General features: G+C 50.4%; 1 protein-coding gene across 1 annotated transcript; it reads right to left on the reverse strand.

The window, feature by feature from the left end:
* Positions 1-26,074: 26,074 nt before the first annotated feature.
* Positions 26,075-58,117, reverse strand: TGFBI (transforming growth factor beta induced; the record flags this gene model as incomplete). The annotated part of the gene is made up of 17 exons (XM_082835489.1): positions 26,075-26,382; positions 26,857-26,881; positions 28,269-28,348; positions 28,933-29,035; positions 30,490-30,614; positions 32,994-33,124; positions 33,965-34,101; positions 34,699-34,844; positions 35,410-35,547; positions 36,382-36,594; positions 39,154-39,295; positions 41,325-41,471; positions 41,717-41,881; positions 42,193-42,353; positions 43,584-43,648; positions 53,260-53,358; positions 57,984-58,117. The coding sequence occupies 17 exons, from the start codon at positions 58,115-58,117 to the stop codon at positions 26,342-26,344; spliced, it is 2,052 nt and encodes a 683-aa protein (XP_082691615.1). The 3' UTR covers positions 26,075-26,341.
* Between the last annotated feature and the right edge of the window lie 13,231 nt (positions 58,118-71,348).

Here is a 71,348-nt window from a genome sequence, read left to right on the forward strand (position 1 = left end):
AGTATACTTTGGGCATCTTTCCATATTAGTTCCTGGAAATTGGTAGCATTATTGTTAATTGCTACATTGTGTTAAATTGTAGGGATGCACTGTAATTTGTTTGACACAACCAATGGATGTTTTAGTGTTTCCATTTGGTTTTCTATCACAGTCAAAAAACAAATGTCATTTTGTGTCTTTGCACACAAGTGGGCGTCCTTCTGTAAGATAAACTTGTAGGAGTGAAAACACTGGGTCAAAAGGTATACAGAGGGTGGGATTTCAGGATAAAGCCTTAATACTTCCTCAGCAGCTCCAAGTGAGAAGCGGGAAAAGGATCAGGACTCCTCAGCCCTGTCCCTTCATTCCAGGTACTCTTGAACCCACTCCAAACAGGGCTTCACCAAAGGTCTGGGTTTGCGTAACCCCGAGAGAAGACCCTAAGACAAGTATTTAAGTGCAAGTAGTTTATTTGGGAGGTGATCTCAGGAAATACAAGTAGGGGAATGGGTAAGGGAGATAGGAAACAAAGGCTGTGTTATCAAACCATTTCCCACTGTGGGCAGCTGGGGTTCAACCCTGCTGGGAAACACTAGGAAAGAGTATGGAATACATCCCAGAGATACCCCAACCATGGAACATGGAAGCTGGTGTACTTATCCATTATGGCTATGCCCTGTCTTTGGTTGAGAAGTGAATCAAGGGACATTAAGTATCTGGCTCTTCCAACCTGTCCTGGGTAGAGGTCAAGTGCATCCCTGTAGCTGGCAGAGAGCTGCAGATGTTTGGAGTAATCAGGTGCTGTGCAGAGATGAGTGCCAAGAGGGTGCAGGCAAGGCGATGACAGCATCTGCTTCATCATTTCTGAGAAAGTGTCACGATTCCCAAACAGAACTAAAAACTCCTACTTAGTGGAAGAAATCAGAAACCCACTGATGTTTGCTAAGATGGACACATGCCCTATTTGGCTTGGCAGCATCTAAAACCCCTTTCTTTTGGGAGAGACTCCTTTATGCTATAGTTCCCGGAGGGAGGCTGAGCCCCGTTGCCACCATGAAAGCCCAAATGGGGAATGTTTCTACCCTGCCTGCTGTGTTTGCAACAAATGAGTGGTGCAAAGATTCAGGGACCATCAGGAACAATTCACGGTGGCAGTAGCTAGGTTAAGAATCCAGCAGCATGATGAGTCTTCAGGAGAGCAGAGCTGGCAAAGTGTAGTAACCAGACTTTTCCCCGTTTCATCCCCAGCCATCCTACCTCCATCGGTTTATCCCAATTTTCCAAGCCTACTTCTCTAATGCAAACATCAATTCTTGGAGCTCCCCAATGGCTTTCGAATAACATAACAGAAACAGAGTTTATGTTGTTAGCAATAAAGAAGCTTAACTACTGTCTGTAATCATTTCTCCCCCACCCCCAACATCTTCTCACAGAACTATCCATGCAAACAGAAAAATAACTATTTTGAATATTACACACCAGACTACTGGGTAGTGGTCATAGACATCAGGAGGACTCTCCATTAATGGTAAACTGGCTAAAGCCCAATAGCTGATTGCTGGAGTCACGGGTAGGGGGGGAAAAAAAGATAATGGGGGATATCTAACTGCTCTTAGGGTGGTCCACTGCTTGTTAGATGTCACCTTCACTAACTAAAGACAGAAGACACCCCGTCACCAACCTCAGCATAGGTGCAGCTTTCTAGGTACTCAGGTGAAATAAAACTGGTGTCCTACAAAGGAATGAAAATCCGGCTTGTATCAGAATTTTCCTCAACAATACAATACAGCAGAAGACAGTGGAGTGAAACTCGATGTTTTGAGGAAAGAAAGCTCACAGCCATTTAAAGGAGAGAAGCCAAGTCCCCAGCAGGTACTGATGCACCTATGGAAGAAGTTCCAATGGAAAAAGGACAAGAAATATCTAACACTGAAAACTGTAAAGAAGATATAGCCTGAAGACTGCAAAAAAATTTTTTTTAATTAAACAAGAAACTGGAAAAGGCACCAGTTACTGCTGAGAATGGAATTGATGTTCTGGAAAATCAAGTGAGGGAAGCAGCACACGTACCCAGAGACCCAAAACAAAAATAACCCACATAAATGCAAATCATGGGTACAAGATGAGGTTCATAAAGGGTAGCTCTGGGAGATGTGGTGTGCATACCACAGGAGAGCCTTAAGGCAAAAGGCATAGAAGGAGAAAAATAATAATTAAGGAAATAATGAAAGAAAACAATCAGCTATAGAAAAACTTGCAATTTTAGAACTAAAGGGCTCATCAACTTTCAGCTTGCACAAAGAACTCCAAACTCATCATACCCTGGTGAAGTTTCTCAGATTTGAGGTTAAAGAGAAAATCCAACATGTTTCCAGGCACATAGAAATCTTACTTACAAAGGAAAATGACCAGACTGGTATTAAACTTCTGCAACAGTGGAAACTAGAAGACAGTGAAACAGTGATCCTAGATTTTGAAAGAAAAGGACTACATTCCAAGAATCCTACAACTTGTCATTTATGTGTAAAGACTATTTTTTCTGGATATGCGAGGACTCAGAAATACACTCGTGTTTTCTGGAAGAAAGGACTACGGAAAGTACTCTAGGTTAAATTTAAATCAGAAATAAAGATTGTAAGCTATGGTAAGATGAAAAGTACAAAAACATTTGGGAACAAGAGCACTGTAACCTTTATGGTTGAATCTAAAATCAGATGATGACGGGGGCTTTTGATATCAGTGTTAAATGTTAAGACAGATGGGAAGGAGTAAAAGCTTTGGATTGAGGTTTACATAGAGGAATGTCCACAAGAGTTTCATTTGGGAGATCTCTGATTAGAGGAATAGAGGTTTAAGTTTCTTTGGAAAAAAATTAAAAGTTAATGCCATTGGAGTTAAATTCTCCTGCCAAATGACTACAGAAAAAAAAAAAGAGGAAAACGAAGCCAATAAAATGTGTGTATCTCTATGTGCATAAGTGTGTATATGATTGATGGGATAAACAGCAAAATATTAACAATTGATGGTAGGTTTATGGGTAACATTTCTTTTTTAATTTATAAAAACAATGGAGGGCTTCCCTGGTGGCGCAGTGGTTGAGAGTCCGCCTGCCGATGCAGGGGACACAGGTTTGTGCCCCGGTCCGGGAAGATCCCACGTGCCGCGGAGCGGCTGGGCCCGTGAGCCATGGCCGCTGAGCCTGCGCGTCCGGAGCCTGTGCTCTGCAACAGGAGAGGCCACAACAGTGAGAGGCCCACGTACCGCAAAACAAACAAACAAACAATGGAACAATTAAATTCTATGTGTGGAGGCAGGATAAGTTTTGCACCCCTTAAGTACGAGGGATCTGTTTTCATTTGCCAGGACACTTTTGGGGACTGCCCCTCTCCAGTTCCACACTCCTATTCCCTGATCCACATGATTGGGTGCAACTGATCCCGGGCAATCAGATGGCTCTGTCCTCCTGGCAGTTGGTTCAGGGATGGGTATAAGATCCATGAATATGTGACTCTATGACTCAGAATGCACGTAATAATCTAGCTCTTTTATCTGAAGTAGCATGATGTCATCGTTGCCTAGTTTAGAATGAAGCCACGTCAGAGTAAATCAGTGAGGAGAGAGAAGGAAAGAGAGAACAGACGGAGCTAAGAAGACCGAAAGGGACAGACAATGACAAGCTTGACTCTCTCTACCCTGCCAGTTTACTCCTTAGGCTCCCCAGTTATTTAAATCCATACCTTTTTTTTTTTTTTTTTTAACTTAAGATAATTAGTGTTGGTCTCTGTCACTGTTAACTAAAAGAAACCTGACTAAGGCAATGTCCCAGCCCCTAAAAGTTCAGGATATGTTACTAACTTGACCTGTCTGGGTTTATTTTAATCAAGAATGCTTTCCCTTGCCAGCATGATATGATTTTAGCCCAAGATAATTTTTTTTTTTTAATGAAAGCAACGACCATCGTCCTTCTCCTTATGTATAAAAAATCTGAGGGGGCTCCTCCTCTTATCATTATCTTTGTTCCGCCAAAGAGTGTTGTTTTGGGGATGGTTCCACTGCCCTCCTCAAGCCCTAAATCCTCATCTGCGTTTCCTAAATAGAGACTCTTGTTCATAGAAAATCTGCCCCCACTCTCACTGTTCCATCTCATAATCTCCTCTCACTTTCTCCCCTGCTCACTAAACTCCAGATACGATGTGGGTTTTTTGGGTTTTTTTCTATCACGATCTCAAAAGTGCCAAACTTTTACCCGACCCCAGAGCCTTCGTCCTTGCTGTTCCCCCTGCCTGGGACTTTCTTTCTTCTGAGATCCTCTCCTTCCTGCACTTGGTTGCCTCTTCCTGTGTCAGCTTGAATATTACTCGTGATAGTCCTTCTTCCTATTTCCAGGACAATCTAATCTAAGATCTGACATCAACTTTCATTTTACCTTTTACTTTTCTTTCACAGCATTGATCACAAAGCATAATTACACGGTTAGCTGTATTTCTGCTATCACGTGTCTAATATCTCTTCCTTTCCCTAGACAACAAGTCCTGTGATGGCAGTGGCAGGGTCTGTTTCATTCAGGGCTCTATCCCCAGTATCTAGAACAGTGCCTGACACATGGTTGGCCCTCCCTAGATGGTTGGTGAATGGATGAGTGCAGGCTAATGACCAGCCATTAATACATTGGACAGTTCCTGGAACACAGTCACAAAGAGGCCTGCTTTCAGGAACAGGGCATCTCTTATAAGGCTTGCCAATGAGACGCTGCATAGATTAATGGCCCTTTACACTGACTTCAGTCCAACAGTAAAAAAAGAATCAGGAAGGAGTGTTTCCAGGAACAGCCTAGAGTCTGGAGAGCAAATGGATGGCATGGACCTGGGGAAGGTTCCATCTTCCCATCTGTCTCTTGTAGACTTTGGCCAGGACTCACTTGCCTCCTCTGTACAGAGTGTTTCAGGGCCACTGTTCAACCAGATTAACCGGGAAATTCCTGGCACAAAATTGTTTTCATACCACGAGAGGGTATCCATCAAATTCTGAGGATGTATTAGAAACATCTAAGCAGCAAAGTTGGAGAAACTTCCTAACGAAGGTGTTAGACTCTCAGATCAGAAGGGAAGGGAGTGCTTTTAATATTAGAACCAAGGTTTTCCATTTTTTGAGCATTTTACAAATTATTTCTCAAATATAGACTAATGCCAGAGCAAGGGCTTTAGACTCAGCTAGGTCTGGGTTTGAATCGAGACTTGCCAGTTACTAGCTATGTGACCCAAAGCAAGTTACTTAACCTCTCTGGGCCTTGGGGTTTTTGTCTTTTTCCTTCCAAAATGGAGGAAGGAATAATATAATATCAGGAATAATATCAGAACCTACCACGTAGGGTTACAGTTCATGAGTGGGCATTAAAACGTCATAATCAAAGCAAAGCACCTAGCATAATCCCGGCACCTAATGACCCCCCAGTACTGGTTAGCTATTGTTATCTCATTGTTATTGCTGTTCTTGTAAAAGTAGGCAAAGCATCTAGAATAGTGGTTAACTGGCACATAGCAAATAGCAGTTGACTCCTGTGATTCTTTGGGGTTCATCAAAGGTGGTATTCAAATAGTTAACTCCTCTGGCACCAGCCAACCAGAGGGAGGCTAAGCATTTACCTTTTGGTGGCTGGATTTGTGGGAGGCGAGGCGCAGGCTACCATGGGTCAGGGGAGGGCAGGGATGGCTGTGGGGGGGGTCATTTTAGGGGATCTGGGCAGCGGCTATTTACCAAACAGTTCAGAAATATTTCTGCATTTAACCCACAGGGTGGCAAATCAGCTCACAGTCAGCCCTGGAGCTGGGACTGAGTTAGATCTCGCAGGGGATCTCAACCCACAGGCACTACTGACTCTCGCCCAGTTAGAAAATCACCTCTGAATACTCACTCACACCTCTAGGGTCATCATCTGTCCAGCCTCTGGACCCTTCTTTGTTCACTACCCGCATGGGAAACGTCATCTCCCTCCACACCCAGCGACCTGTAGCCTCAGCGACACCTCCACCATCGCACTTTGGCAGGGACTGGCCTCTCCCTGGAAACCATTCCCAGTCCTCGAGGCTCCCTCCATGTTCCCCTCTCTCCCCGCCCCCTCATACCAGGCCGAGTAAGAATCAGCACCTCCCTCATCTGCGACACAGCAGCCTTCTCACTGCCCTTGTCTGCCATCCCCTAAACCCAGCATGAGGCCCTCAGGGGCCCTGAATGTTCACCCCATTTCCCACTCTCCAGCAGGGCTGCCAGACCCTCCAATGGTCAGAGGCCTTAGGGCTAGGCCTGTCTTCCCACCCCCAGCTGACTCTGATCTGGGAAATGGCTGGTCTCTATTTTGAGCAGAGGGACGTGTCACACCTCGGGGCCAGGACATCTCCCCCCTCGCCAAAACACCACAGTCCTAGAGTGCTTAGCCAAAGACTTTTCAGTTCCGGTCTGCAAAAGCTGTCAGGACCTTTCAAGTTGCTTAAAACCTCTGAGCCTCCAAAAAGTAAATCTTATTTTCTCTTTCTTCCCCACCGTTGGCTATATATAGCTCCACATACAATAGCAAACCTTGGAGGGCTGAACCCTTGGACAGGCTTGGTCTATTGTCTTAACACCCGCCCACATGCAGCCACAAGCCACAGCCACCCAACTGGGAACTGCCTGCAGGGAGGGGTCCACAAAGAGAGCGAGGGAACCAGTCCAGCCATTTCAAGCCCCACATGTCCTGGTGCTGCTGCTTCTTTGCTGGGTAATTTTGGAGCATTGACTTGAGATCTCTGAGCCTCAGTTTTCTAAACCGTCAAAATACTGTAAATTTGCTGAGAGGGTCAAAAGGATTACTGTACATATTTGTCAAGAATCAAACTCAAGCCTGGTGTTATGGTGGTTGCTAAATAAATGCTTGCTGTTAGACTTGTGGATGCCAAGTGGTGGGGTGTGGAGGGATGGAGTGGGAGTTTGGGGTTAGCAGATGCAAACTATCATATATAGGATGGATAAACAATGAGGACCTACTGTACAGCACAGGGAACTATATCCAATATCCTGTGCTAAACCATAATGGAAAAGAATATGAAAAAGAATATATATATGTATAACTGAGTCACTTTGCTATATAGCAGAAATTAATATAACACTGTAAATCAACTATACTTAAGTAAAAAAATACTTGCTCTAAGTCATGTTTATCTGGTAACTATTTGAAATCTCTGGCTGCTTGGGCAATTGAGAAAAATGTCTTTTTCTGTCACTCACAAACACAGCACACTCACAGATACATGCTTAGAAAAGGCTATATGCTCCTCATCTTTCTAAATGTTTCACCCTTATCTTTTGATGGGCTATCATTAAGCTCGTTCCTAACATTCGTGGACCAAAAGGCAGAGTATTAAGGGAGGTCCGTATACTATGGGCCTATATACTAAACAGCTTTATTGAGGTATAATTGACACAATAAACTCCACAGGATAGGTTCTGACATATGCATACACCCATGGAACCACAATCACATAGTGAAAACATCTAATACTCCCCAAAGATTTCCTTCCTTTATAGTTCCACTCTCCTACACCTCCCACTCCACCCCCCACCATTCTCAGGCAACCGCTGTTCTGCTTTCTGCCAAAATGGATTAATTTGCCTTTTCTTTTTCTTTTTATTATTTATTTATTTTGCGGTACACGGTCCTCTCACTGCTGTGGCCTCTCCCGTCGTGGAGCACAGGCTCCGGACACGCAGGCTCAGCAGCCATGGCTCACGGGCCCAGCCGCTCCGCAGCATGTGGGATCTTCCCGGACCGGGGCATGAACCCGTGTCCCCTGCATCAGCAGGCGGACTCTCAACAACTGCACCACCAGGGAAGCCCCTGCCTTTGCTTTTTAGAGTTTTATATAAATGGAACTATATAGTATGTACCCCTTTTGTTTGGCTTCTCCAGCCAAGCATAATTATTTTGAAGTTCATCCATGTTGATGCAGGTACCAATAATATTTCGTTCCCTTTTATTGCTGAGTAGTATTCTACTGTACGGATATAACAGATTGTTTATGCATTAAACTGTTTGTGAATATTTGAGTTGTTTCCTGTTCTGGGCTATTTCAAATGAAAGTTCCAGGAATATTCCCGTGTAAGATTTTGTTTCTATATATGCTTTCTTTTCTCTTGAGTAAATACCTAGTAGTGGAAGGCCTGGATCATATGATTTGTATATGTTTAGCTTTTTTAAGAAACTGCCTAACTCTTTTCCTGCCGGAGTGGCCATACCATTTCACATCCCCATCAGCAGTGCATGAGTGTTCCATTTCCTTCCCATCTTTGTCAACACTTGGAATAGTCAGGCTTTTTCATTCTAGCCATTCTAACAAATGTGTAGTGATAGCTTACTGTGGTTTTGTTTTTGTTTGTTTTTTTTGCGGTACGCGGCCCTCTCACCGCTGTGGCCTCTCCCGTTGCGGAGCACAGGCTCCGGACGCGCAGGCCCAGCGGCCATGGCTCACGGGCCCAGCCGCTCCTCGGTATGTGGGACCTTCCCGGACCGGAGCACGAACCCGCGCGTCCCCTGCATCGGCAGGCGGACTCTCAACCACTGCGCCACCAGGGAAGCCCTTACTGTGGTTTTAATTGCATTTCCCTAAAGGTTAATGATGTTGAGGATATTTTACCACGTGTTTGTTTGCCATCCACACATCTTCTTTGGTGAGCTGTCCAAATCTTTGGCCTATTTAAAATAAAATGACCTTGTTTTCTTATTACTGAGTTTTAAGGGTTCTTTTATAGTCTGTACACAAGCCCTTTATCGGGTACATGATTAGCAAAGATTTTACTTTCAGTCCCTGGTTTTCTTATTCTCTTAACAGCATCTTTCAAAGAGCAGTTTTAAATCTTCATGAAGTTCAATTGATGAGTTTTTTCTTTTATGAAGTATGCTTTTTGCTCTCATATCTAAGAAACATTTGCCGAACTCAAGGTCAAAAATATTTCCTCCTAAAAGTTTTATGGTTTTTAGATTTTACTAGGATCCATCATTAGTTAGCTTTTAAAAATAATTCCATTTTGTATATGGTGAGAGGAATGGCTCAAACTTTTCTGGGGGGGGCATATGGATAACCAGTTATTTCAGCCTCATTCATTGAGAAGACTACCACCTTCTCCACTGAACTTTGCAACTTCGTGGAGAATAGTTGTCTTTATATGCATTGGTCTATTTTTGGAGTCTCTGTCCTGTTCCATTGACCTATTTGTCCATCTTGATGCCAATATCACGCTGTTTTAACTATTGCCATCTTAAAGTCAGGTAGTGTTAGTGCTCTAGTTTTATTCTTCCTTTTTAAAGTTGTTTTGGCTACTCTAGGTCCTTTAATTTTTATATGAATTAAAAAAATCAGATTATCAACAAAAAATCCAGCTGGGATTTTGACTGGGAGAGTATTGACTCTATAGAACAATTTGGAGGGAATTGACAGCAACATCGAATCTTTTGAGCCATGAACAAGGTATGTTTCTCCGTTTAGTTAGGTTTTCTTTAATTTGTCTCAGCACCGTTTTACAGTTTTCTGTCTATGGATCTTACACATGTTATATTCATCCCGAAGTATTTCATAAATTTTGTTGCTACTGTAAATGGTATTTTCGAAAATTTCAATTTCAGTCGTTTATTGCTGCAGATGAAAATACAATTGTTTTTTGTATGCTGATCTTGTATCCGGTAACCTTGCTAAAATCACTTATTAGTTCTAGTAGCTTTTTGTATATTCCATTGGATTTTCTACATAGACAATTGTGTCATTGGCCAATAAGAACAGGTTCACTTCTTTCTGAATTGGATAACTTATTTCTCTTGACTTATTGCATTGAGTAGAACCTTCAGTGTAATATTAAATAAAAGTGATAAGACTGGACATTCCTGTTTGGTTCTTCATCTTAGAGGGGGGAAACCATTCAGTCTTTGACATTTAGGTATGATATTGGATATAGGTCTTTTATAGATCCCCATTATCAGCCTGAGGAAGTTCCCTGCTGTTCCTAGGTTACTGAGTATTTTTTAAAAATCAGGAATGGATATTGGATTTTTGAATGCCTTTTCTATATCCACTGCTATGATTTCATGTGTGTTTATGTATCTGTGTGTGCGTGTGTGTGTATACATATTTTTTTAGTTTGTTAATATAGTGAACTATATGCTAGTTAACCAACTATATGAAGGTTAAGCAAACCTTCCATTTCTGGGATAAACCCTATTTAGTCATGATATTTTATCCCTTTTACAGATTGTTTGATTCTGCTAAGATTTTGTTTAGAATTTTTACATCTATCTATGTTCATGGGGTATGCCGGTCTGTTGTTTTCTAATAATGAGTTTTTCTGGTGTAGTATTAGAGTGATGCTAGCAACATAAAAATAAATTGGCTTCTCTTTGGGTGGGGTCTGTTCTTGGGAGGATATCCTGAGAAAAAGGCCCACATAGACCCTGGAAGACCATCAGGGCCCTTCTGGCAGGTGATTTTGGTATTCCAGTCACCTACAGTATGATCTAGAGGAGTCCTGGGGATGCATTTTCCCTTGGTTCTTCAACAATTCTTTCTTGCCTTGCAGACAAGGCTCTTTAAAGCACTAGGCATAGGGCAGGGGCCCCTTTTGCCCAGGTCTAAGGCACACCACCTCCAAGAAGTCTTCTGGAATCCTGACTCGCCATCATCTGGAACCTTTGCCCGCTTTGAATCTCACCCCCCTCCCACTGTCCTCTGTGAATCACGCAGGTAAAGACACTCTCTGAGGAGTGTTCAACTTGCCCTTGCTACCACCTCCTCCCCAACAGCCTTGAGACACGCACAAGGCTCTCATCTGAAAGCCCAACAATAAAACAAAGCTCTCCTCACTCCTGAAGGCCCTCACCACCCTTGCTTCCTCTCTCCTTTCACAGCCCAACTTCCAGAAAGAACTTAACACCCTCACTCTGTCCACATAGCCTATTCACCTCTCAATAAACACGACTCTGACTCTCATCCTCGTCACTCCTGCCAAGGTCACCAACGAACTCCTTGTTGCCAGTCACTTGGGAGCCCTTCTCTGCTTGACCCTTCAGGGCCTTTGGTGCTGTTAGCTACCTCTCCATCTTGATTCCTCTTCTGTTGATTTCTCTAACAGCCTGGTCTTCCTCCTGCCTCTCTGGCTTTTGCTTCTTCCACAGACTCCTACATACTGGTGCTCCCCTGAGATCTAGTCTCTCTTCTCAGACTGATTACCTAGTTCCAGATGACTTATCCCATCCCCATCAGGAGCTACATACATTTGCTCAGGTTGTACACTGCTCAGCTCCAGAGAGCCCATTCACATTGTGGTCATTCTGAAAGGCAATGCCCAGATTTGAAGTATGCACAACATGGCCATGTGGCTTCCCTGCTTGTCCACGGTCCAAACATAACACTTGACATCCTACAGAACAATGGTCTATTACATCTCTTGGCTGTGAGGCTTTTGAAGGCTGAATTCACCTCTTAATCATGTCTGAGGGGCCTGGCACACTGTAGATGATGTTAAGGGTGTGTCCACCACCCAGTCCCAGCCAGTGTAGATCTCTCCACTGACAAGGGCCACCATGCCATAAGTGTGGGGCTGTACTTCCTTTAGACAATGTGTCCTTTTGGACTAGAGGAAAAGATTGTTTGCTAACCCTCCTCTCACCAGACACTCCCATTCTTTGAGCTGATACCAGCTGTGAATCTTACTCTACCTCTCTGAGTGTCAGTTTGCTCATCCAGAAAATATGGTCTATGTTGTAGTGTAAGGCAAGGATTATTGAGGCAAAGATGTCAAAACCACCCCTGCCTTTTGGCGCCTTCACTCCACCGCACAGCACACAGGATGATAGCCCTGGCTAAAACCTACCCCAGGAAAATTGTTTCTTATTGATCATAAAGGGCATCTAAAAGAGAAACAGAGCCAAAACCCTGGGAAGCGTGTTCTGCCTTAGCCCCTGTTAGCTCTCAATGTCAATTCTATTCCTGCTTGTTAGTATTATTTAGTTATTCATTCATCTACTCATTCAACAAATGTTGAGTGCTTGCTACTGCCAGGTGCTGTTGGCAGGCATTGGGAGATGGGGATCACATGTTAGACAGATATGGTCCCTGCCCTCATAACACTGCACTCTGCCACACTTGGAAACGTCTGGGTTTATTTAGGCGTGAACTTGCTAGTACAGGAAATACACAGGCTGATTAGACAAAGAGTAAGGGGTGGGGAACAGGGATGCGGAGAGTAGAGAGATGGCTCTTAGGCAGCGTGTCTACAGGAGGGCCCTCTGAAGAGGTGGCATATGAGCTGAGTATTAGAGACGAGCTTGTAGGGCGGGGAGATCTCTGAGAAAGCATGAAGGAGGTAGAAAGGGCATGCTTGAGGAACCAGAGGAGGCAATGTGGTTTTGCAACAAAACAAGGGAAGAGGAGAGTGGCACGAGGTACTATGAGACAGGCACAAAGGCACCAGAGCAGCCAGCAAAATGAAGTCTGGGTGGGATTCTAAGAATGAGAGGAGGTCTATCAGGGTTCTGAGCAGGAATGAGTATCATCTGCTTTAGGGCTTACAAAGATGGGGGATTTCTTACTGTCCAGGGACATTTGCCCACCAGGGGGAGCGCCTGGAACGCAGCCTCTGAGTCCTCCCCTTTCTGCTGGCCAGTTCTCATTCCTCAACCTGGCTCAAGGCACCACAGCCAGGGCTGGCTCAGATCAGGGGCTGGGAATGGATAGAAGTGAACGTTGGCAATTGCTTTGGTAAATGCTTACCGAGCCTACCGCGTGCCTGGCCTGAATGAAGCCCATTATGACAGTGTATCTTCCCAGGCCTCCATCCGGTAAATACTATTAGTAGGCCGTTTTTGGATGGCAACACGGCAATTACAATTTTAAATGTGTATGTTAGCCCAGCAATTCCACTTCTGGGAATTTATCCTCAAGATGTATTTGTCTCTGTTCGTGAGGAGGCTTGGGCAAACATGTTCACTGGAACAGTATTTGTAAACTGGTGCAGAAAACAAAAACAACTTCAATGTCCAGTCCTACAAGGAGAATGGTAAAATAAATGGTAAAATAAATCATAGTTCATGTTCTCTTGGGGAACTATTATAAATAATGAGATCTCCCCAGATGCTGTTGTGGGAACATCTCCCAGACACACAGTGAAGTTTCCCACAAAGCTGGTACAGTCCTATCATATAAAGCAAAACAGAGCTGTAACTCAAACAAAGCTATGTGTTTTTATTTACTACTATATGTAAGTTTACAGAAAGAGGACTAGAAGAAGGCACAACAAACTTTCTAAAAATAGCTGTCACCTCTGGGGAGGGGTTTGTATTGGTAGCCGGGAATATGTCAAGTATAGCTTTTGTTGCCTGTAATGGTTTTAATTTTTCATGTGGTTTTTGTTTCATACAGCATGAATATAAAAAAACAGTGCAGGGACTTCCCTGGTGGCACAGTGGTTAAAAATCCGCCTGCCAATGCAGGGGACACGGGTTCGAGCCCTGGTCCGGGAAGATCCCTCATGCCGCGGTGCAACTAAGCCCCTGAGCCACCACTACTGAGCCTGTGTGCCACAACTACTGAAGCCCATGCGCCTAGACCCCGTGCTCTGCCACAAGAGAAGCCACTGCATTGAGAAGCCCGCACACCACAACAAAGACCCAATGCAGCCAAAAATAAATAAATTTATAAAAAAACTAAAACAAAAGCAAAAAAACAAAACAAAACAGTGCAAAGTGTGAGTTTGAAGTCACATAGCTAGGAAGTAGGGGGAGCTGGGGTTCAACTCAGGTTGGTGGCAGCACGGTTTCTTACATAATGGGTTTCTACTGTCCTCACTCACTCATTCACTCACCACATGTTTACTGAGTGTCTACTGTGGACCTGGCACTCTGCTAGGTACAGGGAAACAGTAAAGAGCAAAATGATAGATCTGTTTAGTGGAGCTTACTAATTATTTGAAATATTTTAAAAGACAGATTCTACAGATAACTCTTCCCCTTTCCTGAGAGTTCAAACTTTGGTTGTGTTCCTGAATAAGTCTGTCACTTTTTGCAATTTCTAATGTTTCAGTTATTTAGCTCTGAGTCTCAGTTTATTCATGTGCAAAATGGGCCATCATTAACAACCTCACCGAGTTTTTCTGGTCATTAAATGAGGAAAATGCTTAAGCCAGAGCTTGGTACCTGGTGTGTGCTCAATAAACTGAGACATTGTTATCCTTGAGGTCTCAGCCCCTGTGTTAGCAATTTATGGTAAGGTAGGTCTCCATCTAGCTTCCGAATCCTCCAAAAGAAAAGAAGTGGAGACAAAGGGGTGGGGTGGGGGAAAGGAAAAACAAGTCACGCTACTTTATCCTAGACATGGATTTTCTCCTGAGCTATGGGCCTTTAAACTCCTGGGCCTGTGGGCCCCAGCTCCGCTTTCTCCTGGACTTCGAAACCCTGATTAATTCACTCACCTTTCCACGCAAAAAGCACTTGCTGACTACAAATTCTGTGTCCCCAGGGCCCAGCTCAATGCCTGACACGGAGCTAAAACAACCTGGCCTCAACCCTTGGCAAGCTCAGAGACTGCTCATGGGTCCTCCCACACGGATTCCCGGCCCTTTCCGTGGTGCCAATAGAAGGGCGGGTGTGCGGGGCTGAGAGGCCTCCCTACGCCTGGGACAAGCTCTCAGGCACGGAGCTGGGGGCAGGGAAGGACAGGGTGACGCAAACCACTCGGGGGCGTGGCGCAGATGCAGCCCAGCCCCTCCTCGTCACTCCGTAAGCCTTTAGAGGTTAGGATCACTACTAGCTACCCGCGTTGGCTTTAGCTGAAGCGGTTACTCAGTTCCGTTGGACTTTCTGATTCCTGTATTGGGGTTTGAGACCCGTGGGTGCTTTCTCACCCTTTTGTCTACTGAATTAAACATCCTTTGCTGGCTGGATGGAGCGCATGGAATGGGTCACTCTTGGGTTCCAAGTCAGTCTGGTCCTAGATGACCGACTGACCAACATCTACTGCAAGGTCGGATAGGTGCCGGCAAAAAAAAAAAAAGAAGAAGAAACGCACGCGACTAGAGATTTGCAGTCAAGGTCAGAGCCCCCGACCTCGAGGCCGTGGTGTGGATTACGGATATCCTACATATACAAGTACAAACAAAACGCCTCTGCAACTTTACTACAATCACTGCCATTTATCTTATCCTTGCCGACTTTTTCTCTGTGTGTGCTTCGGTCAGTGGACCACAGAGTGAGATCTCCCGTTCCTTACACCTCAGCTGGCCCTCCCTTGCAACGCGGTTGTACTCCCGTGGAACGATGCCCGTGGAACGATCGGCTGCGCATCTCCCTCCCAATTAAAAGATCTCTGCCCTTATCTTTCCTCCACCTGGTTTCCATCATGATCTCCAGACACTGTACGTGACTTGGTTTAATGTGGGGTTAAGCCGCACTCAGGTAGGACCTTCGACCTTTGTAGTATCTGCCCCATCTAGCACTTTGTAGGCCAGATTCAGCACACAAACGCGCACAAGTATTTTTGAGATGAAATGCCTGGAAGTGGAGTTGCTTTCTTCAGGGCTTTAGATACGTGCTACCTTCCGGAAAGGCCGGTTGGTATGAGGGTCCTTGGTTCTTGGGGAAGGAAATCCCAGCGACCCCGGGGAGGAGGAGACAGCGCGCTGGGGGAAGGGGGCCAGGGGCACGGAGAGGGTCTCCTGGAGGCACTCTCAAGCTACATTTCCGACTCTCCTCTCGGCTCTGAAGGATGGGGACCGCGCACCAGCCGACCTTGCCTTCCACCCGCCTTGGCGCGCCTTGGATCACGCCACCATGTATCCCGCTTTCAAGTCTTCTCAGGGGCCGCTGCCCCCACACCCTCGCCTCACACTGCTCAGCCCGCAGGCTTGGTTCAGGCCTGGGGCTCCCAGCACCTCCCTTCAGCCTGTGGGCGACCCAGGCAGAGAGAATTCCTGGAACCGCGTGCCCTCGGGCGATGGGTGACCAAGCCTCGTGTGGTCCCCTGATGCCCCTCAAGCTGGTGGGTACGAAGAAAGCTGAGGCTCGTGCACCCCTTCTTCTCCCCACCAGATCGGCAGCAGGATCCTGAAAGAGGACTGGGAACAGCGGACAGCCCGAAAGCAAACACCCCTCATCTGGGGGAAAATAGTCCTGGCGCAGAAAGAGGAGCTTCCCTCTCTTCTCCCATTCACCCACCCACCAACCACAGGACCTTGAACCATGCAAGGGGGAGAAACTGAGTGAGGGGGGAACTGGTGCGCTAGGTCCAGCTTGGAAGCTGAGCTATTAGCTGTGATGGGGGAGGGGGGAGGGATTAAACTGGACCTTATTCAATCCTTATTTTCTAATTTTACCTGAAGAACACAAATTACTTAACTAAAACAAAACAAACCAGCAAACCCTTACTGCCATGCTTCAGCGGACTCACCCCCAACCGTCATCACAAGAGGATCTTGTTAAAACCTCACATTCCTGGGCTGCACCTCAGGCAGCCGAATCAGGGTCATTCAGTGGTGCTCTGGAGTCTGCATTTTTAAAGAACTCTAGGAGAATTATTTCATACCTCCTCCCCAACTGATGGCCCCGTCTTATACTTCATAAAGTAAGTTCACGTACACCCAGGAGAATTTCCTCACTTTCCTGCCAGCAGAGCCATGTCTCCGTTTCCTAGCAAAGTTCTTGGCATGCAACAGGCATCCGATATATATCAATTGGAAGAATGAACGTTCAGAGGGATAATCCCACCCCCTCTTCTCAGGGAGGTGTTAACTTTCCCTATTTCCTCAGGCCAGGGAAATCCCTTTGCTTTCCAGAAGTGGATGTTTAGGCTCCAAAAAAACTGATGCATTCAATTGAGAAAACAAACAAACTCTGTATTGCTCTCCCTGGCAGGTGTTGGTGAACCACTACATAGACCTCTTGAGAGAGGGCTGAGCCAGATCTCATTAAAGTCATAAAGTCAGGGGCTTCCTTTTAAGAATGTTGTTTTTGCATAGTTGCATGATGATACCAACACGGCTGGAAACTGAGGGATTCATGCTGGGTTCCAGATGAGGCTGGCAGGACCTTCGTCTGCTTCCTGCTCAACCTGACCTGACCCCCTGGGGAAACAAACCTTTGCCTTTGGAGCCCAAAGCAGAGAAGACAGAGAACCAGACACCACTTCTCTGCCGGCCCTGAGCTGCTGCCCCAGCAGATGTGGCCATTTATCTAACAGTGGTTCTCGAACTCTGCCCTGCATCAAAATCACCTGGGAGGCTTGTTCAAATTGCTGGCTCCATCCCGAGTTTCGAATCCAATAGGTCTGAGGTGGGCACCCCCAGATTTTCATTTCTGACCAGTTCACAGGTGTTGCTGTTGTGACCACACTTCCCAGGACTACGAGTTTAGGAACTTTCGTCTATGGCAGTTCTTCCAAATCTGATGGGACATTTGCCACTCAAAGTGTAACCCCCCGTCAAGTAGCATTAGTGTCACCTGGAAACTTATTTGAAATGCAGAATCTGAGCTTCCATCTTAGAACAATTAAATCAGAGTCCTCATTTTAACAAGTCCGAGAAGAACCGACCTGGGGTGTGTGTTAAATATGCTAATTCCTGGTCTTCTCCAGGACCAGCTGAAACAGAATCTCACAGGGCAGGGTGTGGAAATCTGCATCTGTAACAAGGTACCTAGGGGGTTCTTAGGCAGGGCAGTGGTAGAGAACCATTGCCCTGCACATTCAAATCACCAGGGGAGGTCTTGAAACTACTGAGGCCCTGATTCCCTTAAAACTAACTAAAATCAGAATCTCTGACAATGAGGTCTAGCCTTTGGGATTTTAAAAAGTCCCTCAGGATTCTAACAGGCAGCAGAATTGAGAACCACTGGTCTTGGGTCCCTGCTGGATGTATGGGTTCCCCTTGGCTACCCAAAGTAGTGGTTAGAAGAGCTTTGAGTCAGCGTTGGGTCGGAATCCAAGAGAATGTGTCCTAGCGTTCAAATTATTATGGTTGGCACGGGGTTGGGGGGGCGCGCGGGTTGGAGGAGCTCCAGGGCGCTTTGTGATCCAATTTCCCTCTTACTAGCCGGCTCTGCAGCCACCTGTGGCTACTATAGGCTAGAAACTTGCAGGCTGTTAAGAATGTTAAAATGCAAAGGTGAGCACTTGTTTCGAGAAGCCCCTGTGAACACGCACAGGCCCAGCTGATGGGCATCATAATTTGAGAGTCAAGTGTAGTTCCACTGTGTGTGGGTGTCCTTGGGGTGACAGCTAACCCACCAGGGGGGTGTGCCCTAGAACATGTGAGGAGGGGGTGTGGCCAACCCAAGGTAGTTCTACACCCCCAGCTCTCAGCAGGTCTCTTGTGGGTCTGGGACAGTTTTAGAGGCCGGGGATCACCCCACTTCCAGAGGAAGGGCCGTGACCTGCCCGGTGGGGCTTCACAGAGCCTGGTCCTGAAGCCCAGCCCCAGAGACCCCCATCTTGGTCCAGGACACAGGCTTTTCACGGAGCGAGGGCAATTCAGAGGCCCCCGCAGATGCTGAGTAAAGAAAATGACACTAAACTCAGGCTTATCACCAAACATGATTTTTCTAATGTTGAAAATACAGTTAGAAAGTTGATCAAAGGGTTTTTCGTTTCAATCGTTTACCCGTTTAAGTGCCTATGTTAGTTTCCATTGCCCTGTAACAAGTTACTGCAAACTTAGTGGCTTAAGACAACACCAACTATTTCGCGGTTCTGTGAGAACCCCGGGTGGGCATGCCTGGATTCTCTGCTCAGGGTCCCCTGGGCTGAACTGACCGTGTCAGTGGGCTCTTACCTGGAGGCTCTGGAGAATTGGGTTCTATGCTCATTTAGGTAGCGGCTGTTGCGGGTCTGAGGGCCCCATTTCCCTGCTGGCTGTCCGTGGGGCTGCTCCCTGCTCCTAGAGCCGCCTGTGCGCCTTCTCACTTGGTCCCCTCCATCCTCAAAGCAGTAACTCCGCACGGAGTACTCCTCACGCTGCAAACTTCCGACTGCCTCTTCTGCCACCAGCTGGAGAAAGTCTGCTTTTAAATAAGGGGCATGTGATTCCATTGGACCCACCTGGATAATCTCCCTTTGGCCATCAAGCGAGTGAGGAGGTCAAGTAGGCCGTCTTATAATTTGGCCTACCACAATGCCTGTTTTATCTTGAAACTTATTAGTAATTTATTTGGGCACAATAAAGGAGGATCACAGTATGTGATGAATGCTCACATTTTCCTCAAAGACAAAATCTGGAAGAATCTGTGGCAATAACTTAACAAAGACTATCAATGGTTGTTAGAGTTATAAGTCATCTTTACGTTTTCTTTCTGCTTCTCTGTATTTTCCGAACCTTTTGCAAGGAGGAAGTGTTAATTTTACAAAAGGGAAAAAGTTATCTTCAAAAGCAAAGACATCTGACTCTATTAGATGTTAAAAGATACTAAATTAACACAAATTTAAGTGGTGTGATACAGGTACAAGCACAGATATGTGGATCAAAGGAACAGAAAAATGTGGTCGAGACATAAGCTGATACCAATAATCAAATGTATCTCCAAGAAGGCAAAACAAAATGTTGGGGAAGGAAGGAACTGCTGGCTTCCTGGGGATGAGATAAAAATTTGGAGGTGAAATTCCCAGTCTTAGACTAAATCAAATTCAAATTGGATTGAAAAGTTAACACGAAAGTGATAGACACATTAGGAAATAAAACTAAATGTACAACTAAGACCTAAAGCTAAACATAAGGTTAGAAAGATGAAAAAGGGCTTTTGTTTTTAATCATCCACTGGTGTAAATTCCATAATCTCCAAAAATGGTTGATAAATACCTTCAAAGATCTATTTTCTGTAGGGGGTATTCCTCCTAGATGAACGTCTCAAGTATGTAAACTGTAAACCACAAATAAAGGTGTTTCCACATTACTCAGGTGCCCAGGGGTTCCCACCAGTGTGGATTCTCCCATGTTGCAAACTGTTTAGGTTCTGAGTAAAGGTCTTCCCACACTCCTGACACCCGCAGGGTTTCTCACCGGTGTGTGTTTGCAGGTTTGCCCAGGTGGGCTGCTCTGTGAAGGCTCTCTGAAGGCCTTTCCACATCACACCGGGTTACGACTTCTCTCCTCTCTTGCTGTCAAGCTGCCACTGACCCATTGAGGGACAGCCACGAAGCCCCGTTGTAGGCTCATAAACGGGTTGCGCTTTGATGGCCTACTCATTCTATATCTATTGACGACCTACTGTGTATCTAAGCTAGATGCTTTGGGGCAGACTTGCTTGCCGCAACAAGAAGCGTGCAGTGCTGTGGAGTTCAGGCCCGTATGAAAGTGTTTAGAATAGGACTCAAGGGGGAGTGGTCATCAAAACTGTGTTGTAGGTCCCTGTGCATTCCTCTGAGGAAAGGGTCCCCAGTTTTTGTCAGGAGTCCCTGGTTTATGGAAGATTAGGAATCCCTGCTCTAGGCTGGAAGTTACTAGGATCTGAATGAAGGTGTTTCTTCTCCGAGTTGGGCTGGGATTGGAAGCTGCATCTCGGCACTTCAGAGACTGTTCTTCCTTCGTTCTCAGGCACGTGTGGAGGAGCTGCATGACTGAAGAACGGAGGTCACAGGGTGCTTACACATTGGCCCTGTGTTCACTCTCCTCCCGCACCACGGTGGGACTGACCTTCTCCTCCACTTCCGTCATCCTCACGTCTGGGAGCCCGACTGAGAGCTGTCATCAGGGAAAGGGCCCTGCGTACAGATGGCTTCCTTGAACTTGAATTATGTATGAGCTGTTGCCAAGAAGCCACAGGGACTCACTGGCCCCCCTGACAGTGAAGAGAGTAGTTTTCCATCTGTTCATTTAAAAACTCATTTCCACCCAAATAAGGATATTTAAAGGATATTTAAAGGATATTTAATTCTCCTCTCTCTCTCTCTGCTGCTCCCAAATCTCAGACCTTCTTCCTTGTAACAGAACTGGAGGAAGAGGATCCTGGAAAGGGGGAGTAACTCTCTGAGCATGAAACTTCCTCCCCAAAGTTGTTAGAAGGTCAGGTCACCTGCTTGAGATGAAGTTACTGGCTCTGTGGTGTGATTTTTTTTTTTTTTTTTTTGGCTGCACTGTGCAGCGTGGGATCTCAGTTCCGCGACTAGGGATCGAACCCGTGCCCCCTGCATTGGGAGCGGGGAGTCTCCTTCGATGGGATTAAGTAGCCATATGTCTGTTCTCTGGACCCAGATGTTCTCCCTGACCTGGGGCCTGGTGACCCATGAGTGTGCTCTCTCAGGGAGTCTTCTTAGCCAAAGTGGACTGAAGCTGCCTCGGGGACAGGGATGCCCACGAGGCCACTATCTGCTCTTCTGGAAGAGACCTGAGAAGGGTGCTGGATGCAGGCTTCCTCCAACCTACATCCATGAGAGCCCCCCAGAAGGATACCCCAACTGTCTAGGAAGCCTCTTCCTTTTCAGAGAGCAACAGGGCCCTGAGCCTGCCATGTTGAATGAAGGGACCATTTGTGCTCTGGAAACCAGGCTCTGGGGTGACACCATTTGAAAACTTACTGTGTGCCAGGCCCTGTGCTAGGCACTGGGACCTGGGGGTGGGACAGAGTCCCTCCCTCACAGCAGATCACTCGCTAGCAGGGGAAGCCGAAAAGGAAGTTAGGGAATTACTCCAAATAAGCTATTAGGGCTGTGATAATGGATTCACAGGGAATGAGGGGAGGGGTTTCTGATCCAGGCATAAAGGATGAGGTTGAACAAATAGATTATTTCTGAACAAAGAGATTATTTCCAGTCTTTCATTTACCTACAGGTTTATCAGTCCTTGAAAATGGCATCCCTTCAAGCACTCAAACCAGAAAATGCACCCTTCTCACCCCTTTCCCTCTCACTCCAGGTTCAAGTCCTCTTGCCGAGGTTTCTGATGACACTCATGTGGCCAAATCCAATGGGCACACCAGTGATTTCACATGGTTGTTGCTCCCTCCTTCTTGAAGGCCTTGACTTCCAGGCCTCCTCACATACCTTCTCAACCCCTTTGGCTGCTTTCTCTCCCTCCGCCAAACCTCTAAATGCTGGGGCAGCCCCAGGCTCTGTCTGAGGCACTGTCCTCTCTCCATATTCTCTCGCTAGGTGATCTCACCCAGTCAGTGTTTTTGAACAGCACCTGCAGCATTTGATGACACCCAAACACCCCATCTCAGGCCTGACCTCTTCCCTGAGCTCTAAAGGCCTTTCTGACATCCCACTCGGACGTTGAACGACTTCTCCAATGTAAAATATCCAAAACAGAACCTTCACTTTTCTTCTACTCGCAGCTTCTCCCCCATTCATTTCTGGGTATACACCCAAAAGAACTGAAAGCAGCACTCAGATATCTGTCCACCCACATTCATAGCAGCATTCTTCACAACAGCCAGAAGGTAGAAGCAATCCAACTGTCCACTGATGAGTGAATGCAAAAAGAAAATGTGGTATATACGCAATGGAATATTATTCAGCCTTGAAAATGAAGGAAACTCTGACACGTGCTACGATGAGGATAAAGCTTGAAGACATTACGCTAAGTGAAATAAGTTGGTCACAAAAGGAAAAACGCTGTACGATTCTGTTTACATGAAGTACCTGGGGTAGTCAAATTCATAAAGACAAAAGGTCGAACCGTGGTTACCAGGGGCTGGGGGAAAGGGAGAATGAGGAATTCGTGTCAACGGATATAGTTTCAGTTTTGAAAGATGAAAAGAATCCTGGAGGTGGGTCGCACAACAGTGTGAATGTACTTAATGCCATTGGACTGTCCACTTAAAAATGGTTAAAATGGTAAACTCCACACTATGTCTATTTTACCACAATAAAAGAAATCTGACCATGTCCACTTAAAAATGGTTAAAATGGTAAACTCCACACTATGTCTATTTTACCACAATAAAAGAAATCTGACCATGGCGCAGCGATAGCCCACGGTGGCTCCTGTCAGAAAGCTAATGTCTAAAATCCTTACCGCAGCCCACGAGGCCAGGCATGGTCTGATCCCAGATATCTATCTCAGCAATCTCCTCTCCTCTCCCCACTCTGGCTGCACAAATCTCTCCAGCACGTGCCTTGGAGACTTTATGCACTTCATGTTCTTTCAGCCCAAATTCTCTTCCCCAGCCCCTCACTTTTCAGGTCTCAGCGTCAACTCTACCGCCCCTGTCACGCAAGGAGCTCCGTGGCCTGGGGTACAGATGGTTCTGTGGAACCCGCCCCCAGCAGGCCAGAGCTGGAAGTTTCCTGTGGGGCAACCAGACCTCAGCTGCTGTCTTCCTCCCCACCCAGAGTCCTCCCCCAACCCAGGAGTAGGTGTGGAGTGCAAGGTATCTGTGCCTGAGGCTCTGTCTTGGGCCGCTCAGGCCATTGGAGGGGTGTGTGTGTGTAGAGGGTTGTACCAGACTCTCACAGCCACTCCGCTTCTTCTCTGAACTGGTTCAATCTGGGATTTGAACAAAGGATCCCGTGGAGCGGGTGTGTTCCTTTCCTCGCCAGGCAGGGACGGCCAGGGAGGTGGCCCCAGCTGACTCTCCAGGACAGGGCACCGCGCCCAACCCTCATCCCGTGGCCTTCTTTCCTGGCTTTAGAAAGATTTCTGAGCACAATATTCCGGGCAGCTCCTCTCAGACCATGACATTGAATTATGGTTTCAAGCACAGAGGTACTTTCCTCTGCATGGGAAATCCCTCTCGTCTCCCTTCTTTGCTGACATCCATGTGTCTGGGGTGTCCATGGCTGGCGCTGACCCCACTCCTGGCTCCCCAGCAGCACGTCAACAAGCTACGGTCTAGGCTGTGCAAGCAGAGGACTTCTCAGGAGGCCACCCGTGTCCTGCTGGCCCGGGGCTGCCGGGGCTCCTCCTCAATGGACGTTGGGGCGGGTGGGACACAAGGGATGGTTAAGAGTGTAGGGTTTGTGCGCCAGCCTCTTCCTATTCTGTGACCTGGCAAACTACCTCACCCCTTTAACCTTCCACTTCGACAGCAGTAAAATAGAGATTCTACGAGTCCTCACCCATTTCACAGGAGGACTGATGTAAGAAATAGAAAAGATAATGCATTCAGGAGCAGAGCCCAACGCAGTGGCCCTGGCGCCATCCCTGAGCTGGCCTGTGTGTGGGAAACGCACGCCCTAGCCTGGAAGGCCCCGGGGCCCCAGTGCTGAGGGTCTTTGTGGTCCTCTCTAGCCCAGAGCCCTGGGAGCCCAAGAGTGACAGCAGGGAGCGAAGGGAACCAAGCAGAGCCCCTTTGCCTTCTCCTTCGCCTTCCTTTACCTGGCTGGCGCTCAACAGGCAGTGCTCAGAGAGGCCTGGGCAACCTCCTGGCTTGCGCTGCTCTCTGACCTTCTGATGCAACATAGGGCAGCACACCCCTCCCTCCAGCGATCACCCCTCCCTGGAGACATCCAGTGGCCGACCCCTTGGCCCTGGGCGTCCATCCTCAGATGGCAGCACCTAATGCTTTGCCTGAGTCTCCAGGAAAAACAGGGGTGGGGATGTTTAGGACCCCAAAAGGGAATTCGATCCTCTTTGGCTGGGAGGGGGAGGCAGAGCCATGACTGTGCACGCTTCTCAGTCACAAGGAGGGCTCTCCAGCTGAAAGAATGGATGGAGCCCCCCGTACTGGGGAGGCTGGGGTAGGGACAGGGCTGGGGTCACAGGGACAGGTGGAGGGGCTTTGGCATTGTTAAGGAAATGTGTGGTGATTTTTGTTTTCAATAAAAGGATCTATAGAAGTTATACTAATCACCTCTTTGGGTTCTGATGGCATCCTGTAGAGTCCAGGTGTGTACAATTCTGGGTGCTCAGAGAGCAGCACCTCTAGGGGGAGCAGGGCATCCCAGGCAGCCCAAGCCTATACGAGCCCCTGGGGGCGGGGAGCCAGGCAGAGTGGTGGGAAAGTGGCGGGAGCGTGCAGAAGGCTAAACCTCACCTCTTGGGACGTCTCCCGAGCCCCCCGCAGCCTGACCTCCACCCCTCCAGGTCAGCTCCCTCAACTCCTCTTACCTCCTCCCACATCCAGGAGCTCCTGGGTGTCCCTTCCTCCGGCCCCCACGTGCTCAGATTCCTTCCTGTCACAGAACCACGGTGCTGTCCTTCCGAGTCCACGTGGCTGGGCAGGCAGCACTGCCATTAGCTGATGAATGAGTCTCTTCCCCATGAGAACAGGGCCATGTCTGCTCCCCAAGGCCTAACACTCACATCTGAGGAATGGATGGATGAACGATCGTATTGGATGCCGTGTTAACGGCTGTCTTTCCCCAGACCGGAAGCCACACCAGGGAGGGGCTGTCTGCCGCGCCACTGCTCTATTCCCGGCGGCACCATCTTTGGGTATTTGGTCCCCTAAGTGAAATGAGTTCTCAGTCAGCCTTGGCAGTGATGTGGGGGAAGGCGGGGCGTCCCAGTCTCCAGGAAAGGGGGCTGCCTGTGGGAAAGACACTAAAAAAAGGCTCTCAGCTACACTGATCCTGAGCAGCTCCAGACAGCATGATAAGAATAAGGATACTTAATGCTGTGCCGAGTGCTTTACAAGAATCACGTCCCTTCATCCTCGCGACGGACCTATGAAGCTGATGCTATGGTCGTCCCTACAGACCATCCCTCAGGGCTTCTCGCCTAGCTGCTCCTGGTGGAATTTCCGTGGAAGGCACATCACAGCCCCAAGAAACAGAAACCCAACCCTGTAAAATACCCAAGCCAGCACACAGTTCCCATCCACAGCGGCATACGTTTCTTTGGTTTTATTATTACAGACACACCATGTCTCTACCACAACCGGGGGAAGCCTGAGCTCTGGGTACTCTACCTACCCTCTCTTTTCTACCTGGACAGGTCACACAGAAGGGTCCAAGCCACATGTGGGTGCAAGAAATGTTTGACAGAGCAGTTCAACTCATAGCTTATAAGGATGCCATTTCTACTTCTCCAACTGTGAAAGAGCTCTACAGAAACAGTGCCACGACACCCCCATGATGCTGGATTGCTTGATTCATGTTTTGTGAGCTTCAGAAACTTTGGCTCCCTTTTCCAGAGTAAGTAGCATAGGCAGGAAGTTCCACATTTGGGACAGGTCCTTCCTGGAACTGAATGTCAGGCAGTGACATCCAGGGGCTAACAGTGTCGTTTAGGGGGCAAAAATTAAAAGTCTCTCTCTCTCCCTCCTCCCCCCACCCTCCCAAGGCTCAGATCTCATTACGGTGTACATTATGGCCCAGGTACATTGAAGTGTGATATTTGGTTTCTAAGACATTCAGTCTCTTTGGCAAACTGAGAGAAACTGGTGGGGAGCTGCTGAAATGCATTCCTCCTGCGGTCCTTCGCACTAATGCTTCATCCTCTCTAATAACCGCTGGTAGACAGGGGCTGAAAGAGAGAGATGTGAAAGGTGAAAAAGGGGCAGGCTTCCCATGTCTGTCTAGGATACTGTCAGAATCACGAGCACGAGGGCCAAGCAGCCTTCTTCTGCCATCCTCTCCTGCACAGAGCAGGTGCTTTCTGGCTTGTGAAACTTCGTATCTTACTCAGTGATGTTCTGAACCGGGATTTTCTACGTCTACCAGCTTGGGGCCACGACCTCATCATGGGCTCCTGCCAAGCCCCTGTGCAATATTCCCAGGTTCTCAAACCTAAAAACTCATATCAACCCTAAAAAGGTTGGCACTCTTATTATCTCCATCTTAGGGAGAAGGAAACTAGGTGTTCTGTGTCTGACCCCAAAAGCCATGTTTTATTGCACCATGATGTTCTTAGCTATAGACAGCAGATGGCAGGTTTGGGCCTGCTTGGGGGTAAGACCCAAACAAGTCTACAAGGACTTCAAACCCAGACCACACTTACCTAGTTTCACAGAGCTCTGGGTAGCCTGAAAGAAAACACAAGGTGTCAAGTTTTCTAGTGGATGTAATACCTACACCTGCTCATGGCAGTGGCTTTGCCCATTGCCATCCTTGCTCAGAAAAAATGGTGGGGATGGGGGCTTCCCTGGTGGCGCAGTGGTTGAGAATCTGCCTGCTAATGCAGGGGACACGGGTTCGAGCCCTGGTCTGGGAGAATCCCACATGCCACGGAGCGACTAGGCTCGTGAGCCACAACTGCTGAGCCTGCGTGTCTGGAGCCTGTGCTCCGCAACGAGAGGCTGCGATAGAGAAGCCCGCGCACTGCGATGAAGGGTGGCCCCCGCTCGCCACAACTAGAGAAAGCCCTCGCACAGAAACGAAGACCCAACACAGCAAAAATAAATAAGTTAATTAATAAACTCCTACCCCCAACATCTTCTTAAAAAAAAAAAAATGGTGGGAATGAGGAAGAGGAAGGGGAATGTGGAACTGCTGGGCCCCGGGGAGCCACTCAGTCAGTCGTGGCAGCCCCAAGTGATGATGAGCTAGCCCCAACCAAGGGGACTCTGAGGCGGACATTCCTGGGATGCCCCGAAGTCAGGCTTCCCCCCAGACTATCCGCTGGAGCTTGCAGAGTTGGGACCGCACAGAGGGTGGCTCTCAGGAATAGGAACTCTGGGCCAAGAACCCTCCTCAAGGGGCGCGAAGGAGAGCCCTATGTCCAAAAGTAAAGGGACGTATTCCAGCTCCATACCTCTGGGTTAAAGACTACCTCCAGCAGGCTCTTCTGTGGGAATGCAAACCTTCTGTAATATGACCCGTATTCCCAAGGGGCTCTACCTGACCTGAAGAGAGCCTGAGTGGGACCCCTGGGCCCTGGGCAAGCTGGGGAACGGGAGGAAAAGCACAGAAAGTCCGAGAGGTTCTGAGAGGGAGGTGGCGCTGAGGCAAGGAAGGGAGGTGCCCCACACAGACAGGGCCCTGGATCCGGCACCCACACCTCTGCCCAGCAGGGCCCCAGCACTGGCCATGGCGGGCTGCATCACAGAAAACAGAAGAGTGACTCGGAGCCCAGGCTCAGGGCAGGCCAGTCCGCTGTAAGGAAAATTCAAGATGGAGTGCCCTTCTCGGTCAGCTGGATTCCAGAGCTGTGTCCGTTCTCACCAGCTACGGCTTCCCCAAGCACTGAGGCTCAGAGGCCTCGCTTGGAAGGCCTCGGCTGTCGCCCACAAAGGAAGCCGGGGCTGCCTGGGTTCTTTTCTCCAAACTCCACACGGGCCAGGGCTAAGGATGCCCCATGGGAGTGGAGAGAAATTACGGGAGAGCCCTGGGAGGACAGCCAAGGAAGACAGGAGCCCAAGCACAGGACCCAAGGCTGTTCAGGGCAGGGGCCAGCGTAGGCAGGCATCTTACCCTGGAGAACGCGGATGCCTGTCTGAAGATTTCAAGCGCAGAGTCTGCGAGCTCGTCCCCCCGTTCCTGAGGTCTGTTGGCTGCAGATAAAAAGAAAGGCAGCTTCAACGAGAGAGAAATGATTAGCGTGTCATTCATAACCACCAGGACTGAGGGGGCACTGCCGGGTTTTCTGGCTCACATTCTCAGACGAAGTCTTCCTTTATAACTTTCCATAACTCGTGGTGGAATTTGGCCCGTGGGGAGAGAGCTCAAAGAAAGGTGAATGCACAGGTTGAGGAGAGAGGCTAGGCTCCAGTGCAGCTTTGCTGGAGGTAAAGAGAGCTCACCCAGGGCGGGATGCTGCAGGAGGGGTGCTCTGACCCATGTTCACAGCGTTCACATGTAACAAACAACTGGGCTCTGTTCGAACAGGGCTAGGACAATTCAGCAATTCAGCAAAGAGAAATCTGTCCTTGAGGTGCTGGGTGTAGTGCCTTTGAACCAAGAGTTCCTAAGTTACTTTTCAACCAGACCCAGCAATGCCGTCCACAGATGCTCAGTCCACACATCCCACATCACTCTCAACTTTGCTTACAGCAGGGCTTCTATCGAGCACCAACGGCTGTGTGTCGAGAAGGGCCAGCAGCAGGATGAGCGGGGACGTGGTTCTTTAGGGCCTTACCCGGAGGCTGCAGGACGCTGGAGATGGCGTGGACCACGCCATTGGTGGCCATGATGTCAACTTCAGTAACAGGTTCCTTATTGACATTCACCACGTTGTTTTTCTGGGAGAAAAAGAGACAGCAATTGTTGAACACCAAGCACGTTTCCCTTATCCATTCTTAACCCCAGCAAATGTTTACTGAGCACTTCTGGATGCCAGACCCTGTGCTAAGTGCTGGGGATACTCCGGTGACTGGAACAGACCCTGTCAGCTACAGACCTTCGGTCTGGGAGACTCAATTTCATCCTTGTGTGGACCCAGCGTGTTGCAATTTACAAAGTGCTCTTTTGTGTGATTCCCTTATCCTCACAGCAGCGCGTGGTGAGGAGGTCGATATTATGGCCTCCTTTAAGCTGAGCAGGTGGGACAGCTGGGAACAGAAGCCAGGCGTCCAGCTCTGGGTGAAGGGCTCTTTCCACTTTTCCTCCATGCCTGGCTTCAGAGTTTCTCACAGGGTAAATCTGTCTCAGGCTTTCCTGAACGACCCAAGGGGGAAGGGGGAACTGGAGCCTGAGACCGACAGGACCCTGACATCCCAGACTAGGAGCTGGGAGATTCTCAGGTGACCTGCAGAAGTCAAACAAGTCATGCCATCCCTGCCTGCCTTCCTGTGCTCCCGGGAGAAGCTGGTGAGCACAGGGATGGCTGGAGGCCAGGAGAGAGGCGCAGGGAGCAGAAGCTGAGCCAGCCACATGCTGCAAGGGTGGTCCCTCCACGGGGTGTCAGTGGCCTTGGCTGGTACAGCCAGGGAGGCCACAGGCAGCTTCGCAGAGCTGGGCTGCCTATCTGTTCCCTCTCTTCAAGGTAGGGACCCTCGGAGGGAGCTCCAAAGTGGAATGTGCAGAGTAAGGGAAGGTTCACAGAACAAGCGTCAGAAGAAAAAGCCTCCTGGGTTCATCTGGTTCATGGTACAGCTCAGTGAACCCCTGGACTTGGGGGGCATAGAGTGGGAAGGGGACTGGGAATTGATCTTTCAAGACTTGTAAGTAACTGTCATTTCCTTAAGGAAAGGGAGATTTAAGAGCTTCTCCCAGATGCCAATCAGATGCTTTATTCCCCTGAAGATCTGGAAGTTCTTATTCTGGTCTAACCACAATCTCCCTTGATTTCCCTGAAGACTCTTTTTCTTTTCCTTTCCTTTTTTTTTTTTTTTTTTTTTTGCGGTACGCGGGTCTCTCACTGTTGTGGCCTCTCCCTCTGTGCTCCGGACGCGCAGGCTCAGCAGCCATGGCTCACGGGCCTAACCGCTCTGCGGCATGTGGGATCCTACCGGACCGGGGCACGAACCCGTGTCCCCTGCATCGGCAGGCGGACTCTCAACCACTGTGCCACCAAGGAAGCCCCTTCTTTTTTCTTTTCTTTCCTTTTTTCTTCTCTTTTCTTTCAAAATACACTCAGAGATTCAAGATGCTTCTTAAACACAGAGTGTGTGTCTAATGCCATCCTAGGGATGAGATGCGCCCTGAATCCCAGTGGTAGGGCACGGCCCGCCTTTTAATTGTTCAACGTACTCACCGAGCTGACTTCCAACTTGTCGCCTTGGAGAGACTTCAGCCGCACCAGGGCCCCAATGCCTCCGCTAACCAGGATTTCATCGCCAACGTGGTATTTCAGGATGTTGGCAAGCTCCTTGGCGTTGCCTGCAGGTTTGTGGGAAAAGAAAGCAGAGTTAATCCTAAGGCTGGTAACGGGTGTGGTCAGAGAGGGCCCAAAGGAGAAGATGGAAGCAGTCACCCCTGCGGGGAAGACCCCCTGCCCAGGTAATAAGCACTTATTGAACACCTACTGTGTGCTCAGCCCTCCAACCCCCCATGTGCATAACTGTCAGGGGAACAAGGCAGATGACCGTGGCCATGACTCTACCTGTGCGCTGGATGGGCTGCTAGGTTAAGTACACGCTTCTGTGATGCTGAGAAGGAGTTAATCTATACTCTTCTGTGAGTATGACTCATGTTTCCATGACTAAATATTTGCTTGGAAAGCCAGGGGCCTTTACAGCACTGGCATCTGAGACATTTCATCATCAACGTGGCTCCCAATAGTTATAACACAGTAGTGAAATATTTACACATTCTGCCCACAAATGCATATTTTGAGACGGCTGTTTCCTGAAGGGAGAACTTAAAAGAGTCGACAGCTGCGGTCTGGAGGAGATATGGAGCCGATGAGGTCAGGGCCGAAGGGGAGATCCCTCCGCAGCGTCCCTCCTCGTCACGTCTCAGCATTCCTTCCGGCCCACATCAGCTCCTCCACCCACTGCGGAAAGCAGCCAATTACTCATAAAGGTGCACAGGCAGTCCCCAAATTAAGAGTGGGAGGCAATCTTAAGGCTGCCAGCTGCCCTCTCCTCTGCATCGGAGCTGCCCCTGATACTCATGTTACCAGCCAAATGGCTGGGTATCCCCAGGGCTTATGGACGGCTATTTCCAGCAACTTGAAACTGAGAACAGAGGAAGCTTTAAAGTATTTCGGGGAGTTCACTTGGTTATGGACGAATCCACATGAGTGCCACGGGATGGAGCCACCAGGTACAAAGGGATTTCCAGATGTCCACAGCTTGGAGCTGGCAAGAGTTTCCCTTCCACCAAAATACGGCCTGGAGGTGCTGAGCCAAGTCGGCCCCCGGGGGGGAGGGGTCTCCTTCTCCTGAGATCTCTAACATCTGGATCGACCTCTAACACGGGGGATGGGCTCCGTGCCCCAGGCGTGCTGGGGTCTAATCCTGCCCGCAGGCCTGAGGGAGGGCGTGTAGGGGGAGCTTTGCCCAAGCCCTCCCTCAGCTCCCGCACAGATGAAAATGAAAGGCAAGCCAAGCAGGCTTGGGACACCTGGGGAATATTCCGCTCCTCCTGAACAGAGAATGGCAAGTTTATGTCCAGGATGAATGTCTCCCCTCTCCTCAGGAACATACGTCAGCACCACAGACACAGGCATTCACTTAGCAATAAGGAAAATTAAACAGGACACAAGTTCAGTTCACAGCTCCCCGAGCTTTTTGTTCTGCACTCCAGAGCGGGAAGGGAGGTGCAGACGATTCGGGTCCCAAGGCTCACCCAAGATCCTTCCTCCTCCTCCTAAGACTCACCCTTCTGCACTGGGTGGATGCGTCGTTCACAGGCATGCGTCACAGTAAACACCGCAGGCCCATCCTACCTCCGCACCATCACAGCCATTATCCCATTATCGATGGGGGACGTGTGCCCAGCATTGTGGGCAATGCTCATTTAATCCTTATTAACACTCTGAGCAAGGTACTCTTACCACCCCCATTTTACTACTGGGAAAACCGAGGCCCAGAGAGGTTAAGCAACCTGCAAGAGGTCACTCAGCTGGTAAACGCCAGAGCCAGGGTTTGGTCTGCTTTCGGGTAATCTGGGAGCCCAAGCTCTTCACCACTAGATTGTCTCTCAAACACACTCAACATAATTGCTCAGGGCCTTGAGGAGCTTCTCGGTAAAGCTTTCATCCTGAGGTACGTGTGATGCAGGTAAATGGCTTCACGAGCAGGTTCTCACGGGTCCGCAGGGGAAGCCATGCCTTGTTGATCGGGCTGGTTGTCATCTACCCTCAATTCCCTTCTACTCTCCTCTGGCTTGTTCACTGCCCGGGGAAGCCGACCACCGTCAGGTGCATCATCCAGGCTCCCTCACCCTCCTGCAGTCAGCCGCCAGGCGGCCGCTGAAGGAGGCCAAGGCACCCAGTGGCCTCCTTGTCATGGTTCTGACAGCAGCTGCTTGCGGCTCTAGCCACTGTGTTATGCCCCTCCTCCTAGGGTCTCCCTGGACCGGCCCTCCCCCCACCGTCCCCTGCCCCCAGCACCCCCAGGCCTGGAGCGGTAAACACTGGGTACCGTCACCCTTTGCTGCTTCCTTTAACCCTGCCCACACCTCTGCAAATAGTCTTGTCATTAAATTCCTCACAGTCAAACCCTTCCTAATGTGCCAACTGTTTCCTGCTGAAACCCTGACCGATACAGTCACTTTAGAGAAGTTGAAAAATGTACTTAGGTTGCTCTTTACCCAAGAGTTTGTTCAGTTCTCCCGGCGGCAAGGCTCGGAAGGCTTCATTGGTGGGGGCGAAGACCGTGTAGACCCCTTCCCGGTTGAGGGTCTCGGTCAGCCCTGCAGACTGGATGGCGGCTACCAGCATGCTGCGGATACATACACGGAAAAGGTCACCTCCCTGTGTGTGTGTGAGGGGGGTTGTCATTTGCCCAAATACCGCACCGCCGTGGGTAGGTGGAGCCCAGAGCACTGGCATGCACACCCCTTGCTGGTTTTCGTACAGACAGGAAACGATTCCGGTCTGCATCTTCTCTCCGTAGATGCTAAGCTCGGTTAAAAGCCAGAAGTCAGTGGCCGGAGGCGGAAGGAGGCAGGGAGAGGTCAGTGCCATGGTTGACCCAGAGACTGACTGAGCCCCAGGGCCCGAGGGATGTGATTCCGGGGAGTGGGGGTGGGGAAGAGGGGGGTGGTCTCCTAGGCTCTTGTGCAGATGGCTGAATTCAGTGACAGGAAATGCTGGATGTCACAGCACCCAGGGGTGAGTGAGCAAACCAGAAATGGAGAGAGCAAGGCGAGAAAACAAAGGGACATCAGGAGCCTGAGAAGGAAGGAAACTTCAGGGGCAGTAAGCAGACACGACACAGAGGGAGACTCATCGCGCGTGCAAAGCCAGGTGTGCTCAGCTTCCCTGGGACTTTAAAAGGAGAGCAGGATGTTTCCCTTGCCCTTCAGGAATACAGGGGCAGCCCCCTCCCTGTTCCCACGGGTGTGAGGATTACACTCCCAGAAGCGACCCTTCTTCTCAACCTAAGTTTTCAAGGTGACCCTCATCCTTTCCGAATCCCCGGCTTGGGAGATCACACGGGCGCACGGCCGGTGTTCACTGGAGCCCCGAGGAAGTGGGGAGCTCGACAGACAGCTGAGGCCACCATCCTGCCCCAGCACGGCCACTTGCGGAAGCACCGCCCTGGGATGGGGCCGGTTACCTGAAGCGACTGTCTCCCTTCAGCACGTCCATGACGGTGCCCACTGGGGGGGTCAGCACCCGGTCCATGGTGAACAGGGTCCCGTACCTGCCCCTCTTGTCGTGGGCGGCGATGCAGCTGTTCTCAATGCACAGGCTCTGTACCAAAGAGGGGCAGAGAGAGGCCAGGTTACCCCCCAACCCAAAGCAGGGGCCTCCCGATTTGTTCAGGGCACGTCCTGATGGCTTCATCCGCAGAGATCAGTGAATATATACGGGGCTGCAGCGTCAAGACTAGGATAAAAGCACGTGTTTCCTCCAGGAAAGAAGAAAATAAAAATGGCGTTCCTTAAAGAAAGAAGAGCTATAGAGGCCCCAATAAACGTACAGAGAGGACCCATAATGGGATTATTACGTGACACGAGAGGGCCATTGACAATGATCAAATAAAGAGATCGAGTCTCTTTATTTATTTATTTAACAAATGACAACCGTCTTTAGCCAAATGGTGCTGGCTGGTCCCGAGCAAGGGCTATGTCGTGTTGTACTTCCTATTTGATATTCCAGGGTAACTACTGGGTTTGAAGAGAGAGAAGAAACAGGAGAAGAGGGAAGAGAAGCTTCTGGACCAAGGAGGGCTGAGTGTAGCTCCTGCTTATTGAACACTTTTTTTTTTTTTTTTTTTTAACACGCATATAGCTTGCATTTCTTGGAGCTGAGACAAAGAAAGAGCACGATTTAGGACCCAGAACTTACATTACGGTAAACAAAAACTCTCAGTTTTTTGCCGCCCAGAGTTTCTAGGATCTGTCCGTGGTACAGATACTTGGAGGCCAGCTGATCTTTAATCATGTGGTTCAGAAGCAAATTCTTCAATCGGGCATCAATTGGAGGGGTTCCATCTGCAAGAGAAGGTGTGGTCAGGTCCAGACAATGCAGCAGAAGGCCTGTCCCTCCTTCCATTTGGAAACAGAAATTGAGAAATCAAGCAAGGCTGCCAATATTCCTTAACATCTGGCATCTTCTGAGAACTAAAAAAAAAAAATGTCTAGATAATCAAGGGTGTTTGGAATTTTGCCCTAAGAGGGAGGGGTAGGCACGGACACAACTTGGCCCTTCTCTGCCTTCCCCATGGCCATGGCTCAGCTGTATCCTCACTCTGACGTCCTGACTATCACATTGGCAACTGACCCCGCAAATAAAAAGACAAGGGAGTGCTTTGCTCTCCCAACAGAGGCACACTCTTGAATTCTGAGGACAAGACTGCCACGTGCATCCTCTGCTCTAGCAAATGAAATCGCAGAGCCTCTTCACTTTCTGGTGAAGTCACATCTGCTTCTGGCTGAGCTGGGTGGAAGCACAAATGGTCCACGGGGAGCTGTAAACTGGGGAGGGTGCCGTGGAGGTGACAGCGGTGGGGCAGCTGTCCCCAGAGACAAACGCACAGGGATGCCTTCCCCACGATACCTTTGAAGACAGAATTCATGGGGGCCAGGAGAGTCAATCGCTCAGTTCCAGAGAGATGAGTGCCAAGGCCAGCTTGTCTGAAAAGGTCAACGGCTGTGGAAACATCAGACTCCGCAGCCAACTCAAATAGCGTCTTGGCTATAAGGAAGGAGAACGTGGGTTCAAAAGTTAGAAGTACTGTTTTCATTTATCATTCGTCCATCCCAGAGCATGACATACATCAGCAGGAATGTCATCTCTTGAGTCAACAACCCCTCTAAACACTGCTGGGGCACAGCGGGTTTGTGTCATCAGGGGAATGGTCACCCAGAAAACCTCACCGGTTGGGGAAGTGAGGTGAGGCTCAGTTGGGCAGAGGGCCTCTGTCCCAGCCCTTGGTCAGGGTCCTGTCCAATGCTGGGGAGGAAGAAAGCATTTGTCTGTGTCATGGCTTCTGAAGAGCTGACAGTGCCAGTGATCACACCCACAGAAAGTGTTCTTCTGGGTTTGTTTTTTCCTGTGAAATTCCCTCACTCGTTAGCAGTAGAACTGCCTGGAAATCCAGGATGGGGCAAGGATGCTGAAGGGGACCCAAGCCAAAGTCCATTCAGTCCTTTTTCCCTGGGTCAGTGCCCCTGGGATCCTTGCGCATGACTGAGAAGGCAAATGCTCTGAAGCCAGCAGATGCCCTCTGTGCCTAACCAGCGCGGGCAGATCTTCCGAAAGGCGTCCGTGATTGAGTCGCTCCCTCCCCAGACACCTCCAATGGCTCTCCCCTGCCCACAAGGTAACGCCTGGACTCCCAAGCCTGCAGCTCTCCAAAATCTGACTGCAACCTTCCAGGTGCCCAGGCTGTCCCTCCTGGAAGGCTGTGAGCTGGGTGCAGACAGGGAAGCGGCTCCCGAGATCCCCAAATTCCCCCAGCCGCGCCACCGTGGACGGCACAGGGGACAGGAGACCTGGCAGGCCCAAGGCCCCCGAGGCCTGGATCACCTGAGTCTGGAATGAGCAGCTCGTCGATGAAGTGGATCACACCGTTGGTGGCCACGACGTCTTTGTTGGAGATGATGGGCTTCCCGTTGATGGTGAGCGTGTCCCCGCTGCAGCCCACCTCCAGCGTGGTGCCCTCCAGGGTCTCCAAGGACAGCCCCGCCACGATGGCTTCGGCACACATGGCCGACTTCAGGATGTGGTTGTTTAGCAGGTCTGGGGGCCGAACAGGACACAGGTCAAGTCAGTGCCAGCCGGGCTGACCTGAGGCGCCAGTTCGCCGCCTGCCCTGGCTAGGATTCCATTCTCTCCGAGGCTAATAAGCAGATGAGCCTGGGGTACCACGTGGCCTGGATTCTCCTCTTTCTCTCCTCCTCCTAGCCTCTAAAACGAGTTGGGCTCCATGCAATCTACCTGAGTTTGAGTCCCAGCTCGGCCACTTAGCAGCTGGGGGACCCTGGGCAAGTCACTGAGCCTCTTTGAGTCTCAACTTCCTCATCAGTCAAGTGGAGATAAGCACAGCATTCATCTCCTAGGGCTGATGTAAGGAGGACATGAAACTCTTGATTGAGAGCACCCAGCACAGCGGCTGACAACAGAGTAAACGCCCAACAAATGCTCGTGATTAGCTTCTCAGCACCTGAACTTCAGGGTGAATTCTCTTATTTGTATCTGAACTTCCCAGATAGGGGGGAAACTCAAATGAGTTTACCTTGGGATTTTTTTTTATCTACAACCTTTATGAAAATGTAAAGTGTGGTAGAAAAAGATGAAAACTGTAGCAAATGAAAGTTCTGAATTATTTATACATTTTATTTGTTTTTGTTCGTGTTACCCTAAGGGTCTACTTAGTTGTCAGAGCCTGTTAGAGGTTGGGGATGGTGATTGGTGAGACATGGTCTCTGCAGCCCCATTCACCCCACCCGTAAATCATAAATAGAATCGTTTAATTACTTGCCCAAGTGCTGCTTTAGGGACAGGGCAGGGGCTGGGGGTGCTGAGGCTGCAGGAGCAGTGGAGGGGATGTGCCCCAGCCCCAGCCAGGCAGAGCCGTCCCGGGACTGTCGCTCACCAGGGTCCCCGGGGCCCTTTGTCTTGCGCGCTCACCACGGAGGCGAGTTCCAATGTGTCCTGAGTGTGGGAACCAAAACCGCACTGTCACAGGCAGGAGGAAGCTCTGAGGCCCTGCAGAAGTGCTGAGGGCCTTGAAGGCCAGTGCTGACCCGATTCAGTCGGTGGGGAAGACAAAGGACGGCAAGACCGCGGTGGGAATGAGGCCTTGGGGATTTAGTTTCTCAGGGAAGGAAGCTGAAGGCCGGGGGTGGGGAGGTGGGTGACCTGCCAGGGCCCCTCGGAGGGTGAGCCAGGCCAGGGCTGGAAGCCAGTCTGCGAACGGGCACTTCTCGTCCATCTGCTGACCCGCTAGCAACCAGGAGGCTTTCAGGTGGACCGTGGCCGCCCGCCCTCCAGCCTGCAGTGGCAGCCCCACACACAGCTCCCTCGCTTTGAGAAAACAGCTTAAAGTGGGAAAAGGCAGATGTGCAAAAGGGATACACGTGGGGTGTTTTTTTCGCTTTATAATAAGGTGTTCTGATAGCTACAAAGATAAAAATGTGCTCCGTACAAAACATGTTTTAGGGGGAAAACGGTTCTAACTAAAAGGCTAAAATGCTGAGAGGCACCCAAGTCTCATCTCCTCGGAAGCCTGCAGGATCCTCAGGCTGCGGGCCCACCTCTGCCCTCGTCCCCGTGACCTTGGCAGTATCTCTGAGTACTACGCTCAGCACATCAGATCCCCAGTGACCCGTTTTTAAGCCTGTTACACCAACTAGGTTTAAACTTCCTTGACTGTACCATGCTCACTTTTGCGGCCTGGGTTCCTGGTACCACCATATCTGGACATAAGAGATCCCCATCTGTGCTTTCAGAAATGTGCCCTTTCCCAGCCCTGCATAGCTGCAAGGAGAACGTTTTACATTTACGGGGTGTCTGAAATGCATTAGGCATTTCGAAGGTGGGTTTAAATAGATTCAAAAGAAATGAAGTCATCCCTGGATTATATTTGGGAGGAGGAAGTGTGATTGGAGGGTTGGAGTGCGCAGGGGACCTGGGGCCTACTCCCCTTTGAAGGGGACCCAGGGACCCGCAAGCAGCATCTCAGTGGTCCTGGAGTTGGGGAGCTGGGGTGGCAGAGCCTGGCCTCCCCTCCTAATCTCCCTCACATGCCCTCACATGGTCCTTCCCTCTCCTCCAGCAATAATTGATACTCCTCCTAACTTATCAGCTCACTGAGAAGGTTAGGAAGGACTCAGCAATGAAGAGTCAAGAGTTGACTGGTTCGGGTTTTTCATTGTAATTTTGGATTATCCCTGAGGCCCCCGGCCAGACACAGGAAGAGTTCAAGGGTCAACATGATGATTCCATTTCGAGGATGCCAGCACCTGCCACCCCCTCCCCACACCTCCAAGCTACTGCCCACTCTGGCAGCCTCACTCTAGCTTTGATCATTTGGGCCTTTAACTCTTCCAGACTCTGGCCACAGCTTGCTTTGGACCTCCAGCTCCCTCCTCAGCCCAGCTGTGTCCCTAGAAAAAGGCTGCTGGATTTCTCACCCGCCCCTCTGACCAGCACTCTGCTGTGGCCTCTGCAGAGATACAGCCAGTTGGGTGCAATGGGACAGGACGGCAGGCAGCGTGTCTATCTTGGACAAGAGCAGGCCTTGGCCTTAGTCTGGCCACTCCAATGAGGCGGCAGCAGAAGCCCAGGGGTGCTCACCTCTCAGGGCCTCTGGGTCCCCCAGGATCCGGTTCAAGGTCTCAGCGGGGATTTTCTCGAAGGCCTCGTTGGTCGGGGCCAAGAGTGTGTACTGGCCGTCACCTTCGAGCAGGGTGTTGAGCCCTGATGCAGCCACGGCAGCCTGTGGGGAGGGGAGAAGACGCAGCGTTCCCTGAAGGCGCTGGGCACACATGGTCTCACCAGTGCTCCTCTGGAGGGATCCAGACTTCTGTAGAAGCCCTGGATGAAAAGATAGGCTGAACCAAGGCTTACATCTTCTCACGGCCTCCAGGAGCCTTGCCAGCCTGAGCTCCGCCCACTCTGACCACGTCTTAGCTGCTGCCCTGCCTTTCTCCTTTCCACCCCGGGGCTGTTGTCCTGCTGTTCCTTCTGCCCCTTCCCCCTTCTTTGCTTCTCTGACTCCTATTCATTCCTTGGGCCTTGACGAAAATGTCGTTTCTCTAGGTAGTCAACTTGGCGTTGCCCAGCCCCTGCCCCCGCCCCTAGATGAAAATGAGTCTATTAGACACACTTGCACAGCTTGCTGTCCTTCTCACGTCGTGCGAGTCAATCGTTACTGGCGATAATTATTTGTGTGGGCTCCGTGAGCGTAAGGATGACATAACCCCTTCTCGACAGAGCAGGAAAATGATCTTCTAAAAGCGTCCGGCTGCTCCCAGGATGAGACACACTCCTCGCAGGGTCTGCAAGGCCCCGTAGGATCGGGCCTCACCAGCCTGGCCACTCCCGCCTCGCCTGTCGGCTGCCTAGTACTCTTCACTCAGCCCTGCAGGCCTCCTTCCTGCTCATCCTGCTTCGGAGCCTTACTCTCGATCTCCCTTCTGCCAGCTCAGCTCTTGCCCCTGTGTCTTGTATAACTGGCCATTTCCAATATTCAGGCCTCAGCTGAAAGGTCACCTCTTCCAGACAGACCCTTCCTGGACCAGCCGGTCCCTCCTCTGCTCACCACTTACTGCCTGACTTCACAGCACTTAGCATGACCTGTGACTGCCCTGGCTGTTTCTTGCCTGTGTCCCCCAGAAGAATACCAGTGCCAGTGGGGACAGAGCTTTGTCTTGTTCTCCTCTATCCCTCGGGCACACAGAGCACACCTGGGAAGCAGCAGGGGCTTAACGAGTATGTGTTAGCAGAAGGACAGATGGGCATTCGAAAGCGCCAAAGGGAAGAAAAAAGGAAGGAATATGTACCAAACCTGAACAGTAAGAGGACGTTACTCAGTGGGGACCAGCTGCTATTCATCAAAAGCTGTGCCGCCAACTCTGTGGGAACATTGTCCCCCTGCAGACCCCTGACCTTTAAGTGACCCGGAAGGAAAGCATGGGAAGAGCTTAGAGGGCAGGTTCCCTAGGGCCCTCCAGAGCCACTTCCTGAGGACACCTGAGTGCCAGCCCAGCCCGGGGATGTTTGTCTCTCTGTGTTGGCGATCTCCAGGGGAAGAAGCATCCCACGCCCACTTGGTATCCTTTGTGGTCAGGAAGTTCTCCTTGAATCGGGGCAAAAACCCTGACAGAGCAGCCTGTGCTAACTTCCTCTGAGCGGCCGGTGCCAAGAGGAAGGCCCATTTGCCACCCCAGTAGTAAGATAAATGCCTGCTGGGCAGGGGGGCAGGAACAGCGTTCTGGGGCCCCAGAGCAGGCAGAACTCAGGCCAGAAGTCTAATCCCAGACTCCGTGCCTGTGTCTATACTTGTGTCCTCTCTGATGATCAGGGCTCCAAGGAAACAGGGGTATGGCTACATCAGGGGTCCCACGGAGGGGTCGTGTGATCCAGAAGATCATGCAGGCTGAAAGGCCATTTATCTAGTTCCACACAAGAGAACCAGCAACGGAGAGGAAGGGCCCTCCCACCGCTGGAACCCACAGTGCATGCCCAGGCAGCCCACCTCTGAGCTTCCCAGGGGAGGCAAGGAAGGGAAAGTACATAGGAGACCAGCAGGGGGAAGTTCCCAGCAGGGAATTACCATGTCTCCTTGGGGTCAAGCTGACAGCCTGATTAGTGGACTCGCCATGTTCATGGGCATTTCAAGGCACTTGCTCCAGGTCACCTAAGCGCCCACGAACATGGAGACATCCTCCACCCCTCCCACAGAAGAAGGCCCCCTTGGGAGGTGGTGGGTCCCCAGCTGGGCCTCCCCCGGGGCAGTCCCTCACCCGAAGGGTCTCGAAGGTGTCCTCGATCTCGATGATCTGCTGGATGTTGTTGGAGATGGTGGAGATGACCTTATCGATGAGGTGCACCACCCCGTTGGTCGCATGGTGGTCGGCTTTCAGCAGCCGAGCACAGTTGACAGTCACAATCTGCCCAGAGGAGGAGCAAGCGTGAGCAGTTAACACCTCGGAGGCGCGGCCTCGAAGGCCCAGGCGGGGAGCACACAGGACAGAACGCGGCTTCCACGAGCGGCGGAGAAGCAGGTGCAGCAGGCAGATGGCTAGGCACAGCTGACCTCACCCGCGGGACGCCACCCGAGAAGCCAGCCCCACGTGTGGACCGGGCGCGGGCTCAGGGGGGCACGGGGCAGAGCTGTGGAAGCGGGATGCCCTACCCCGTTGGGATAGTGGTGGATTTGGATGTTGGAATTCTGGTACATGGAGGTGAGGGCCATGCCATGTTTCAGCTCGTCCGTCAGGACCCGTCTGTCCACCATGTGGTAGCGGAGGGCGTTCAGCAGCTCGATGTTAACGTTGCTCACCAGTGAGTCCAGTACTTCCTAGGAGGAGGGTCAGCACGGCAGTGAGGGGGCTGCAGGCCCCACGTTCAACAGAGGGGTCCCTGCCACCCTGGGAAAGGTTCCCCGGGGACCCCCATTCTGCCAAGGACCCCCACCCGTGAGCATCAACGTCTGGACACTTAAGTGGATGGGGCATTGGAAGCCACCTGGGGAGGCTTATTTTAGCTCAAGTGTCATGGCTTTATCTGAGGGCTTAAGGAAGACATTTCCTGAGACGGTGGGAAATCACTACGGAGTCTCAGTAACAGCGTCCCCAGTACGGGTCCCCGGGCAGAAGGAGGTCATCTCACAGCTGGCAAGGAAGCCCAGGCCTCGTTGCTGGGGGCGAAGATGGTGAAGCTGCCGGGCCCTTCCATCTCGGGCCTCAGCTTCTCCGTGCGGTCCGTGTACAGCTGAGAGGTGGTAGCACCAACGACTCCGAGGGTCTCGTACAAGTTGGAGAGCGGCAGGGCTGCAGGGGCAGAGCACAGAGCGGGGATGGCCTGTGGGATGCCCCTCCAACCAGACCACACCCTTGTCTGAGATGGGATGGTACACCCGCTGGAGAAGGCCAGAGAGTCTGCTGTCGGGGAGCCCAAAAAGCTGGTCACATGCTTCTTAGAACAACTCCACAGGCCAAGTGCCTCCCTACTTGAACTCAACTGATTGGTCATTCTTAATCATTTTTAACTAAAGCAGAGCAAAGCTTTTGTTCATAGACATTTAGATAACACAGGTGGGAACATACACCGGAAACAGATATCCCAGTTACAAGCTAGCCTTACGGATCTATCTAGCTGTTTCTGAAACTGGTTCCCTAATGGCCTCCACCAGAATGAAACAGATCTTGGAAGTACTTTAGGTATTTATAAGTAATAAAATGTTATTTCCTCAAAGTAGCCGGAAGCTCACGAGGCCCTTCCCCTCACACAGGGAGCTTCGTGTTCCTTTAAAGGGCCTGAAACTAAGGCCCAGAGGCTGGGTCCCACCTTCCAGGTCATCTCCTTCCCCATCCCACGTTTCCCACCTGTCCTGCCACTTAAGTCAGGAAGGCCGCGGCTCCAGCCCATGCCGAGCACACCGCCTTCGTGACGACGGCACCAACCAAATCACCCCCTTCCTTTTAAGTCTCAGTCTCACATTCTCAACTAACGAAATAGTGAAGATTTCAAAGTTAAAATAAAACAAAAAATCCTCCTCTGTACAGTCCCCAGGGGTGTGTGGGACTAAAGGAAAGGATCTAGGAAATTCACAGGTACCACGTTGTCTGTGGACCTGCACGGCCATCGTGGGGCCCTAGGAGCTCCATTGGGATGGCTTCCGACAGAGTGAGGTGGGGTGGCCTGGTGTTCCCAGCCCAGCCGGAGACCAGGCCCACGCCATCCACTCTCCAGCAGGGCTGTTGAGAAATGCTGGATGTGTTTAGAATCACTCCCAGCCAGAGACAGCAAGGCCAGAAGCCTGTGCCTGGTGCAGAGGGCACAGGCAGGTCAGGATCGGAGTCTGTTCCCCCAGCGTGTTAAGCAGTCGGCTTGTACAGGAAGGAGCAGCGCAGGAAACCTGCTGTTTCCAGCTTCCATCCTCTGGCCCTGTCACGGAGCCCCATCCCTTGGACCCCCATTCCGACTCTGCTGCCCTTCACGTGGGTGCTCCTCTCTCCCTCCTTCCTTTCCATCCGTGCCAACAGGCAAGGCTTATTCACCTGCTGGACAGCCCTTCTCTCCCGGGACCTTCTCATATCCGGGACAGCACTCGTAGCTGATGACTCTGTAACGAGACACACAAGTGTGTTAGGCAGGACTTCCCTCCCCCTCCCGTGTCATCAGCCCTCGCTCCGGGAAGGGACACGATGGGGCACATAGCCTGCTCTCAGAGGAGACCACACGCTCGGTCATCTTTGTGCCTTTCGTTGGCAAGAAGCTTGTCACGCCTCTTCAGCTTTGTACAAGGTGCCCAGCAGGTGCCATCACCTACAGCAATGCAACCGGGATACAGTCAGAGGATGGCGGCAGCATATCCGCGGTGGCATCAGAAAACATCCTCACCAAAAGTGCATCTCCAACACAATTCACGGGGAACCCAGTGGGCAGCATTCCCGAGAGGCAGCAGGGAGGAGACGAAGGAGCCCTGGGCCTTTCTGGCTCTGAGTCTGCCACTAACTAAACCAGACCACGCCAGCCAGTCCCGTCTCCTCTCTGGGCCTCAGTTTCCTCATCTGTAAGATGTATGCATGTATCATGCAATGGTCATTGGATTAAACAGCCCATGCTCTTCTGGTTCTCTGACGTACTAACCAAGAAGGGTAGTGTATTGTATATATGATCAAGTTTTTTCTCAATCTTCACGATCACACTTTAAAATAAAAACAGAGCCCTTCTTTTAACAAGACGCTTGTTCTTCTGTTTCTTTAAATTAAAAACAAAGTTTTTATCAATGAAAACATTATATAGTTTCAAAATCTACAAAGGATTCTATAGTAAAATGCTCCCCATCCACCCTCAGCCCTCAACCATCTCCTTGTCCTTCCAGGAGGCAACTGGTTACCAGTTTGTGAGATTCTTTGTATGTGGATGAACAAGTCTGGCCGTTTATGGTTTTAAACTTTGAAGTCATTTGGCAGAAAAACTTAAAGCCTCCTCTTCTAACTCAGACTGGTCCACTGTGGAACACTCACCACCTCCTGGAGGTCTGAAACGCAAAGCTTCAGCTAAAACATCCTGGTGAGACCCAGAAGACTGAGAATTTCCAAGAACGTCACAAGGAAGGAAGCGTTCTAGGAAAGACCTGCTTCATATCAAACCCCCTGTCCCATCGAATGCCACCCCTGCACCAGCGGCGTGAGCACAGCCCCTCCTCGGAAGCCCTGGAACCAGAAGCCAACAGCCCTGTCCTGCCCCTTCCTTTCTTTCACATGGATGTGCCCTTCAGGACAGGAGAGGACTCAGCCTTGAATTGCAGCGGCTTTACCACAGAACCGCTCACCGCGGCCACTCACAGGGTGTGTGATGACATCACCAGAAGAGAAGCAGGCAGATCAGACAGAAGTCTGGGCTTTGGAAGGGGGGAGGGTGCTCTCAGTGAGCCCAGGACATTCTGCTCTTACTAATTCCACTGGAGTTGTCTCAGGGAAGCCCGGGTGAGTCATGTGACGATGAAGCCTGGCTCATCTGTTATCCACGCTTCATCTTCTGTTAACTCATCTTTCAGAGACAGATTCGTTAGGATTCTCAGGCTGCTAGGGAGCTGTGGGTGTCACTGTGCCAGAAATGAGCCCCCAGGACATTTCTGAGGAGTGACACCATGCACATTCTTCTCTGCCCTGCTCTCTCCATCCTCCTGATTTCCTATTCCCCCTTCTCTCCCAGCCTTCCTCCCAGTCTTTTCCTTTCTAACCTTTCAGCCCTATTTAAAAGGGTTAAACAGGCTGGTGGTCTCAGGACTGATCTTGACTAACCCACGGTTTTCTCTTTGAAAACCAGTCATCTTCTGCAGCAAACGTGAGATTTGACTGACACACAACCTTTCAAAGGCAACAGGATGTAACCAAACAGTATTAGAATCAGGAGACTAGGCTTGTCATCCATCAGTAACTAGCAGCGTGGCCTTGAAAGTCCATTTCTCTCTCTGGGTCTCAGCTTCCTGACCTTTTGTAAAATAAGGTGAAGTTAAAGTAGATGACCTCTAAGGTTACTTCCAATTTCACACCCAGAATTCCAGCCAATGGGATTATTTCTAGGGGGTAGAGAAGCACTTTTTCAAAGTAGGATAGTGTCTGCCAGCTTCTCGTAGCTAAACCTAGGGAGAGCCGCAAGACTTGGGCCCACAGAACCGGGAACACGCATGCGTGGAATCTCAGGCTTTCTCTGATAAATGCCAGGGCTCTATGGCTGGGGTTGAGGAAGTGGGATTTGGTCAAGCCCCCCAAAGCTTAGCTTCTTTCTAAAAGTGCCTGGTGACCTTCCCTGGAGTTGGAGAAGCACAGTTGGAGGGGGGATCTTCTCCTCAAAGCCTTCATCATCTCCGGGATCCCCCATGCACATGGTGCTGACACGCCATGCCTTGCAGCCCCCAGCCAAAGACTTTTCTGGCCAAAGACCCTTCTTCCAGGGTGTCAGCGTCTGAGTTCCATCCTACAAAGCCACAAGAGAGCTCAGTAGCTCAGGGGGCCTCACCAGGATTTCCTTGAGGACAACAGAAAGTCAGCCCCCCAAGTGTGAACTTGCTGGTTCCTGTGGCCACGTGTGTGTGGAGGCGGGGAGAGATGGGGAGAATGACAGGAGAAACGGAGGCTGCCGGGCAGGGGAGCAGGGACAGACGTAAGCAGGGACGTCTCCACGTGCAGAAGGAAATGCAGAATGGAATCAGAGCTGAAAGGGCTCTGGGGGCAAAGGGGTTTCTTAGGATCACAGCTGGGGAGGGGCAGATCTAGGACTCTCCCCACATTTCAGCAAGTCCAGACCCTTTTCCGTTGCTCTTGACAGTGCACATGTTTGGGGGAAAGTGGACCGATGTGGAAAGTCTGACATCAAAAGGACACAGGTGGTCTCTCCGATGTGATCAGAGCTAACCCTTGTCAGCACTCACTGCCCCTTCTCTCCAGGTGGGCTTTCTGTACCCGTGTCCCACAGGGGCTGGACGTGGGGGACACACCACCCCCTGCAGGGGCTCAGCCCCCTAGCCAAAGGCTTTTTCCTGGTTAGCTTCTCCTAATCCTCTCGCCCTGCTGGCCTCTCCCTCCTCTTCCCTTGTGCTACCCATATTCTGGCATCCCCGGCACTCTCTAGGTGCATGGGGTGAGCCACGCCTCTCACCCTCAGCCTGGTAGCCTTATGGGTTGAAACGCTTCCACAGCTGGCTGTTACCCTGGTCAACTATCCCAACAACACCAGGTCTTTTCAGAACCAGCCTGCCTGGTCCTGGAGAAGCAGAGGGCAGCTGTAAATTGCAGACCAAGAAGACAGCCCACTGAGGTGATCCTCACCAAACCCTTCAGGACTCACATGCCCTTTTCTCAGCCCCGTGTGCCACCTTCCTTGGGCTCTGGCCCTGGGGAGAACACACATGCTGTGGGGAGACGGGCCCCTGGGGCAATCACAGAGTCATGGTTCTGACGGAGAGGTTCATCTCTCCAGGATGGACGCAGGAAAGGATGGACACGGGGAGGCCCCCATCTGTGCCTCCCTGGTTCCCTGGCTTCCCTGCACAGAGAGAACCAATCTGCTGGTCTCTGGATCGGATCTTATCAGCAAAAGCTGCTCTGATTAAAGGCTCCTGGCTTCTCCTTGGCCTGACACAGTCCAATAAGCAAAAACCTCAGAAAAAGTATATCCTCTAGGGTAATGAGACACTAATTTTCTTATTCCAACTTCCCAGGTCAGAAGAGCAATTTGAGGAAGAAAGTCAGAGAAGGTGCCTGACTTAGAAGGGCGTTTGAAAGAGGCAGGGGTGGGGTGCAAAAGGTCATGTCAATCCAAGGCCTGAAGAATTGAAATAGAGTCTCAAAGCTCTCCTCCATTCCCCTCCAAAGTTTTACTCACGACTGGATAGAGAGAGAAGCATTGGTTTTTCTCTTCCCAAAATGATTTTTCAAGGAGGTAATATAATAAGTTAAAACAATCACTCTCTCCCAAGCATGCTTCACAATTTTGGCCACTGTGACGGCTGTAAACACCTAGGGATTAACGTGACTCTGAAGTAGTGCAGTAAGGAACGGAGCCTGAGAGCCAGCTTCCTGTGACCGAAGGTAAACCATCCAGTGTGTCATGATTTCCAAGGGAATCACTGAACAAACACAGGCTGACGTGGTCTAGACAGGCGCCTGCCTGGATGGGTTCATTTTCCGCACTCAGCTGAGCTCTCTTAAGCCTCCCAGGAGAAAATGAAAATCTTGAGCCCCCTGGTAAAAAAAGGGCTTGTTTTAACCTACTGTCTACCACTAAAGACTCCACCACTATCCCATTCACCAGGGTCCAGCTTGGCGAGCGATGAGACGGAACCTTGGGAAAATACACTTACATTTTTTGGTGACGTCTGTTTGCACATGGTTTGTGAGGGTATTTGGGTGGGGAGGGCTCCTGGATGCTGGCTGTGTCTCCTCAGTTCCCATGCTCTCCATCTGACTAGGGAGGGAGTCCCCTTGCAACAGGGCTTCTCAATGACCACCAGGCTGCGGGTGAGCAACCAGGAAAAGGTTGGTGGCTCTGGGCCAAAGGGCCTCTGTTGATCCCGAGGAGGCCTTCTCCCTGGGGCTTAGAGTCACAGGTTTTAGGGCTGAAGAGAGAGATCTGGGGCAGTGGACCCAGGCGCTCCAGGGCTGCTCACGTGGGCTCCCCCCATGTCACCAAAACTAGCTGCTGGGCTTGGTTCTCCCCCGGGGGCAGCACGTAGAATGACTGGACCTCTCCCATGTACCAGCGGATGACTGAGCAGGTGGCTAAGGCTTTCTGAGCCTCAGTCTTCCCCTCTGTAAATGGGCGAATGATCACACTGATCTTAAGGGATGATTGTGAGAACTGAACGAGCTAACCTATGAGAAGCACTTACCAGCTACTTGATATTAGTTACTAAGCACTCAGTTGTGGAGCTTCTTCCTAAAAGATTCCAGGTATAAACTTCAAATTGAAGTTAGGTCAATAACTTCATTGAAAGCCGTGCCCTGCAGGAGACCACGGACCAAATCCCATGTAATGAATTCCCCATAACACAGCTATGAAAGTTAATAGATAGGGTCCATTGTGGTTAGAACAAATCACAAATTTAGGGACTTAAAACCACAAAATTTATCTTACAATTCTGGATGTTAGAGTCAGAATTTGCCCTTACGAGGCTAAAGCCAAAGGCTGTATTCCTTCCAGAGGTCCTAGGGGAGAACCTACTCCTTGTCTTCTCCAGTTCTAGAGGCTGCCTGCATTTCTTGGCTTGTGGTCACATCACTCCAACTTCAGTTTTCATTGTCATATCTCCTTCTCTGACTCTAACCCTCCTGCTTTCCTCTTACAAGGACCCTTATGATTGTATTAGACTCATCAGATAATTCAGGATAATCATCTCCCCCCCACCCCCTCCAAGATCCTTAACTTAACCATATCTACAAAGTCTCTTTTCCTTTGTAAGGTAACACATTCACAGGTTCAGGGGTGAGGATGTAGACAGCTTTAGGGGGTCATTATTCTGCCTACCATAGGGTCTTACCCCAAATGGTACATGGGTTCATGTAAATACTCAACAGAACAAGATTCCCTGTCAGCTAAGCTGACTCCTAGGAGTCTACAGAATGGGAGAGAACCTTCAGGAAGCACTGCACAACAGAGGTGTTTGGCATATGTCAAACCTGAGTTATTTCAGAGCAGGTTAGCCACGCGGTCCCAGGGGGCTGCACAGGGAATATGAAACAGGGAAGGAGGTGCTGGTGTGGGTCTGAGGATAGCTTGTCACCCCTAGATGGCTTCTCACCATCCTCTTCTTTTTCCTCTTGGGACCGAGGCTGTGGGATACAGGAGAGGGAGGAAAGGAAGGCTCTTCCTCAGCTTCACTGCAGATGTCCCTGGGTGCCCTGCCCGAATGAGATCTACAGGTAACAGCTCTGCCAAATGATGGAAAATCTCGACCATACACCAGCTGGCTTTGGTAGAAGTGAAATGTCTAAACTTGAAGGCAGTGCTGAAGAAGTATTAATATTTCAGCCCTTGGGCAAAGCAATGCTTGCTACTAGAGAAGGGGGAATGTCCTGCCAGCTCATCTTGCCTACTGTGCTTGTGAATTGCGTTGCTTGTGAAACAACGTTAAGCCTTTTGGAATGGGCAGCTGCCACCCCTACCTGCTAGCTCCTGCGCTGGCCCTCCCTGTGCCACACTGAGGATGCCTGAGCTCCTGCTGTGATTCATTACATCCCCATGCTGTCAGCTCTGACTTGGCTGTTAAACGGACCTCCCTCTTGCCGGGGCCTCTACAAAGAAGGCCTGTCAGAGGCAGCCAGGCTTCCTGAGCACAATTTCCCGCACCACTGCTTCAGCTGCTGTATGTAAAACTGTTATGGTTACTGATCATCACCGAGGACTGAAATGACCCTCTTTGCTTGATTAGCTGTTGGATCACACTGGTGCTCTTTAGGATCTGAAGTTAAATGAATTTCTAAGTAATAAAATTCACTCAAGTCCCTAAATAGGGGCCCACCGGTAACTACTTCCTATAATAAAATCCATGCATCAGGCTCGACAAACAGCACCAAGACTCTTTTCGGTAATACAGAAAAGCTATCGTCTAAAGATGATGGATGCGGTGGCCTGATGGGAGTGCTGAGTGCTGAATGTGGCCATTCCCCTCCCTCCCTCTGTGGAGGTGGAGTCGGGGCCTCACTGCAGCAGACATTTGGCTCCAGGCTCCTGGGTCTCTGTGTGACCTCACCCGGCAAAGCCTTCATCCCTTGGTCCTGTACTTAGTGCCAGTTATCTGCTTTCAAGTTCAAATTCTCCTGTGGGTCCTGGGCCCCCTGGTGACCTTTGCTGCCATGCATCCCAGTGCACACCTCTGCTCCAGCCTCTTCCCTGGAGTCACGCTAGGAAGATCCCCACTGCCCAGGCTGACCACATGCTGAGAATGCCCTCTTTGCTCCAACCACAACCATGCTTGCGGTTTCCCAGTCTGGTCATCTCCCAAATAAATGCACCAAGGGACCCATTGTCACAAGGATGACATCAACTCCAGCCAGCACAACCCTCTCCTCTCCTGACCAGCTATGGCACTGAATTCCCGGTGCCCAGATGGCAGCCCCTTCATGGGTCTTAATCCTGGGCACAAGCAAACTACAAGGCTGCTCCTTCTCAGCTCTCTCGGGGACAGTGGAGATGAATCCAACCACTTCCCCTTTCCCTCCCTGAGTTCTCTGGATTTCTCCCCGGTCAGCTTCACCTTCCTGACGCTGCACGCAGTGTTCCAGGAAGGGACCTTCTTATCCTGGATCGTGAAGTTTTTTTTTTAATCAACTCATGATTTTCTGTCCCCATTTCCTCTTTTATTATTATTATTATTATTTTTTGCGGTACGCGGGCCTCTCACTGCCGTGGCCTCTCCCGTTGCGGAGCACAGGCTCCAGACGCGTAGGCTCAGCGGCCATGGCTCACGGGCCCAGCCGCTCCGCGGCATGTGGGATCCTCCCGGACCGGGGCACGAACCCGTGTCCCCCGCATCGGCAGGCGGACTCTCAACCACTGCGCCACCAGGGAAGCCCCCCATTTCCTCTTTTTTAAGCTGCCCAAAGCAACAGAACATCGCAGAGTTGTAAGTGCAGGTCATCCCCTCTGGCTTTGTAAGACCAGCTCAATGGCTGGGACTGGGCCCTGGGCTCTGCTTGGCCCTGCTCTACACCTCCATTTCCCCACCCACACCTACCTGTCTATTCCTTCCCCCAGTGCCCTGTGCTCACTGGTGCTGCACCATCACATCTTAATGACCCCTTATCAAGAACATTTGGCCAACATGCAGCTGTGCCGCCTGCACCCGTCCTGGCACATCAGTGGAGAAGGGTGCAGGTACCGAGAGCCAATAAGTCAAGGCGACTCATCACCCACAACAGCATCAACCTAGGAACTGCTGGGGAATATTCCCAAGCTACTGTTAACTAGTCAGACAAATGCTTCGACACGGGCCACCCTGAAATATCATGGCCAATGCCACCCTGTTGCCAGCTTGACATCCTAAGTGGGTCCCATTTTTAGGGAAACCAGAAAGAACAAAAAGGTGGCATCTTGAAACCCAGGGCTCTGAGATGCTTGATACCAGGGCTTTGGTCATCTTCCAAGAAGCAATTATGTGAGGCCTGGCTCTGTGTTTAATTAAGTAATTAATTGCTTATTTTAGTAGATAATATACACACATGGGAAAAGTCAAAGACTACTGAAGGTATTCTTTCTTTTTTTTAACTTGGGTTCCAGGTAAGGAAGTGTGGTATATTATTTGCATAATCTCTTTTTGTCCACAGCAGCAAGAATTCTAGCTGGGGGTTTGTTTGCTCCCTAAACCTGGGAGGTGGGTCCTCTTAGCTCACTCAACTCTTGCCTTTGTGGCTGGGCTTGGTTAAGTGGGGAACCAATTGTCATGGCCCTGCCCTTGACAGGCTCCCAGGGAGCTACTGGTCTCTCCCCACCTCTGCCCTGATCTACAATTTCCCTGATCCATACTAGAGTTGATAACTGTGTTAGGACACAGTCAGGGTCACAAGTTGGGATATTTATTTCCAGGTACATCTCTAGGAAAGAGGGTTTTCCCTTCCTTCAGTTAGAGGAGACATCTGCTCAAAAGCAAGTCACAAGCAATACATTTAAAAATCCCTAACATGGGGAAGGCTTCAAGATCATGGCTTAGCATCTCTTAATCCTCTCATTACACAGATGAGAAGGTCCGTTCCCCACAAGTGGCTCAGGGAGTTATGCACGGCACATCTTCCTGTCTGTAGGAGAGAGCCAGCTTTGAGATCTTTTGATGGTTGGTGCCAAAATAGATTAGTTTTCCCCGGAATTCTGTTAGAACACACAGACCGCAGGGCAGTTGGGGTGATGCCGTCTCCCTCCGTGCTGATTGTGTTGACAGAGGCACCAGCAAGGCCTCCTGTAACCACAGGTGTCCACACCCCCCGTGTCTCACTTCCGTTTGAGGAAGGCTGAGATTTGCAAATAACAGCAGGTGGCATTTACTGAGCACTTACTATGCGCCAGGTACCTAATTTAGCCTCTTCTGTGCATTATTTCATTCAATCCTCATAACAATCACATAAGGTAGTCCTACTGTTATTCCCACTTTACAGATGAGGCAATTGAGGATTCCAAAGGTGAAGCCACCTGCCCAGGTAAGTGGCAGAGCCAGCCCTTGAATCAGGGAGTCTGAGCCTGTGTTCTTCATATGCTATGCTTCTTATTATGCGCCTATTTCTAGGTGCTCTAAGTCTTTTGGATTGCAGAGCAGGAAGCGGGTATAAGTTCCCCAATGGGCTTTCTTTTCCAGAGTCAGAGGCTGATGGCTTCTCCACTGAATATTTGTGTTTGTATCACTTAGTGAGGATTAGGAAGCGCACACACACACACACACACACACACACACACACACAGACACACGCACACATACCCACACCATGTTTCATGTTTCTTGCAATCCCAAGTCAGCCCTGAAAAATGTATCCAAGTATTGTCAGGAGCCTTAAAAATGAAAAACAAAATTGGCCAGCCTACAAAAAACACCACTCCCAAGCACACAGTCCCCTGACATGTTTGCACACGCATCTTCATGGCTCCAGAAGGCTAGCCCACGCCCAGGGGCGACTGCAGCCCGTGCACATCGAGGGCAGCCTCCCCAGTGGCTGGCGGTCTCGGGTAGTTCCAGATACTCACGTGGATTTGCCGCAGATCTTTCTCTGGTACCACTGCTTGCAGTTGGTGAAGTACTTCTTGTTGGTGCCAATGACCTTCTGCACAGCGCACACGTTCGGGCTGAAAACAAAAGCTGCCGTGTTAGCGAGATGGTCAGCATGTCCACCCACCTCCACATCCTTCCCACCACGTGGGCCCTCCTGGGTCACCAGAATGTTCTAGATATGGAGAAGATACTGTCATTTCGGTCTTGGTTCCAGGGGCTGACTTGGGGGTACATTCTGGCCCTCACGACCTAGATTTCCAGCATCCCCCTGAAAATATCCCCCCCCCAACACCGATTTAAAAATTGTCAAAGTGTATCTCATACAGTGATGTAATTTCATTTAAGCATTCTTCTTTGACACAGACATTTGGTAAGTGTAACTACAAACATCTTAAAAATTTTAGACTCCGTGTTATAGATGGAGAATATCAGCTAAGTAAAAGTGGTGTGCTTGCTAAGAACAGCAGCTTAGAGAGGCCCCCCAGCCTTCCTCTGCACCTCTCCTCCACACTGGCTTTAACCTGGCCTCCCTGTGGGCATTGCTGGTCCCGTGGTCATGAGGTCCGGGCCCCAGCACCTCCCAGGCGGCTCCACACACAGACATGCTCTGCGTCCCTAGGCAGTTGCCTGGCTCCCAAACACGGCCTATCTGAAGCGTCCACCCTGGAAACTAGGGGGCATGGCCAGCTGCTGTCAGGACCTTGGAAGGAGATGCTCACTCACTGAACTCAGTCGTTTATTACTTAGGCCCCGGCTTGCATCCCACTCCCCGCAGAAAGCCCTCTTCCAGTGCCCCAGGTGACACACTTCTGTCCACCTCTGACCGGTGATACAGCCCTTGTTTGACGCTGGCTACCAAACAGAGCCCAAAACTGATCAGGGCGTGTATGTCTTCTCTTCAATTACCCTCCAAAGAACCCTGAGGGCAGGTGTGCTGCCTTGTTCTTTCTTTCATGTTCTAGATGCGGCTGAGCACCAGGTCAGGTGCAGAGGGGCCTGGAATGACCTGCTCCCAGGAGCACCCAGCTGAGAAGCATCCTGAGCAACCCTGCGCAAACACCCAGGTTCTGCTGAGAAGTCTGCTTTCCCAGCGACGTGGGCTTTTGTCTTTGCGTATTTTACCCGGTGTACCAAGTTCTGACCCAAACCATGCTCAGGCCATGTGGTGGCAGGACAGTTACTGGGAGCCCCTGGGGAAGGAGGCAGCTGTGGCTGTGTGGTGACAAGCGGGAGGCAGTCTTCCTGAGCTGGAGGCAGGCGGTTCACCTGGCTGAATCACAAGCCAGAGAAGAGCAAAGCGGAGAGACTGCGGGCTTTCACAAAACCTCTGTGCCCAGAGAACCTCAGGTGTCAGTTCTAAATATCATTTCCTCTGATACCTTACAAATATAATCAATTGGCATCATTTGAGATGCATGGTGTTTTTCGGGAAGACACTGATACCGCAGTGAGGGCAGGACCTGCCGTCCCCATCACACGGCTACAGGAACTTGGTCAATTCTCAAATACTCAGAGTCAGGTTATTGGGTGGGAGGGCACACTGACCCTTTACCTCTCTGCCCTGTCTCTTCTACCACCTGGATGTCACCTCCTGGACAGTTCATGGTTCAGCAGGCAAAGGTGAGTGGGCCAAGGAAGCCCAGTAAACATTAGTGAGTTACTGTTAAGAACCTGAGGGTGAGAGAAGCTGAGGCTAGAGAGGAAACCGCAGGCCAGCAGGGAGAACAGCCCTTATCCCCTTGCTCCTGGCTGGGTCTGACCAAATGCCCACAGCCTCCAGAGGATTTTTACAGAAGCCAACTTGCTTCTCAGTTTGCTGCCCGACATTCATAGGTTACAGCAGTCCCAGATAACCCTGAGAGAGTCCCCGCTGGCCACACTCCAGCCATAGGTGCTGTTTATTGCTGTACAATTTCAGAAGTTCTTCTATCTGACCAAGCAGGAAACAATTACTGTTGATGAATTCCCTGCAACTTTCCGTAGGCGTTTGGCAAAATCTTCAGTGTCTCTTGTGGATGTGGCTCCAACATTCCTCTGTGGAGCGAGTTTCCACTGCTGCTGCCCTTTGAGACAGGAGCGGAGGCTGGGGGTCTCTGTGACGCACTCCCTCTCACATCGGGGTGGGAGGGGTGGGCTGTGTACACAGGAAATTTATGCTGAAGTTTAATCAAAATGAGCACCCCATTTCTGGGCCTTCTACCTCAAGCACAACAGCTCTGCTGTTCAACTTGGATTTGAAAATCAACTGCTTCAGAAAACAGTCCAGTTTTGGTTGTTGATATTTGGAAGTGTGACTGCATTTTTACTTCTCTTTCAGTACTGTTTTTTTTCCTTCCCTATAGCAACACAGATAACAGCCGGGAGTCAAGAGACCACATCATAGTCCCTAGTTTCCCAACATACTTCTGTGTTTGGACTAAGTCACTCCACCTCACTAAGCCACAGTTTCTCCATCTGTAAAATGGGAACGCACACTACAGAGCTCACCGTGTTGTGGTAATAGATGAAAGCAAAAGTGGTGACGGTGATAAAGGGTGAGCAGGGCCTGCTTATTATTTCTTCCTTCACGCCATGTGAAGCACACATACATTTCCGTTAAAGAAGAGCTTACCTTTCCCTTCCCACCAGATCTCACTTTAAAAGATGGCGGGAGTTTGAACAAGGCTATCCATTTTGCACAGGGTGCCACCCACAAGGGCAAAGTCAGGCAGCCCGGTGAGGTTTTCAGGGACAGTTAGATCAGAGTAAACGCAACTGTGTCTGCAACTGTTTGTCACAGTTCACCTGCCTGCGTGTCCTGACTTTATTGGGGGAGGGTGCACACCAGGGACTGCTTAGACCATCCTGTCCATCACAGATCACTATAGGCCTTTCCAACTGCACTGCAAGCAGCTAATCGAGAGGATTAGCCTGCAGGGGTGGGGGGAGGGCGGGGAGGGAGGAAATTGATCTAATGTCTGAACTTTAAAATAAAGAGCATTTGCATTTAAAAAAGAAAAAGAAAACCTATTTTCCAGCTGGTCTGTGGCTTTTCTGGGCTTTGACAGGAAGGAGGCCTGCCGCAGAGGTGGCTCCTGCTGGAACCCTGTCAACACCATTGGGGAAGCTTCACTGCGGAGTGCACAGAGCCACCATTCCGGGTAACAGTGCTGCAGGGCATGCTATTGGGGCTTCTTCTTGACTTAGTGCCTAAGAAGATACAGCAGGAACAGAAACCTCCCAGGAGGACTGCAGCACCCAAACAGGACATGCTCCATTGGTAAGAAAGGCAGAGGGACAATGGTGAGCTGGGCAGAGACAATGACAATGCCAGGTGCTCACATTCTGACTTTATGCCTCGTCTCCCCCTCGTCTTTCTGCCCTGTCCCCTCACCCTTCTGTACCCGGCCTAAGTCAAGGGGCATCTTTCACTTCCCGAAAGCCCCCGGGACGTCCCCTGTGCTCTCCTCTCTCTTGCAGGGTGCTGAGGCTGCAGCATGGCCTGGATGGCTTTCACTCTGCAGAGGGGTCAGACTCACTCTCATCAGTCCCCTCCCCACAGCCCTGGGCACCTGAACGGCCAAGTAAGGCCACAAGGCCACACACAGGCACAGGGTATAAGGATGACTGCTCCCAAGGAGGGGGCGCTTTGAAGGGCGGGGAGCCAAGGCTTTGTAAAGCCCTGTGGAGACAACGCTGATCACTTCCAATGGTGAGTTTTGATCTGAGTACAGATCTGCCCAGTCACTTGGTGGTCTGGGAACCACCTGGGAGCAAATGCCAGACCCAATGGCATTCGGGCTGTGACACGACTATCCACATACAGTTCTACCTAGTTGTGAAAAAGGAGGCGGTGCACCCAGGTGGGCTGTAAGCTGCAGCACAGCCTGGCTATGTGTGAAGCGGGAGGGCCTAGTTTGGGATGTAGAAACACTGCCCACCCCTGCCTGCGTCTGGGCCAGGGTCTTTACCAGGTCAGACCTTTTGCCTGGGTTTGCCCCCTACAAACAACACATCTTCAGTGTCTCAAAGGAATATCTGCAATGATAATGTCCCAAATTTACAAACCCAGCCAGTGTTTTAAGAGCGATTCCAATCCCAGCTCCAGTACATACTGAAGGTCCGTGGCGAAGTGGTGTGTCCCCTCCAAACTGTTTCCCCATCCGTACAGTGTGTGCGAGGCTTAGCGCACTCTCCTGCTCTTCATCTGCCCGGGGAGCAGATGCCGCACTGCCCTTGCTGCGCCTGGAGAGCACTGTCTGGTGCCAGGTCGCGGGTATAGGCATGGACAGGTGAACAGGAGCCTGGGGGCCTTGGTTGCTGCCAGCTTGTGTGGCCCCCAGCGACACAGCTGAAGGTGCTGGACAAGGACCTGGCTGGACTGGAATCTGTGCCCTGCTGGGTGGGCTCCCTCTCTGCCCTGGCCACCTTCCCACGGTGATTCGGGGCAGAGAGCTGCCAAGCGCTCTCCGCTGGGAGAAGCTCAAAGCCCGGGGTCCCTCTCACGCTCTTGGCTCTCCCATCCGCTTCCTCTACACAGTGCCTCCTGCTGACTTTCCTCCATCGTCCCCGCCTCCCTCCCTCCACCTCCTGCAGGGCTGGTCCCTCCGAGCGTCCCACACAGCCTGCTTTAGGCTCGGGCTTTGTCTCCGGCGCCCCCAGCCCGCTCCGACGGCCCCGACGCCCAGTCCCTCCGCCCCCCATGGGGACGCCCTCTTACCCGTGCTGCCGACCCCGGAGGCGGCTGTGTTGCAGCACCAGCTGGTAGGGAGATTTGGCGGGGCTCGCTGGCGTGGCGGCGGGGCCCAGGGCCAGTGCCAGGGCGAGGGGCAGTAGCTGCCCGAGGAGCGCCATGGAGAGAGAGGCGGCGCGGAGCGGGCGGTCGAGCGGTGCGGGAGTGCGAGTGCCGTCGCCGCCGGCAGGTTAAGTAAGCGGAGCGCAGGGAGCCGCCCGAGGGGCGGGGAGCGGGCGGAGGGCGGGCTGCGTTCGCCCCGCGCCCCGCCCACTCCCCCTCCGCGGCCCAAGATCGTTCACAACTAGCCCCTCTCTCCCGTGCTCCCCAGCGTCCACCAACGGGCCTACGGGGCCTCACTCCTTCACTCCCTCCTCGAGGTTTGCAGGGTCCTGAGCCCGAACATGCCTCAGCGGTCTCAGGCCATGCTGATTCCCACAATATTCTACCCATCACACTTGCCTCTGCATTCCACGCGCACCTCTCTCCTCCCCCAGCTTGCTAACTTTAAGATGGATAGGGAGTAAATCTTTTGATTGACAGAAGACTATATATATATATATGTGTGTGTGTGTGTGTATATATGTATATATGTATATATATGGCAGGTTTTGTTAGACTCCACTTACTCTTGGAAACCGTGGAGAAGGGTGGGGTCCGCCACCTTGGTACACGCTCATTGTCTGTTTTTTTTTTTTTTTTACATATTTATTAGAGTACAATTGCTTTACAATGGTGTGTTAGTTTCTGCTTTATAACAAAGTGAATCAGTTATACATATACATATGTTCCCATATCTCTTCCCTCTTGCGTCTCCCTCCCTCCCACCCTCCCTATCCCACCCCTCCAGGCGGTCACAAAGCACCTAGCTGATCTCCCTGTGCTATGCGGCTGCTTCCCACTAGCTATCTACCTTATATTTGGTAGTGTATATATGTCCATGCCTCTCTCTCGCTTTGTCACAGCTTACCCTTCCCCCTCCCCATATCCTCAAGTCCATTCTCTAGTAGGTCTGCGTCTTTATTCCTGTCTTACCCCTTGGTTCTTCATGATTTTTTTCTTAAATTCCATATATATGTGTTAGCATACGGTATTTGCCTTTCTCTGCCTGACTTACTTCACTCTGTATGACAGACTCTAGGTCTATCCACCTCATTACAAATAGCTCAATTTCCTTTCTTTTTATGTCTGAGTAATATTCCATTGTATATATGTGCCACATCTTCTTTATCCATTCATCCGATGATGGACACTTAGGTTGTTTCCATCTCTGGTCTATTGTAAATAGAGCTGCAATGAACATTTTGGTACATGACACTTTTTGAATTATGGTTTTCTCAGGGTATATGCCCAGTACTGGGATTGCTGGGTCATATGGTAGTTCTATTTGTAGTTTTTTAAGGAACCTCCATACTGTTCTCCATAGTGGCTGTACCAATTCACATTCCCACCAGCAGTGCAAGAGTGTTCCCTTCTCTCCACATCCTCTCCAGCATTTATTGTTTCTAGATTTTTTGATGATGGCCATTCTGACTGGTGTGAGATGATATCTCATTGTAGTTTTGATTTGCATTTCTCTAATGATTAATGATGTTGAGCATTCTTTCGTGTGTTTGTTGGCAGGCTGTATATCTTCTTTGGAGAAATGTCTCTGTTCATAAACATCTGTATAGCACTAAGTGTGAGAAAGATGCTGCAAAAAGATAGCAAAGACAAGATTTTTGCCCTGGAGGAGCTCAGAGCAAGTAAACAAATAGTCACCTGGCAGGGAGACAAGTATTCACTCAAGCACCTATTAATCGCCCACCAATTACCTGGCGCTGCTAGCCTGGGGAGACAAAGATGGATGCGTGAGTGAGATCCAGGCGCTTTCTGAAAAAGTTCACAGGCCGGATACCCGTGGGCCAGAAAACAAGCTGCTGTGGGGAGGGGCAGCTGGGGCCTTGCGAGCCTCGAGGAAGCACCGGCCCGACAGGAGGTGGCACCTGCTCTAGGCTGGAAGGGTGAGAAGGAGTTAGCCAGGCAGAGCGAGGGCGTTCTGGGCCCTCAAAGTGTCCGGCTGGCTGAAGCACGGGGAGGCAGAGTCAAGGAGAGAGAGAAGGGAAGGCATGTCACAGGACCCAGACCCAAGCTAAGAGTCCTGCAGATGATGGAGAAGCAGGCCAGGGGCAGGAGCAGGCTAGGAGAGGATAACATAAAATAAGCAAGACTGGAGGCAGGAAGGTCAGGTGACCAGGAGGGGACCAAGAGCTTGCTCCGTGGAAGTGGAGGTGGGCGTGAAGAAGGGTGGCACACCAGGGGGTGTCTAGGAGGTAACAGACTCGGCAGAACATGGAGGCTGTACCCAGAGAGTGGCGGGGGGGCGGGGAGGAGCCAGGGATATCTAAGGTGCTATTGGCAGGGGCATGGAGGGAGGTGCAGATTTGCCGCAAGAGGGTCAGTGGTTTGGGACATACTGACTTGAAGTGTTTGCGACTCATCCAGCTGTCTTGTGGGCAGTTGCATGTAAAGATCTGGGGCTCCATCGAGGATCCTGGGATGGAGATCCAAACATGGGAGTCCGCCTTAGCTGTAGGCAGCTGAAGGCATGGGAGCGGATGGATTCTCTGGTTGGGCGTGTGGAGCAAGAGGTGGGTGACGACAGATGATGGAGAGGAGGCATGGCAGAGAGCAGCCAGCAAGGAGGTGAAGCCGTGCTGACAGAGAGCAGGAGGCAATGGGCAGCCCCAGAAGGAGGGGGCTGTGAGCAGCGAGTACCGCTGCACACAGATCTGAAGCTTATCTGCTTTGTGGGAAACAGACAGGCGCTGGGGACTTGGCTATGGGAGCAGGAGGGCGAAGCCAGATGATGGTGGTTTGATGAAGTGATGGCGCCATAGAGAGTGTGGACGATTCTTCCAAGAAGATTATCTGAGAAAGGAAGGGGAGAGTCAGTGTGGAAGACAGGGGACACAGTCTACAGAGGCCTGGACATGCTAGGACATTGCTGGAAAGGAGGGAGGGAGGAGGGGATCATCAGAGTGAGGGGAAGGGAAGCAAGAAGAGGCTGGAGCAGAGCAGTTTGGGGCTGGAGGAGGGGCAGAGCGCAGAGGGAGTAAAAGCCATTGAGGGCCGGAGCTGGGAGTGTGGCGGAGGGAGAGGAGAGGGCGGTTCAGGTTTCAGGGAGATTTCAGTGGTAGCATGGACTAGACTGGGAAACCTGAGGGCATGGAGGGGAGCGGGGTGGGGAGTCAGGGACAACCTCAAGGTCTCTAGCTGGGATGATCAGATGCAGGACGGGCACGATGGGCACGCTGCGCTGGTGAAGGTGCACATTGGGTTGCCCGTGGGGAGGGAGGCATGACTCCAGGTGCGTTCGTATCATGCCTGACAAGACACCCACAATTCCGGTGGAGATGTGCAGGAGGGAGCTGCCTTTGAAGGTCTGAAGTTCAGGGGAGGTGTGAGCACTGAAGATGCAGATTGGAGTCATCACACTAGCAGGTGGTGGCTAAAGCCCTGGACTTGGGCAGTCTCCCTCTGGCGCGTGTGTTGGAGAACAGGAGGAGGAGATGGCAGGCCCTGGGGAGCACCCATCTGGAGGGATTGAGGGGAAACAGAGCAGGAACCCTGACAGAACCGAGGCCCAGGGAGACCCTGAGAGGCCACAGGAGAGGAGGACTTCAGAGAGCCACCATCACTGCCAGGTGGGGCAGAGGATCCAAGCTGAACCCTATCACTGTGCAGTTCAAACCAAAGACCACAAGACTACGGAATGTCTTCTGGAACATTCTAACCCCAGCTTGTACCTTCCTCATTGAAGACTAGGGGATATTCCGGGGTGGTTTTGACCTTGGGGAGAGCCAGGTCCTTCCCTGATCCCCTTGCTCATTCCTCTCCTCCCATCTCCCCTGGAGGGAGGGTTGGGACAGTCCCTCCCCTGGCTAGCTGTGGGGCGCTGCTTCCCGGGCTGCGACTTCTGCCACTTTGCGGGGAGATGATCCCTTTGCCTATCTCTGTTCAGATGGGGCTCATTCTGCTGGCTGGTGAGGACTGTCAAACGCATACTTCAGTCTGGAATGAGTGGACTTTCCTGGAAACAACTTTCTGAGGGAGGAGGATGCCTCTCCCGTGGCTTTAAGTTCAGCATTCAGGCGCCTGGGATTTAGCTCCACATTATCTATGAGTCCTGTTTCCTCACTGTAGGGTTTGTCATTTTCTTTTTTTTCTGGAGCCTCAAGAAGAAAAGCCAGGGGATAGGAAGAACTGTTTTGATGATTTCCACATCAAAAATCTTATCTGCTGGCTTTGTTCTCAGACAGTGCTCGTGCAAAGAAAGAGGTGTCTTTGGCAATGACTACTCAGTGAGTCAAGGTGGACGGCTGCTAAGATCATGAGCTGGAAATCTGGGCTGAGGTCTAAGAACACAGCAGCCTCCATGGATTGTCTAGTCTAAGCTGCTGTAAAATAACTCCTTTATAAAATCGAGGTGGTCCCGACCAGAAGGGTAGGGTAAGGAATGAAAGGAAGTTTCTGGGGAGGATACATGCTGAGGAGTGAGGAAGTAGCCTTTAGCAACTTTGCTTCATGGTTTACGTTTAAAGCTGGGGTGCCCAAGCCAGGATCCATCAGGTTGACTGCCAGCCTTGCCGGAGTGATGGCCTTGGTAAAACAAAGCTGCTGAGTGCAGGCTCTGGAGGCAGGGGACCTGGGTTCAAATCCCAGTCCTACTACTTACAAACTGTGTGGTCTTGGGCAAGTTGTTCAACCCCTCGGAGCCTCAGTTGCTACTTTGCCCATAGAGTTGATAACAAAACCTACCTCAGAGGACTCTAGGATAGATTACATGATATAATTAATGTAAAGTGGCCAACAGATACGAGTCACTTACCTCTCCCAGTAATGGCACTATGTAATAGAGATCACTGAAAAGATATGATAGGTTAGCATGTACAGAAGTGTAATCATCTGAAAATAATCATTTAATTGATTGAAAACAAAACATTTCTCTGTTTCAACAGGACTGCTTGGCATAGGACACTGGGAAGTGCTCACAGAGATTCAAGCTTGGGCTTGATGTCTCCCCTGGGGAGGGAGCTTGGCTGCATCACCGTTTTAGGGAAGATGCCCCGTGTGTGTAAGAGCCTGGGAGCTGTGCCTTCCCCAGCCCAGCTCTCCCTCTAGCAAGATTTATAGGCTCCGAGACAAGTCAGGTAATCTCGTTGAAAAACTTCCCTGATCTGTAAAGCTAACATTCGATGACTTGAGTTTTTCCATGAGCTCAGGAAAGAGATTACAGTAATACTTCATTTACTGTTTAGATGTAAAAAAAATTCCAACTCTGTGTCCCACCACTCGCCTCCCTCCAAAACCAGAAAATGCAGAGCCCTGTGAATGTAAACACGTTCTTCCACCACAGATTGCTGCTTTGTGGGAGGGGTGCTTTTCCACAGGAAAAGATGTTGCTGGGGAAAGGAACAGGGGTCCTCCATCCCATATGTCCTGCCACCAACTGCGGCTGGCCCCGCTCACTTTCATTTGGGAAAGATTTCCCTTTTCTTTCCATGTTAGACCAACTAAAGAGAAAGAGAGGCTTGTTTGGAACAATAATTACTAGACTTTTTCAGACACTTTATAAAAGTGACTAGTTTCTCATTTTGTGGCTTTTACGAGATCACCAAGAACAGTTTAGTTTGTGAAAACAACCCTGTTGTGCTTGACAACAGGGCTTCAACATCAAGATGAGTGAGTAGTTCCAACAAGCTCTCCGCAAAGGAAACACAGAAAGAAACTGGTTCTGGGTCTGTCGGCAGGAGACCTGGCATTTGCCGCTTGACCAACTTCATGCCTCCCTTCTGCCATCCTCCCTGGGTGGTGTTCTGGGTGATGTTAGGCATCAGTGAAGATAGATGACACGGTCAAAATAATTCCCAGAGGACACTTGGGCTTTCTAACCTGCCACCATGTAGTGAATGAGAGAGCTCTTACAATTCAGTTCCCCACTACTCGCCAGGGAGAGAGAAGGGTGGGTTTTGGCATGAGATATCCAATTTTTAAGAGTACCTGAATCAAATTTGGGAGAAATTTTCCATTCCTTGTACAATACACGGCACTTAGAATGGTACTTTACACACTGCAATTATTCCATCCACCCAACAAACAAAGGCAAGTAACATCCCCACTTACTAAAATTAAGGGGTGATTATAGTGCAGTTTAGGGGATTCAGATTTGGTTTTTCAAGGATTTTCCATAACCCTGCCACTCAGAATGTGAGGTGCAACAGCAGCGTCAACAGCAGCCTGGAACGTATTAGTAACGCAGAATCTCAGATACCGCCCTCTGCCCCCACCCCCACCCCGCACTGAATCAGACTCTGCATTTTAAATAAGCTTACCAGGTCATCTGTGTGTACCTCAAAGTTTGAGAAGCACAGGCCTACAGGTTTCTGTTAAATAGCTGAAGCTCAGATGAGTTTAAAATAGGATTCAATTTACGTAAAGCTTTTCAAGAAACATAGCCATTGACCAAAAAAAAAAAAAAAAACCCCTGAAAATTTGTACCAAGGACCACATTGGAAATCTTTGCTCTCATGGAAGCCCAGCTCACACTGTGAATGACAGTCAAGATGCCTGGGTGACTGGCAAGTGGCTTTTTCTCTAGGTCCAGCTGTTGGGTATTTGGTGGCTTCCACTCGCTGCACTGGGAAAGGAAATTGTGTTCAGTCCAGGTCATCTTCAATTCGTCTCCCCTTTCAAAGCCTGCAAAGGGGGCGTGGGTGGTCTACAGGTTTGTAACAGCAAGAACTTAAAATAAACCTGTAGTTTCAGGCTCTACAACTGATGGAGACAGAACAGCTGTCACAGCCCTAAAATGGCATTAGGTACCCAGTGTTTACCTTCCTAAATGACTTGTATTTTCACAACTTCTCTGAACACTGGCTTTCTTAATCAGGGCTTGCCAAATGCTACTTGTTGGCTAGAACCCAACTTTATTTCCAGGGAAACTGATTTTTCACAAGAGAGTTGCATTGATTTGGCTCAGATAAAATATCTTACAAGAGAAGAATCCAGAGGCACTTTTGAGGTTGCTTCAATTGCCTGACCTCAAATACTCTTATGGAGTGATGCCCACTGTAGGGAACTTACCAGACGATTGTTGGCCTGAGAAGCAAAGCTTACTCATGCCTTTCCTCTGCTCCCGTCAAGTTTTCCTGCATGGAGGGCAAACGCCTCAGAGAAACAACGCCTTCCCAAGTCCACTAATCCTCATACCGCCTCTGTCCAGCTCCTCTCCATTTCTGTATTCTTGCATGGCACTGCCCAAGGCTGGAAAGCCTGCTTCCAGTTTTGCCTCTCCCCCCACCCCTCACCCCCCCCCACATGCGATCGGTCACCAAGACCCGACAAGTGTTCTTTCTAAATTGCTCCTAGATGTTTGTTTCCCCATCGACCACTCAAATACCCCAGATCCCCAAGGCCTCACCTCTCACCACCTGCAGCCCACACCCCTCCTCTGACCCACAGCCATCCATCTATCCCACCACTGCTGGTCTTATCTTCCCCAAACACCACTTTCACCAAAGCACTGCTTTCCTAGGACACTACCAATGGCTTTTATTGTTTATGAGAAAAATCCAGACTTCTCTGCCTATTTTCTTCTTCTTTTTTTTTTTAAATGAACATCTTTTTTAGCCACTGATTTAAAAAGAAATACATGCACATTGAACAAAGCTTGGAACACACTGAAAAGGCTACATTAGAGCATAAAAGTTATCCACCCTACACCAAATTTGGTTCCTACACCAAAACACTTCCAAGGTGTTGCCCTCCCTCTGTTGCGCCTGGCTTCTAAGTCCTTCGTAGAATTCCTCTTCGTCATCCATCTCGCCTGCTCTCCCATGTGTCCGAGGGTCAGCTCTGGCTCCTGCAGGGCACGTGCTTCCTCTACCCTCCCCACACACGGTTCACACAGCCCACTTCCGCTTCTTCTGTGCAGAGCCCTGGGCTACCTCTTTGCTTCCACTTACCTGTATAATCCTCTCCCTTTAAACCCGGCTTTGTTACTGAGAAGCTGTGTGTCCTCAGGCAAATTCCTTAACCTTTCTGGGCTACTGTTCTTTCAGCTGGTCTCCCTTCCATGACCTTCCCACTTCATGGAGATTCTCCTTTGCCATGTCCACCAGCTCTAGCCTTTAGCCCTTGGGTCTGCCATCACAGTTGGCCCACGTATTTATACCTGTGCTTCTTTTATAACCTCATCATAACTCAGCAAGGAACCCAGTTAACATTTACAGATTCATTAATTGACTGTGTTTTGAAAGGTCTAGCCTAAATCCCTGCTGGTGCAATTCACACCCCTTCCAGTGGATTCTAGACAGAGACTGGCACTGCTTTAGGTGGGTGTTCCACCCTACACCCTGGGCTAGACTGACTTGTGCGGCCTTCCGGGTCAGGCAGAGACTCTGATGGGCCTTAAGGAACATTGGTCCTGGCTCGTCTCCCCACCTTCCCTAGCCGGGTGTTCAGTTCCCTAGCAGGAAGGCGTCAGCGTCTCTGGGGCCGATGTTCCCCAATTCACGGAAGGTTCCCCCAGGTTAGCTGAAAAGAAAGGCTCCACTTCCTCAGCTGCAGAGCTGTGCCAGCATCAGAGAGCAGAAAGGGGAAGCTGCTGGCTCTGTAGCAGCCATTCTGAGAGCCACATCCAAAGTGCTCAAGACAGCTTCCCTGGTGGCGCAGTGGTTAAGAATCTGCCTGCCGATGCAGAGGACATGGGTTCGATCCCTGGTCCAGGAAGATCCCACATGCCGCGGAGCAACTAAGCCCGTGTGCCACAACTACTGAGCCTGCGCTCTAGAGCCCGTGAACCACAACTACTGAGCCCGCGTGCCACAACTACTGAAGCCCGCACACCTAGAGCCTGTGCTCCGCAGCAAGAGAAGCCACCTCAATGAGAAGCCCGCACACCACAACGAAGAGTAGCCCCTGCTCTCTGCAACTAGAGAAAGCCCGCGCGCAGCAACGAAGACCCAACGCAGCCAAATATAAATACATTTATTAAAAAAAAAAAAAGTGCCCAAGAAATTGCTTCTAACCTGACACCACCCTGCCTCCACCAAAAAGCTCTGGACATTCGAATCCAGGGTATAGAAGGCAATCTGTGTAGGCTGGGGAGCTTGTGAGATGAGAGCCACAAAATTTAGCCTGTTGGTTTTAACACTGTGGAACAAACTCATTCTCCTTTACCCTGGAACGAAAGGGCAAAATTAAACCCATGCGCGTGCCCCACGATACCCACCCCAACTTCTCTGCACCCTCCACTCCCCCTCACCCAGCAGGCAGGCCCAAGGCCACACCTGTCAGCGTCAGCTAGTGCAACACCCCTTCCCCAGCCTCTTCCTGCATCTTCCTCCTCATTCTTTCCTTCAGAGGCCTCCTGATGTTTGACTGGACGTGAATGGGGTAAATGCTGCAATAAGAGGAGGCACTTAAAGGGACTTGAATGGCTGCTTCTAAGGACAGCCAAAGCAGGGAGGTCTCTGCCTCTGAGGTTCCCCCAGGTGCGGCTGTGTCTAGGAAAGGCTGTGAGCCTGAGAGGGATGCAGGGAAGCAATCAGGGAGGAGAGCGGATGTGTGCCTGCACGCGCACACACACAGTCAGAGCCTAGTAAAGGAGAGCTATAGCTTACCAACGACAGGTGCTATTCTAAGTACTTTGCGTGCATTAAGTCATTCCATCCTTAAAGTCATCCTGTGGGTTGGGTATTGTTATTTTTCCTGTTTTACGGATGAGGAAGGAAAGGCCAGGAGAGGTGAAGCAACTTGCCAGAGTAGTGAGGAAGCCAGAAAGCAGAAAAGTCAGGGTTTGAGTGGAAACAGCCCAGCTCCCAGCGCCTGCCCTACCTGTATCACTGCTCTACGCCCCTCTCCAGGTAGTGTAGCTGCACATTTTTGGAGAGCCCTGGAACTTTCTCTCCCTCGCACAGCAAGGGAGAGCAAAGCCCTGCAAGTCCCCAGGAGCCACTCTGGAGAATGAGGCAGTCTTGGTGAGGAAAGCAGCCGGCACAGTCACTGCCCCCCTACCCTAGACAGGCAGGGGAACTGAGCTGTTGGAACCGCAATTTATTTTCGCCAGGAAATCAGTATTCCTTGAACGGATCAGCTAGACTTATTTAGCAATCCTTAACAACCTTGCCATGGCCACTTCCAGCCTGCAAATACAGTGCTCTGTATCTACTGCTCAGTGAATCCGTGGGGGCCAGTACCTCCCGGGCACAAGGGTCGGGGGTCGGACGATGAGCCCAGGGCCACTGGTGCTCCGGCAGCCCCAACTTTCGGCTCCTCCAAATCATCCAGTTGCAGGATCCCCCTCTGCTGAAGTCTCTAGAGTTTGAGTTAAACAAGTAAAATTGCTCCTCAGCTAGCCTGGGCAAGAGGGGAATTGTTTCCTTGAACGTGTGGGAAGCACAGCCCTGTCTTTTCCCCGGGGTTTGGGTAGATAGCCGAGGGAGTCTGCATCACTGACCCTGGGCTCCCTGCGGCCTGGGACCTCCTAAAGGGAACGTCCCCCGAGCCACACCCCATTCAGGTCTCCTCCGGGCTCCAGGGGCCAATTTACGGTCTCAGCTCACGTGGGATTCTTCAACATACTGCAGCAGGAGCTGGCAAGGCCCCACCATTCCTCCTTAACTATCTAGGAGCCTCTCACAGCCTTCCGTGCTTCCACAGTGGCCTCTGACTGACTCTGGTTGGCAAGATGGGTCACTTTCTTTCCTAATGTATTTCATATTGGTGATGGACTAATCTATACCTGGTGGTCATTGTTTCTCTGAAAGCACCATGAAAGGGCGTAAAATAAGTGAAAGGTAATTTTCTCCTGGTGATTGGCACAACCCCACCTGCGACAACACCTTGGCAAGGAGCATTTAAAAAAACTTTCCTTTTATTCCTTTTTAAATTACTGATCAAATATTAAGTATCTGTGCCCAAGATTTCTTCAAACGAATGGCATGGACACTTTTTATTTATTTATTTATTTTTGTAGTACGCGGGCCTCTCACTGTTGTGGCCTCTCCCGTTTCGGAGCACAGGCTCTGGACGCGCAGGCTCAGCGGCCACGGCTCACAGGCCCAGCCGCTCCGCGGCACGTGGGATCTTCCTGGACCGGGGCACGAACCCACATCCCCTCCATCGGCAGGCGGACTCCCAACCACTGCGCCACCAGGGAAGCCCGGCATGGGCACTTTAATTAACATTTAATACAACAAAACCCCAGGACGACGAAAGAATTAAAATGACCCCCAGTGTCTGTAGAAAAGATTTGCCTACATTAACTGGCACATTTCTGAAGTTACAGTTGAATGAGAGTTTGAGTTAGTCCTGCTGGTCTACATCATTTAGAAAAATACTGCCGACAATGTATGGACAACCAAATTGCTCTGCTCCAGAGAGTGGTTCTGGACGGATTCTAATACAAACACTCCTTAAGCTCATGCTATAAGCCCAGCGTGGATGAGTCAGGCGTTCTCTAAACAAGAGGCACTGAGTCTGGTTGGGGAGCCAGGCGCACATACGATGAAGTAAGTGCCGAATACATGGCTTGATATGAAAGGAACTCCAAAGGGAAGTACCCAACAACTCAGTTGCTGCAGCGGGTGGTGTCGGGGCGGGTAACGGGGAAGAAGAGGGAGGATGGGGGGTGTAGCGGAGGGTGGGAGGGGTGACGGGGGACCGGGATTCTTCCCAGAAAAGGTGATTCATCATCTGGTTGAAACAGAGGCCAAGTCAGCAAGGTAGACTGCAACTCATCAAACCAGAAACCGGAGACAGGGTTAGTACCAGAGACATACTTGCTGGTCCGCGTTTCTGGTTCTCGTTAGGGCTTTACAGTTCCCGAGACAGAAGAGCCTGAAAGAATTGCTTTTCTGTGCGTCCACTCTTAATGGCCAAGGAAAACGCCATCTTCCCAAGATCATCCAGGGTTTTTTTCCTCCATTGTTTAGAAATCTACTCAATATCCTAAGGCTTAATTTTTGGTTCCCCTCAAAAATAGACCCAGGTCTTCTACGTGAGCACTTTCCACTCCAAAAGCAACAGGCACTGAAGCAGGCCCCTACGCCTTTGGGGCTCTATTTCATCTTCAGGGCACCATCAGCAACTAATGGCATGTTGTGCTGCTGGCGTGCAAACAGGTTCAGGCTCCTTCCAAGCCTTCTACTTGCTTACGTTTTAAAGGGGGCGGGGTAGGCCAAGAAGTGTACGTCTCTGTGTGTGTCTGTATGATGTGCACGCAAACAGCAGACTGTGTGGGTCCAAATCCACGAAGTGCAAATCCTATGGGGCCCTTGAGACAGATGGGGCCGAGTTGTGCTGAGTCGGGGAGGGGTACGAGGCTCATGGCAGAGCTTATAAAGGCGTGGCTCGGTGGTTAAAGTCCAACACAATACGCAACTTCAAAAACATATTTAGATACAAAGTTCATCCAAGACCCCATAAAAAGGCCTTGGTCTGTTTTCAAAGAGTATTGTGACAGTCATGGCCTCTTTTTTAACTTTGGTTCCCATAATTTACACCGGGGACCTGAGCTGATCATTCCAAACCAGTAAATTAACAAATGGAGGAGCAGAAAGGAAGACTGCAAGGTCATAACTGTTTCCAGATGTGGGGTCTGGTACAGTGTCAGCCTGGTGACAGTAACCGACGAAAGTCCCTCCTCTCCAGCTAACAGCAGGCGGCTCATGGTCCCGGCAAAATGGCCTCCTCTCTGTGTTTTCATTTCAGGGGACTTGCTCGGCTGGAAGCATGGCCCTTGCTGAGTGTTCAGTGGGCACAGGCCATGGAACTGATTCCAGTCAAACGCAAGAACCTCAGTGCAAGGCGTCTCCTGAAAGAATCGTATCCTTATAACGGTAGCCCTAAATGACGGAGAAAGATGGGGGCTGAATTGGGGGCAAACATCACATCACTAGGGAAATGGTACATGTGTAGTCATTAGCCCAGGACCCGGTCCTTACCATTGATGAAAGGTCTCCTCTACAGTTCCCGAGAGGAGAGGTGAGAAGGCAGGCTTGCTTCTGACTTCAGGGCACTTACAACCAGAGGCAGGGCACACACCCATGAAACAAAGCCAGGAGTGAATGGGGCCAGATGAGATTTGTCAGGAAAGACATCCTATAGAACATGCCCATGAAAGGACTCATAAAGGACAGCTGGGCCTGCTTTCAGTAGCAAAAAGAGGTGCTCTTAGGAAATGGCAGGTTCTGGCACAGACCAAGTGGCCAGCGTCCGCACATGGGGAACTTGACCATGGACCTCCGACCATGGTCAAGGTATCAGTCAGGTTCCAAGAGGTCCAAGGCCGTGAGGCCAGGCCAACGG

The sequence above is a fragment of the Leucopleurus acutus genome (genome assembly GCF_964270905.1).
Source record: "Leucopleurus acutus genome assembly, chromosome: 3".
NCBI lineage: Eukaryota > Metazoa > Chordata > Mammalia > Artiodactyla > Delphinidae > Leucopleurus > Leucopleurus acutus.